General features: G+C 39.3%; 2 long non-coding RNA genes across 3 annotated transcripts; one reads left to right on the top strand and one right to left on the bottom strand.

The window, feature by feature from the left end:
- Positions 1 to 27410: 27410 nt before the first annotated feature.
- On the bottom strand, positions 27411 to 52166 carry LOC132346594 (uncharacterized). 2 transcript variants are annotated; one of them, XR_009496475.1, is made up of 4 exons: positions 51949 to 52166; positions 51806 to 51857; positions 46051 to 46105; positions 27411 to 29131 (listed from the first exon to the last, which is right to left on the bottom strand). It is a non-coding gene; the product is annotated as an uncharacterized lncRNA (long non-coding RNA). The 2 variants fall into 2 exon arrangements; XR_009496474.1 differs by having other exon boundaries at positions 51806 to 52166.
- LOC101904757 (uncharacterized) lies at positions 42777 to 46846 on the top strand. Its single transcript, XR_236421.5, has 3 exons — positions 42777 to 43650; positions 44370 to 44482; positions 46250 to 46846. It is a non-coding gene; the product is annotated as an uncharacterized lncRNA (long non-coding RNA).
- Positions 52167 to 72089: the final 19923 nt, after the last annotated feature.

Here is a 72089-nt window from a genome sequence, read left to right as displayed (position 1 = left end):
CAGCCTTGACATACTCCTTTTCCTATTTCGAACCAGTCTGTTGTTCCATGTCCAGTTCTAACTTTTGCTTCCTGACCTGCATACAGATTTCTCAAGAGGCAGGTCAGGTGGTCTGGTATTCCCATCTCTTTCAGAATTTTCCACAGTTTATTGTGATCCACTCAGTCAAAGGCTTTGGCATAGTCAACAAAGCAGAAATAGATGTTTTTCTGGAACTCTCTTGCTGTTTCCATGATCCAGCGGACGTTGGCAATTTGATCTCTGGTTCCTCTGCCTTTTCTAAAACCAGCTTGAACATCAGGAAGTTCACCCTCTATTCATTGGTAACCACTAATTTGTTCTCCACATCTGTGAGTCTGCTATTTTGTTTTATTCATTAATTTGTTGTATATTTTTAGATTCCAGATATAAATGGTATACTGTATTTGTCTTTCTCTGTCTGATATTTCACTTAGCACAATGCCTTCTAAGTCCATCTCTGTTGTGACCAGTGGAAAATTTTCATTCTTTTTTTGTGGTTGAGTAGTATTCCCTTGTAAGTATATACCACATCTTCTTTTTTTATTCATTCGTTTTAATTTCCATTGAATTTTGAAGTAAACCCCAGAGATCATGTCACATTATCTACACATATTTCAGTAGGGAATCTCTAAAAGATAAGGGCTCTTTTTAACAAAACCCCAATTATGACAACCTTAAAAGATTTTATTTTTTCTGATCTCTTGAAAAAAGAGATTTTATTTAAAATCATCTTTCAATTACGTCTTCCTCTGGAATTTTTGAGACTAGCAATGCAATTTAATCAAAGACAGATGCCTTAAAATCTAATCTACATTTACTTATGACCTTAATTTGATTGGGTCTGTTGGTTCTAGGAGGAGAAAAAGACAAAAGACTCAAAAACCCACAACAACAAAATACCAAAAAGCAAAACCCCTCACTTCTTAGACTTCTTGAAAAAGAAGAGATAGATAAAATAAGTCATTGGTCACATTCCCATTTTTCACTGTTAATAACTACTTCATGTTTCCCATAGTAGTTTTTTAACAAGTCCCAATATTTTAAAATTGTGATTCAAATACTAGGATTTCACATTTTAGACAATAGGAAATTTTTTTGTTAACTACTTGGAATGATTCTTAACCTTCCAACTCAAAATCTATGGAACATGTCTGCATATTTGCACTCAAAAAATATAAAGTAATCTTTTAATGAATTGTGATGCGTTCTGGGATTATCTGGTGCCTTTGTTGACATACATCTGATTTTTGCTGTCTATACCAAGCATCAAGCTTCCCTCTGGAGGTACATTCAAGTACCTATTAGAGATGAGAGGGTGTGTTTAATCCAAGTTTAGAAACCACTAATGCTCCATAGGTATAGGGTTACAAACCAACTTGAATCTTTTGGTGCTCAACTTTGTTTGTTCTTGGCAAAGCTCGAAAAACTTAACAGCGCTCGAAAGATTTCTTGGACATGGACTTTAAGAAAGAGTATTTTGATGAGTAAAGCATAAATGAACCAGAACCCATATGGATCAAATTTTCCTCAAAATGCACATGGGTTTAATAATTAATGGAAAAAGTGCTTCTAGCATGCATTTGGGGTTTTATCAAACCCCAAATATTCATAAAAAAAAATAGTCTGATAGGTTCAAAGAATCCAAACTCTGATTTGATGCACCCACATTAATATCTCTTGATGTTGAATAAAAATGAGAACTATTTAGGTATAATGGAAAACAGAGGCAGAACTTGTTAAAAAATTATGTGAATGAAAGAAAATAACATCAATGCCACAAAGTTCATCTTTGTTCATATTTGTTTTCTTAAATCCTTCTTTTGGGAATATCCAAGAATCTTTTAACTATATCTTAGCATATTAAGAGTTCTCAAAGAAATTATTGATTGCAGTTGAAAAAGAAAAAAAAATACTGAATGAAATCCTTTGAGATACATAATATGTCATGAAATTTTCTAAGTTATTTGCAAATGTTTCTGCCAGTATCAATAAACCCCTAAAATTACAGGATAAACTGCATTAATTAAAGAAGTTCCTGGAAGCTGTGTTTTTGAATTCACGGTGGCACTGCTGTGTATCTTAGCAAAATTGAATCTTACCTCTTTACCACTAAGGCAATTATGTTCCGCTATAGGGACAATTTTTTCTCAGCAGAACCTCAACATTTAAACTTTATGTGCCCTTTATTATGCTTATATCTTAATAACTCCCTTAACTTTGAAGAACTTTTTCTAATTTCTAACTTTACATTTTTTCTAAGTTTTTCTCTTGAGCATATGATCCTTCTACAAATCTTGAATCAATCACAAATAAAAACGGCACTGTGTTTTCTCTTTTATTATTATTAAATGTATTTAAACTAAGAAACAACATAAATAATTTGTCCATTTTTCTCACCCCACATCCTACCCCCACAATCACCCATATATTCTTTGTATCTACAAACTTGGTGTTTTTAATATACAGATATTCTTAGATTTCACATTTAAGAGAGATCATATGGTATTTTTCTTTTCCTGTGTGACTTACCTCACTTAGGATAATGTCTTTGAGGTCCATCCATGTTGTTTAAAATTGCAGGATTTCATTTGGTTTAAGGCTAAATAATATGTGTGTGTGTGTGTGTGTGTGTGTGTGTGTGTGTGTGTGTGTGTGTGTATGATTATGCCACAATTTCTTTATTCATTCATCCATTTATGGACCCTTGGGTTATTTTCATGTCTTGCCTATTGTAAACAATGTTCCAGTGAACACAGCAGAGCAGTGTTTTCATGTTCTTTGGCTAAATACCTGGAAGTGAAATTGCTGGATCATCAGTTCAGTTCAGTTCAGTCGCTCAGTCGTGTCTGACTCTAGAGACCCCATGAATCTCAGCAAGCCAGGCCTCCCGGTTCATCACCAACTCCTGGAGTTCACTCGAACTCACGTCCATCGAGTCAGGGATGCCTTCCAGCCATCTCATCCTCTGTTGTCCCCTTCTCCTCCTGCCTCCAATCCCTCCCAGCATCAGAGTCTTTTCCAATGAGTCAGCTCTTCGCATGAGGTGGCCAAAGGACTGGAGTTTCAGCTTTAGCATCATTCCTTCCAAAGAACACCCAGGGCTGATCTCCTTTAGAATGGACTGGCTGGATCCTCTTGCAGTCCAAGGGACTCTCAAGAGTCTTCTCCAACACCACAGTTCAAAAGCATCAATTCTTCAGCGCTCAGCCTTCTTCACAGTCCAACTCTCACATCCATACATGACTATTGGAAAAACCATAGCCTTGACTCGACAGATCTTTGTTAGCAAAGTAATGTCTCTGCTTTTGAATATGCTATCTAGGTTGGTCATAACTTTCCTTCCAAGGAGTAATTGTCTTTTAATTTCATGGCTGCAGTCACCATCTGCAGTGATTTTAGAGCCCAAAAAAATAAAGTCTGACACTGTTTCCACTGTTTCCCCATCTATTTCCCATGAAGTGATGGGACCGGATGCCATGATCTTCGTTTTCTGAATGTTGAGCTTTAAGCCAACTTTTTCACTCTCCTCTTTCACTTTCATCAAGAGGCTCTTTACATTTGTCTAGACATGTCTTCCTTGCCTCGTGTGAAATTAATTTTTAATAGCTTAAAAAGAGCTCTCTGAATGGTTCCAAATGCAAACTTTGAAATTGTTGAATAACTTAATAAAGATGCATTTCATTCCTGGTTTACCAAAAAAAAAAAAAAGAGGCTCTTTAGTTCCTCTTCACTTTCTGCCATACAGGTGGTGTCATCTGCATATCTGGGTTATTAATATTTCTCCCAGCAATCTTGATTCCAGCTTGTGCTTCTTCCAGCCCACCATTTCTCATGATGTACTCTGCATATAAGCTAAATAAGCAGGGTGACAATATACAGCCTTGATGTACTCCGTTTTCTATTTGGAACCAGTCTGTTGTTCCATGTCCAGTTCTAACTGTTGCTTCCTGACCTGCATATAGGTTTCTCAAGAGGCAGATCAGGTGGTCTGGTATTACCCTCTTTCAGAATTGTCCACAGTTTATTGTGATCCACACAGTCAAAGGCTTTGGCATAGTCAATAAAGCAGAAATAGATGTTTTTCTGGAACTCTCTTGCTCTTTCCATGCCCCAACGGATGTTGACAATTTGATCTCTGGTTCCTCTGCCTTTTCTAAAACCAGCTTGAAAATCTGGAAGTTCAAGGTTCACATATTGCTGAAGCCTGGCTTGGAGAATTTTGAGCATTACTTTACTAGTGTGTGCTGCTGCTGCTGAGTCACTTCAGTCGTGTCCGACTCTGTGTGACCCCATAGACTGCAGCCCACCAGGCTCCTCTGTCCCTGGGATTCTCCAGGCAAAAACACTGGAGTGGGTTGCCATTTCCTTCTCCAAGGCATGAAAGTAAAAAGTGAAAGTAAAAGTCGGTCAGTCGTGTCCGACCCTCAGCGACCCCATGGACTGCAGCCTACCAGGCTCCTCCGTCCATGGGATTTTCCAGGCAAGAGTGTGAGATGAATGCAATTGTGCAGTAGTTTGAGCATTCTTTGGCATTGCCTTTCTTTGGGATTGGAATGAAAACTGACGTTTTCCAGTCCTGTGGCCACTGCTGAGTTTTCCAAATTTGCTGGCATATTGAGTGCAGCACTTTCACAGCGTCATCTTTCAGGATTTGAAAGTGCTCAACTGGAATTCCATCACTTCCACTAGCTTTGTTCATAGTGATGCTTTCTAAGGCCCACTTGACTTCACATTCCAGGATGTCTGGCTCTAGGTAAGTGATCATATCATCATGATTATCTTGGTCGTGAAGATCTTTTTTGTACAGTTCTTCTGTGTATTCTTGCCATCTCTTCTTAATATCTTCTGCTTCTGTTAGGTTCATACCATTTCCATCCTTTATCGAGCCCATCTTTGCATGAAATATTCCTTTGGTATCTCTGATTTTCTTGAAGAGATCTCTTGTCTTTCCCATTCTGATGTTTTCCTCTATTTCTTTGCATTGATCGCTGAAGAAGGCTTTCTTATCTCTTCTTGCTATTCTTTGGAACTCTGCATTCAGATGCTTATATCTTTCTTTTTCTCCCTTGCTTTTCGCTTCTCTTCTTTTCACAGCTATTTGTAAGGCCTCCCCAGACAGCCATTTTGCTTTTTTGCATTTCTTTTCCATGGGGATGGTCTTGATCCCTGATGTCACGAACCTCAGTCCATAGTTCATCAGGCACTCTATCTATCAGATCTAGGCCCTTAAATCTATTTCTCACTTCCACTATATAATCATAAGGGATTTGATTTAGGTCATACCTGAATGGTCTAGTGGTTTTCCCCACTTTCTTCAATTTAAGTCTGAATTTGGCAATAAGGAGTTCATGGTCTGAGCCACAGTCATCTCCTGGTCTTGTTTTTGCTGACTGTATAGAGCTTCTCCATCTTTGGCTGCAAAGAATACAATCAATCTGATTTCTGTGTTGACTTTCTGGTGATGTCCATGTGTAGAGTCTTCTCTTGTGTTGTTGGAAGAGGGTGTTTGCTATGACCAGTGCATTCTCTTGGCAAAATTCTATTAGCCTTTGTCCTGCTTCATTCCGTATTCCAAGGCCAAATTTGCCTATTACCCCAGGTGTTTCTTGACTTCCTACTTTTGCATTCCAGTCTCCTATAATGAAAAGGACATCTTTTTTGGGTGTTAGTTCTAAAAGGTCTTGTAGGTCTTCATAGAACCGTTCAACTTCAGCTTCTTCAGCATTACTGGTTGGGGCATAGACTTGGATTACTGTGATATTGAATGGTTTGCCTTGGAAATGAACAGAGATCATTCTGTCATTTTTGAGATTGCATCCAAGTACTGCATTTTGGACTCTTTTGTTGACCATGATGGCTACTCCATTTCTTCTAAGGGATTCCTGCCCGCAGTAGTAGATATAATGGTCATCTGAGTTAAATTCACCCATTCCAGTCCATTTTAGTTTGCTGATTGCTAGAATGTTGATGTTCACTCTTGCCATCTCCTATTTGCCTACTTCTAATTTGCCTTGATTCGTGGACCTGACATTCCAGGTTCCTATGCAATATTGCTCTTTACAGCATCGAACCTTGCTTCTATCACCAGTCACATCCACAACTGGGTATTGTTTTTGCTTTGACTCCATCCCTTCATTCTTTCTGGAGTTATTTCTCTACTGATCTCCAGTAGCATATGGGGCACCTACTGACCTGGGGAGTTCCTCTTTCAGTATCCTATCATTTTGCCTTTTCATACTGTTCATGGGGTTCTCAAGGCAAGAATACTGAAGTGGTTTGCCATTCCCTTCTCCAGTGGACCACATTCTATCAGACCTCTCCACCATGACCCGCCTGTCTTGGATGGCCCCACGGGCCTGGCTTAGTCTCATTGAGTTAGACAAGGCCGTGGTCCTAGTGTGATCAGATTGACTAGTTTTCTGTGATTACGGCTTCAGTGTGTCTGCCCTCTGATGCCCTCTTGCAACACCTACCGTCTTACTTGGGTTTCTCTTACCTTGGTCATGCGGTATCTCTTCACGGCTGCTCCAGCAAAGCGCAGCTGCTGCTCCTTACCTTGGACAAGGGGTATCTCCTCACCACTACCCCTGATGACCTTGAACGTGGAGTAGCTCCTCTAGGACCTCCTGTGCCTGCAGGATCATATGCTGGATCATATGGTTGTTCTATTCTTAATCTTTTAAAGAACCTCCATACAGTTTTCCATAGGGACTGCCCAATTTACATCCTCGCCAACAGTGTACACACGTTCCCTTTTCTGCAGTTTCTCATCAGCACTTGTTATTTCTAGTCTTTTTGATAATAGCCTTTTTAACAGATGTGAGGTGATATCTCATTGTGGTTTTGATTTGCATCTCTCTGATGATTAATGATGTCCATGTACATGTATTAGTGATCTTTGTGTACTTGTTGGCCATCTGTATGTCTTTGGAAAAATATCTATTCAGATCTTCAGCCCATTTTTTTTTCAGATTGTCTGGATTTTTGCTATTGAATTATATGAGTTCTTAATAAAATTTGAGTATTAGCCTCTTATCAGAGAAAAGACTTATAAATATTTTCTCCCATTGAGTAGGTTGCCTTTTCATTCTGTTGGTTTCCTTTGCTATGCAAAAGCTTTTCAGTATGATGTAGTACTTCTTGCTTATTTTTTGCTCTTGTTTTTGGTGTCAAATTCACATCATTAAGATTTATGTCAAGGAGCTTCCTGCCCAAGTATTTTTAATAGGAGTTTTATGGCTTCAGGTCTTGCATTTGTGTATAGTGGAAGTAGTGGTAAGTTTCATACCTTGCATGAGGTTGTCCAATATTTCTAACACCACATTAAAAAGTTGCCTTTTCCTCCCTGTACATTCTTTCTCATACATTAATTGGCCATATATGTGTGGGTTTATTCTGACCTCCCTTTTCTGTCCCATTGATCTATGTGTCTATTTTTATGACAACAGTACACTATTTTCATTACTATAGCTTTGAAATATTGCTTGCAATTAGAGAGTATAATCGCACTGACTTTATTCTTCTTTCTCAAGATTGCTTTGACTATTGGGGATCTTTTGTGATTCCATACAAATTTTAGAACTGTTTGTACTAGTTCTGTGAAAAATGTTGTTGGACTTTTGTTACAGATTGCATCTGTAATTTGCTTTAGGTAGTGTGTACACTCCAGTACTCTTTCCTGGAAAATCCCATGGGTGGAGGAGCCTGGTAGGCAGCAGTCCATGGGGTCGCTAAGAGTCGGATACCACTGAGCGACTTTACTTTCACTTTTTACTTTCATACATTAGAGAAGGAAATGGCAACCCACTTCAGTGTTCTTGCCTGGAGAATCCCAGGGACGGAGGAGCCTGGTGGGCTGCCATCTATGGGGTCGCACAGAGTCGGACACGACTGAAGTGACTCAGCAGTAGAAGTAGTAGTGTGAACATTTTAACAATATTATTAATATTCTTTCTAATCCATGAGCACAGAAGATCTTTCCATTTATTTGTGTTGTCTTCAGTTTATTTTATTAAAATCTTATAGTTTCCAATATAGAGATCTTTCACTTCCTTGGTTAAATTTATTCCTAAGTATTTTATTCTTTTTTGATGCAATTATAAATTGGATGGTTTTCTTAACTTATCTTTCTGAGCATTCATTTTTAGTTTATGGAAACAATAGATAATTTGCGTATTTTGTATTTGCAACTTTACCGAATTTATTAGTTCTGATAGAGTATTTAGAGCTTTCTATATATGAATAATATCATATCATCTGCACACAGTGACAGTTTTGCTTCTTTCTTTCCAGTTGAGATTCCTCTTGTTTCTTTTTCTTGCCTAATTGCTCTGATTAGGACTTCCAATAATACCTCATATGGTGTGTGCTTACTCTTTGTGATCCCATGGACTGTAGCCTACCAGGCTCCTCTGTCCATGGAATTTTTCAGTCAAGGATATGGAATGGATTGCCATTTCCTACTCCAGGGGATCTTCCTGACCCAGGGATCAGACCTATGTTGCTTGCATCTCCTGCATTGGCAGGCAGATTCTTTATCACTAGCTCAACCTGGAAAGCATAGGATTTCCAATACTATGTTGAATAATAACAGTGAAAGTAGACAGGCATTCTTGCTTTGTTTCTGACATTAGAATAGTTTTTCAGCACTGAGTATAATGTTAAGTTGTATTATTGTAATCATCCAATGGACATGAGTTTGAGTCAACTCGGAGTTGGCAATGAACAGGGAGGCCTGGAGTGCTGCTGTCCATGGGGTCGCAGAGTCAGACACAACTGAGCGACTGAATTGAACTGACTGATAATGTTAAGCGTTGGCTTATTATATATGGGCTTTATCATGTTGAGGTACATTCCCACTATACCTCCTTGTTGAGAGTTTTCATTATAAATAGATATTAATTTTCTCAGATGTTTTCTATGCATCTATTGAGATGATTATTTTATTTTTATCATTCATTTTATTAAGATGGTTTATCACATTGACTGATTTTTGGGTGTTAAACTATCCTTGAATCTCTGGGATTCACAAATTCCACTTGCTCAAGGTATATGATCCCTTTAATATATTGTTGAATTCGGTTTGTTAATATTTGTTGAGGATTTTTGCATCTATATTCATCAGAGATATTAGCCTACAACTTTTTTCTCATAGTGTCTTTATCTGATTTTGGTATCATGGTAATGTTGGTCTTGTAAAATGAGTTTAGAAGATCTCCTCCCTCATCTATTTTTTTGGAAGAGTTTGAGAAGAATTGATATTAATTCTTTGAATGCTTAGTAGAATTCACCAGTGAATCCATCTGGTCCTGGATTTTTATTTATTTGGGAGCTTTTGAGTACTGATTCAATCCTCTTAATAGTAATTAATCAGACTTTCTTTTTCATTATGAGTGCATCCTGGTAGGTGGTATGTCTTCAGGAATTTAACCATTTATTCTGGATTATTCAGTTTTTTAGCACATAATTGTTTATAGTAGTCTCTTATGACCTTTTGTAGTTCTCTGTTGTCAGCTGTAAGTCACTCTCTTTAATTTCTGATTATATTTGAGTCCTCTCTCATTTTTTCTTGAGAGTCTAGCTAAAAATTTGTCAATTTTATCTTTTCTAAGAACTAGTTCTTAGTTTCATTGATTTTTTTCTATTTTATTTTTAGTCTCTATTTCACTGATTTCTGCTCTAATCATTGTTATTCCCTTCCTTCTACTAACTTTAGGCTTTTGGTTCCTCTTTCTCTAGTTCACTGAGGTGTAAATTTAGATTATTTTTTCTTTTTAATTCATTTTTTTATTGAAGGTTAATTGCTTTAAAGAATTTTGTTGTTTTCTGTCAAACCTCAACATTAATCAGCCATAGGTATACATATATCCCCTCCTTTTTGAAACTCCCTCCCATCTCCCTCCCCATCCCACCCCTCTTGGTTGATAGAGCCCCTGTTTGAGTTTCCTGAGCCATAGAGCAAATTCCCATTGGCTATCTATTTTACATATGGTGATGTAAGTTTCCATGTTACTCTTTCCATACTCTCACCATCTCCTCCCCTCTTTCCATGTCTGTAAGTCTATTCTATATGTCTGTTTCTCCATTGCTCCCCTATAAATAAGTTCTCTGGTACCATTCTTCTAGATTCTGTATATATGTGTTAGAATACAATATTTTTCTTTCTCTTTCTTATTCACTTCACTCTGTGTAATAGGGTCTAGGTTTGTCCATCTCATCAGAACTGACTCAAATGAGTTCCTCTTTATGGCTGAGTAGTATTCCATTGTGTATATGTACCACAACTTCTTTATCCATTCATCTCTTGATGGGCATCTAGGTTGCTTCCCTGTTGTAGCTATTGTAAATAGTGCTGCAATGAACAATGGGATACATGTGTCTTTTTAAATTTTGGTTTCCTCGAGATATATGCCAAGGAGTGGGATTGCTGGGTCATATGGTGGCTTTATTCTTCGTTTTTTAAGGAATCTCCATACCATCTTCCATAATGGTTGGATTAATTTACATTCCCACCAACAGTGCAAGAGCATCCCCTTTTCTCCACACCCTCTCCAGCATTTATTCTTTGTAGATTTTTTGATGATGGTCATTCTGACCAGTGTGAGGTGATATCTCATTGTAGTTTTGATTTGCATTTCTCTAATAATAAGCAATGTTGAGCATCTTTTCATGTGTTTGTTAGCCATCTGTATGTCTTCTTTGGAGAAGTGTCTGTTTAGGCCTTTCCCCCACTATTTGATTGGGTTGTTTGTTTTTCTGGCATTGAGTTGTATGAGCTGCTTGTATATTTTGAAAATTAATCCTTTGTCAGTTGTTTCATTTGCTATTATTTTCTCCCATTCTGAGGGTTGCCTTTCACCTTGCTTATAGTCTCCTTTGCTGTGTGAAAGCTTTTAAGTTTAAACAGGTCCTGCTTGTTTACTTTTGTTTTTATTTCCATTACTCTAGGAGGTGGGTCATAGAGGATCTTGCTTTGATTTATGTCATCAAGCATTCTACCTATGTTTTCCTCTAAGAGTTTTATAGTTTCTGGTCTTACTTTAGGTCTTTAATCCATTTTGAGTTTATTTTTGTGTATGGTGTTAGGATGTTTTCTAATTTCATTCTTTTACATGTAGCTGTACAGTTTTCCAATGGCATCCCACTCCAGTACTCTTGCCTGGAAAATCCCATGGATGGGGGAGCCTGGTAGGCTGCAGCCCATGGGGTCTCCAGGAGTCAGACACAACTAAGTGACTTTATTTTCATGCCTTGGAGAAGGAAATGGCAACCCACTCCAGTGTTCTTGCCTGGAGAATCCCAGGGATGGGGGAGCCTGGTGGGTTTCTGTCTATGGGGTCACACAGAGTCAGACACAACTAAAGTGACTTAGCAGCAGCAGCAGTACAGTTTCCCCAGTACCATTTATTGAAGACGCTGTCTTTGCCCTATTGTATATTCTTGCCTCCTTTGTCAAAAACAAGGTATCCATAGGTTCATGGGATTATTTCTGGGCTTTCTGTCTTGTTCCATTGGTCTATATTTCTGTTTTTGTGCCAGTACCATATTGTCTTGATGACTGTAGCTTTGTAGTATAATCTGAAGGCAGGAAGGTTGCTTCTTCCAGCTCCATTCTTCTTTCTCAAGAGTGCTTTAGCTATTCTAGGTTTTTCGTATTTCCATATGAATTGTGAAATTTTTTGTTCTAGTTTTGTGAAAAATCCTACTAATGCTCCTGGTTTTCCCCCTAGTTCCTTCATCCACTGAGTTTTGGTTGGTTCTATCCATTCGTTTCCACCGGTCAGGTACTCCTGTCTGCTCTCAGCTGGTGTTCTGCACGCACTTCTGTGTCCAAAGGTGTATTCCTGATGTATCCGTGGAGAGAGATATACTCCATGTCAACCTACTCCTCTGCCATCTTGTTCTTCTAAAGTTAAATTTTTTAAAATACTTTTCTTGTTTCTTGACGTAGGCGTTTATTGCTATATACTGTGTTTTCTTTATGTAGTCTGGAAGATTACTATAGAAAATAATATTTAACATATTTTTAGAAAATGAACATGGAAATTTATATAACTTTCAGCTAACTTTGAGTAGAATACATTAGAACAATAAAATTTAGACAAAAGTATCTCATCCTCTACCTCTTTTCTAAGCAACTGAATTTTTTGAATTATTTTATATTCAGTTTATATTCCACACAAAGAAGTAATGATCTCTTTTTTTATACTTGCACACCTATAAAAATGATATAAAAGGAACAATTTAATATTGCATCAAAGGCACTGAACTGAAAGAACTTTCTTAAGAGACAAAATATTTTCATCATGAAAAATGAAAATATAGATTGTTGCTACTGTTTTTAAAAAAAAATTAAAGAAGTGGGGAAAATTTACCATCTTTCCTAATAGAAGTAAAGCTTGGTATCTTGTGAAGAACTCATCTGGGTATTTCTCTGCTACATTTTTTTTGACCTGTGGGTCAGCAAGTCAGCTATCACAACCTTAAGAAGTGAGCCCTCAGAAAGGATTTCCCTAAAGATGGAGGAAGAACTCTATGAATAGGATAACACTGTTTTGACCAAACACAGTTGCTTGGAACCATTTATGAATGAGCCATAAATGGAATTGAATGCTATCCCCAGTTTAACTTTTTTCCCTCCTCACATTCTTACACACCAAAAATCCTATCATAAGAGGCAGCCGTGTAAGTTGCCAGAAGCCCAGCAAAGACGTATTAACGATATGACCCTTTATGGTGCAAGTTTATTTATATTCAGTGAAGTAGGTTACTGACAATTTGGCCATTAATTTTCTGTTTATAAATCGTATTTTCCTTGTGTAGTCACTTCAAGACTTTGACATTCACAGTCGTGTTGAAAGAAACAAGTTTATTAAAGAAGGCAAAAGAAAAAAAGATTGGTCCTTTAAAGTTTACCAAATTGTACATGTCAGCCACTAAGTAAAATTCTGGTTTTGAAAAACAGCAAAATGCCTAGCATAGTAGAAAGAGAAGGAAACACGCTGTGTGTATTCAACTCACATATTGAAGAGGAATCAGATCAGCAAAGAAAATCTAAGTATTCCACCCCCTAAAGAAACATAATCCGGAGTTTATATCAGATGGTTTATAGGAGTTTATTGGAATATACAACAGGGTTCATGTCGTGTGTCACAAGGTGAAGCCTGTTCACTGGTGATTTACAAGCCGCATGTGCCGGCGTTACTGTAATTTATAGGACGCAGATGGTCCTGGGGTGCCCCGCTGACTTGTAGCTGAATCAGGACCTAAGCCCTGTGTGTCATCTGCTCTGGGTACCTCAGGCTCACTTCCAAAATTACGCACCAACATATTTCTGTTCTGAACTGGAAGATTCCAGAAACCTTTACCTTGTAACAAACGCAGCTTTTTAAAAAAAAATGCAGTGGAGGTGGGAAGAGAAGCTAAGAAGGGACTTTTTTTTTTTTTTTTTCCTCCCTCTGCCTGAAGAAAGGTGGTTTCAGCCTCTTCCTCTGGGAGTTTTCATCAATAGGTTTGTCACCGCCTTATTGTTAACAGGGAAATGAGATGCTGCCTTTCTTTTTGAATGAGTCCAGGAAAGAGGAAGGCTGAGATATTTAAAAGTTTTGCCTATTTCTGAAATGAAGTGGCAAAAAGGTTCTTTCCCTAGCCACCTTCAAAACCCTTATATAATTGTGTCTTTATTACGAATCCTCTTTATCACCCTCAAAGAGTATGGGTCAGAGAGATGGTGTAATAATGTGAGATGGATGTCTCCAGAATCTAATGTAAATGAGTTGACCTTTTTCAAAAGATTGTTTTATCAGCACTTTAATTCACAAATTAAGGCACACGTGTTGGTTTTGAACCAGCTTTCAGTACCTCCATTTTAAGTTTCTAGCACTCCTTGTTCTGGTGCTAATATATTTCATGTTTTGTTTGAAACTTTGTTGGCCAAGGAGGGGCAGTTAAAAGAAAGGACCCTTGAAGTTCCATTTGTACTGCTCAGATATCTCCCTCGGAGCCTGTTATTGAGAAATTGAGTTGAACAATCTGGCAATCACAAACACGTGCCTTAATAACATGTTCCAGCACCCATGCACACTGCCACCAAGAGCTCCCTTGTCTCCACACCAGCTGGCCCTCGCAGCCCTGGGGATGGTGGGAAAGATAAGAAAAAGTATGTCCAGTCCGTCCTTGCCCAGTTCCATGGCGAGCACAGCACTCCACAACAGTCCTGCCCATGTACATGTCTTGTGAGCTGCATACATCATTCTAAACTCTCCAGTAGCCACGCTCAAAAAGTAAAAAGCAACAAGTGAAACTAAACAATAAGAGCGTTGCTTAATAATAATATGTTCAAACTACTATAAATAAAATAGATAAACAGCAAGGTATACTGTATAGCACAAGAAACTACATTCAATACCCTATAATAAATTATAATGAAAAAGAATAGATATGTATATATGTGTAACTGAATCACTGTGCTGTACACCAGAAACTAACACAACATTATAAACCAACTGCACTTCAATAGAAAAAATAAAACGGTATATTTTTATACAAATTTTTATACACCCAAAATAATATCATTCAATAAGTAATTTAATGTTAAAAGTATCACTGAGATATTTTACATTTTTCTGTACTACATCTTCAAAATCTGGTGTGTATTTTACATGTACAATGCATCTGAATTCAGACTGATCTCAGTTCAAGAGCCCCATGGTAATATTGGGTTGAAGACTAGAGTACTGCATAGCACCTTTCTGGAATAGGCCTCCCAGGAAGAAATTGATCTAGAAAATCTGAAACAAGTAATAATTTCCATAAGGAGTAGCCATTCATACATGTTTTAATGTATTAAAAAAATAGATGTATGCCATGTGTGCATATTTGTTGTTTTTTTATCAAGCAAAAGGGGAAAAAAGGAGTCCAAGAGGAGAAGCTGGAGAGCTGTAATGGAAATAAAATTGACAGTCTCTCAAAACTCAGGTGGCACTTTCCTTTTCCAGTTAATTACGGTTTTAATTACATGGCTTCTTGCGACTCCTTGATACCTAATAAACCAGACTCTTTGGGGCGGCCAAGTTGGGTTTTGCTTGAACTGCAGGTGTAAGACTCAGCATGAAACATAAATCAACTTCTTAAACATGCTCCCAAGGTGTGTTCAAGCCTTTTCTTCCTGTTTGCTTGTAAAATCACATCTTTTCACCATTGTTGGCACAAAAATGATTGAAGCAGCTAGGAGCTGAATAATGGCTTTGTGTTTTTGTCTCCCTTGGCCTGGCATGAAACATTTTTGCCTCAGATGAAATAGAATAGTAAAATAGAAGATATGATTTTTTTTCTCTTTCAGTCTTATGAATAATATATACTTCTAAATATTGACCATTTCACTTAAGAAAATAAATACCTGCAAGGGAAAGTAAAAAATGAAGACTCTGGGAATACATTAGGGTTGCCAGTTTGAGTATTTGGAACCCATGAGATCTCGGAAGATACATTTATTCCAGAGAAGTGCGGCATGAGGTCAATCAAGTTCAAATACGGTAGAGTGGGGACCAACGGTGCCCGGGGGCTCTGCTGCCACAGAGAACAGGGAGGAAGAGAAGCTTTCCCGAAGCTCTCATTGGCTGAGAACCGGCAGCATCTGATGGCATTATGAGCAGCTTGCAATTTAGCCTCAGCGGCAGGAAAATCTGCACTTGATCAGCTCTGCCATAACCAGTAAACGTCACCATGGCAGATACGGACTTCACTGGAAGGTTTTGCAGTGCCTAGTGATAATTCTGCCAACTCTCCCTCCTTCCCTCCTCCATCCATAAAGAGAAAGTGCGACATATGGTATTTGCATGTTATCACAAAATATGAGATACTGGGTGACATAAATTACGTGTGAAGGGGGTTTAGCCCATAATTTCTAGTAATTTCAAAAACATGAAAATGGCTTTTGAAGTAGGAGAGAGGGCCTTTCTCCTTGGGGAAAACTTCAAAACACATCACACGCTGTATAAACACAAATGCGTTTACCTTGCCAGGGCCTCCCTTTTTTTCTCCTTGGAATCCTGGCTAATTGTCAACGTTGTCTGTGTTCTAACAAGAGGTTTCTTTTTTCAGACCTGAATTACTTGAATTTGAGCTCTGTAACGTGAAGTTCTGCTGTGACTAGCGACAGCGGGGAGGGGTTGGGGGCGGAGGGGGGGGTGTTGTTTGCTGGGGAAGGAAGTTGCTGCAGACGAATCACAGTCTTTTTATGAAAGAAGATCTCATGCTGGTTCAGGATCTGTGGTTCCTCCAAAATTCTCATCAATAATGCAAAGTTTTAAAATGTCTTCTTGTCTCTAAGGGATGTCTACTTGTTCTGCTTCTCCCATTAATTTTCATTGCCCTCTGTTCCTGCCTGGATATGCCAAGGATCAAACTTAAAGACCCAAGTTACAGGGCATGATGTAAGCCTTGGAAAACCCACACGTCTGGTTCCTAACAGCCCCCACCATCACTGTTTTTTGGAAAATATTTCTAGGGTGTGTGTATGGGTATATATGAACTCTAGACAGGTGGACACTTTGACTTTATATTAGCAATGAAGAACTAAAAATGCATTTGTTGCAGGAAGGGGGACCCCTGCCAGGGCCTTGAGAGTGGGCTTCTATCAAACACTCAGAAATGAATTGTCCAAGGAGACACACATGCTGACAAAGCAAGAGACTTTATTGGGAAGGGGGCACCTGGGAAGGGGCTGGAAGGTAAGGGAACCCAAGAGAACTGCTCTGCCATGTGGCTCACAGGGTCAGGGTTGATGGTGATGAGGTTAATTTCCAGGTTGTCTCTGGCCAATCATTCTGGCTCAGGGTCCTTCCTGGTGGCGTACTTATTGCTCAAAGATGGATTCCAACAAGGAGGATTCTGGGAGGCTGGCGGTATATATGGACTGGCATCTCCTTTTGATCATTTCCAAATTCTTCTAAGTTGGTGGTGCCTTATTAGCTCCACATTCCTTACCAGGACCTTCTGTCATAAAATAACTCCCACAAATGGTTACTATGGTACCTGGCCAGGGTGGGCAGTTACAGTCAGTGTTTCTCCTAATATATGTGTTGGTTTTATTGTAACCACAGTCATAAGAGTTACCTAAGTTTTATCATCTATTTAAAACAAATGCCAATTTAAAATAAATGCTATGTACAATAGTCAATTAACAAATATTTGCTGATCTGTTCTACTGTAACTCCAAGGGACAGGAGAATTCTCCTGATCACCTAGCCCAATGCTTAGTACACAGTCTGTGCTCAGTAACTCCTGGTTGACCAAATAGATGAACTGGCATCAGACCTTTCCATCTTTCCTAGACAGGTGAAAATAAAGTAAGAAGCTTTGAATCCCAATTCCACAGTTGTGCCAGGATACAGAAAAACCAAGTCTGCCATAATTAAAATGTTCATCAAGTTGTGAAAAAAGGCTGGTAGACTAATTTAGACCTTCCTTGATTTCTGAATTCCTCCCTCTCTCTTCCTCATCAGTGCTTCCAGTTGGCCAGAAACTCTAAGGAGATTATTTACACTTCAATGCCAAAGACATCCTTCCTGAGGCCATCCTTCCTGGGAGGGGGAGGGGGGGTTAACTGGGGAAGCAAAGAGAAATATCATTGAGAAAATGCTGCAACTTAGTAATTTACTAGCAATTGGGTAGCCCTTGAGAGTTTAGAAAGTGCTTTCATAGACTTTTCTTTTCCAATTCGCATAACAATCTTGTATGACAAACATCATCATCTTCATTTCACAGAGGAGACTCAGGGAAATGAAGCGCCTTGCCTAAGATCACAATGCTAAGACACAACAGAACCTGAATTGATACCGAAATTCTGAAACCAAGGAGAGGAGTTGTTTTTTGTAAGTCGTATTTTAAAGTCGAAATATAGTGTATGTGACAACTCTTAAACATTACCTAGTAAAAATGTTTTTGTCTTGATTAGATCCCCAAATTTCCTTCCCAAAGGCAACTACTACCTATAACACCTTCAGTATTCTTAAAAAAATGTTATATATATATATAAACATACGTAGGGCTTCCCAGGTTACTCATTGGTAAAGAATCTGCCTGCAATGCAAGACACGCAGGTTCCATCCTTGGCTCTGGAAGATCCCCTGGAGGAGGGCATGGCAATCTACTCCAGTAATCTTGCCTGAGCAATCACCATGGACGGAGGAGCCTGGTGGGCTATAATCCATAATGTTGCAAAGAGTTGGACATGACTGAAGCCACTTAGCAGGCACACATAAACATATGCACTGTGCACACACACACACATGTGCACATACATACACACACAAGTAGGGACATAATACCAAGTTCTTCTGGGTTTTTTTTTTTAATTTTTTAAAAAATAGTTTATTTGGCTGTGCTGAGTCTTAGTCACAGCACACAGGATCTTCAGTCTTCGTTGAGGCATGTAGAATCTTTAGTTGTGGCATGCAAAATCTCAGTTGCAGTATGTGGGATCTAGTTTCCTGACCAGGGATAGAACCCAGGCCCCTTGCATTGGGAGCTTGGATCTTAGACACTGGACCACCGAGGAATTCCCCACCATGTTCTTCTAATCATAACTTTCTTCACATAACCTATAGTTTGGTGGACATATATGTAAAGTTTCCCAACACATTTAAATCTACATTCATGCACGCTAAATCACTTCAGTCTCAATTAGAAATGAATATGAGGGCATGGCAACCCACTTCAGTATTCTTGCCTAGAGAATCCCAAGGACAGAGGAGCCTGGCAGGCTACAATCCATAGGGTTGCAAAGAGACGGATGTGACTGAGCAACTAACTCTTACACTTTTGACTTTACAAATATAATGTGTTTCCCTTTTGCTGGGCTTTTAAATTGCTTTTAGGAATTTGTCATTGCAAAAATGCTAAAATACAAATTCAGGTTCATGACAACAATCATTGATTTTCTTACAAGAAACTGGGTCCTGGTGACTGGGTTGTCCCCTGGCCTTAGAATGATATAAAATACCCTGCGTAGACTGAGGAAGGAGTTTCCATTCTGTGTGACTTTTAAGCCATCCCTTGAAGTCTCTGACACTCAGTTTTCCCAGATGTAACATTAGAAAGTGACACAGCAGGAAGTTCTAAAGAAATAGAGCAGTATGATGGGAGGATATTCAGTGTAGTATTAGGAAACCTGAGTTCTGGTCTTAACAAGATCTATAATAACAAACCCTCTCAAAGTAGGATCTCTGAGTCCTCCTATCTCCTCCAGATTAGTCTATAGGGGAAAGAACAACTTCTTCCAGTCACTACATTTGCTGGCAGTACTTTCAATGTAATGAAGACAGTGTCATCAACACTATGGTTGGGTCATCATCCATGTCTCCCTTTTTAGATAGCCACATCTCCTCTTTACAATTCCCATGTATTGGAGAAAGCTGACATCAGATTGGAGCTCAAGACTCAAGCCTAAATTTACTTATATAATCCCTTCCCCAGATCTCAGATCATGATGGACCAAGTTGAATCACAAAGACAGAAAGCTCTGGAAAAAAGAGATTTCTCAGTCTTTTAGGAGGCTCCCTGGAGAGGGAAACAGGTAGATCTGAGAAGCATTTGTGGTTATTTTTCAACCACAAAGAGATGCCAGCCTTGGGGTTAAGTTAACACCAGAAAGGAAGGATGGAGAGAAGGAAATTTAAGAGTGCCTTAGTGATATTCCTAAAATCACTGAAACACAACAACCCAAAGGCCTGCCTGACTTTGCTTTCCATTTGGATGAGTCAGTAAGTCCCTTTTTGGTTTAAGTCTTTATGGATAAGTTTGAATCAGATTTTTCTCTTATACACATTTGAGGTCAAATTAAACAACACAGAATTATATATCAATATAAATACTTATATAAACAGTTTATTGATGCTTATTAGCTACAGGCTGTATCTTACATACTTTATAAACATTATCCCCTTTAACATCATTGCAACCCAAAACACAGATACTACATCTGGTGGATGAGAAAACAAGCTCAGAGATGGTAAGAAACTGTTCAGGTTACGCAGCTAATCAGCAGGGGAGGTGGGACTGCTTGTCTCCAAACCTTGCCTTAAATCTATACACCTCTTCTAGGCATGATGAGTAGATGTGCTTACTCACTTTATCATCATGCTAAGCTACATCGTGAAGGGTGAAATCGGTCTCTGGTACCCTGCCCTGTCAGAATCTGTCCCCACAGAGACACTCAGGGTGCCAGTTATCCCAAAATCAAAGGCAAAGGAACTGCTCTCACAGGCAGGCCACAACCCTACCTCTTAAGCTTCCTGTAGCCTGACATTCACTGGATCAGGGTACCATTCTCCTGTTGCTAAGTACCCACTCAAATAAATTACTTATGGATAAATATGTTTTAAATGATATACTCTTCACAAGAGCATAATTGCACTTTACCAGAAACCTTTGTAATCTTCACTCAAAGGGGAGACTAATGGAGAACACTGCAGTACCAGCTACATTAGAAGATGGGAAGATCTGACTTTCAGATAGTTCTCTTTGGGTGATAACGTTTATCACTCACAAGACTACATCAAGCTCACATTTAATTAACTGAAAATTTGTAACTTGATTCAAATCTGGTAAAAATCAAGAAGAAAATAGTTAACCAAAAATAAGAAATAATTACAAAGAAAATTGACAAACTACTGGAAAAAATGAAGACTTCTTTGAAGTCTTGTGTCTGATTGCTTATAAACTAACGAACATACACACCCACAGTATACAATATCAGTACAATACAATACAATACAATCTTTTTTTTCTGTTTACTGGATTAATTTGTAGAGCTCAAATTAATCATTACTGTCCATTCCTTTGTTTTTATTTTTCTACAGCATATATACTTTGATTAATTTCTTCCATATAACATTGTTCTCCTTATTGTATTTTGTTTATATAAATCGGAAGAAGCAAGGAAAGAAGGAAGGAAGAAAGGAAAGGAAATGATAAAGGGGGGCATCTAGTTAATATCAAAAACAACTGTTTGAACAGACTTTCAGGATTAAAATAAAAACTGATGCTACATTTGTAAATTTTCTTCTGTGCCATAATTTAGACTACAGTGCATATTTTGTTAGGTTGATTACTACAAAGAACTAAGAGAATCTCACCAATAATTAATTAATTGTGCAATTAAAACCACACACCTGAATCTTCCACAAATGTTTAAATAAATCATTTTTAAAAGAATTACTATGTAGTTGCTTTCCCAGATGTTCCAAAGGCAAACAGATGTGTTATTTAGCATACTTTAGGACTTGAACTCTATTTGTCTTTTCTTATAATTTTTCCTTTTATTCTCAACTCTAAATTCCCTGGGTTAAAAAAAGGTGGGAGGGAGCAAAGCCCGTATTGGTACCAACAATTAGAGTCAAAAAAAAAAAAAAAAGTCAATAGATGTTTTGAGAATCAATAATTAAAATTAAACTACAAATAAGTTAGGCTTCCCTTGTGGCTCAGCTGGTAAAGAATCCGCCTGCAATGTGGGAGACCTGGGTTTGATCCCTGGGTTGGGAAGATTCTCTTTAGAAAGGAAATGCTACCCACTCCAGTAATCTGGCCTGGAGAATTCCATGGACTATATACAGCAAATTTCACTTCACTTGTCACAAATAGGTTATGTATTATTTGCATGAGTTGGGAAAATCTATCACAGTAAAATTTAGAATACAAAAAACATAGAGACCTTTACCAGCTGAGCCACAGGGGAAACCCAAGAATACTGGAATGGGTATCCTGTCCCTTCTCCAGCAGATCTTCTCTACCCAGGGATCGAACTGGGGTCTCCTGCATTGCAGGGAGATTCTTTACCGACTGAGCTATCAAGGAAGCCCAGAGATATAATAGTAAACATGCCCAAATAGCCCAAAACACTTTCACATTGTATTATCTCAAGTAATCCTCATGACCTCTCAGTGAGAAAGGTGCCTTTTATTATTCCCATTTGCAATTACAGAAACTGAGGAGGGGAGATTCCTCAAGTTTTCACAGCTCATGAGTTGCAAAACTAGGTAAAACTGGATCCTAAAACCTCTAAATCCCATGCATGCTCTTTCCACTGTATAATCCTTTCTTCCAGGAAGTGAAGATTTTGACAAGTTGGAAAAGAGCTGAAGAAAGAGATGTCAAGGCAGACAGCAGGGAACATTGATATAAAGTGGAAAGAGTCTATGAGAAAGAATTTGATGGACCTATGGAAACCCAGTGAACACATATTTAGAGTCACATGGGAAGGATGAAAAGCTATGAAGCTTTAAAATAAAGATTTATTTTCTGGTGAAACAAAGTGAAACTGCCCCACTCTAACAAAGTGTATTTGGTGGCAGGATGGGTTAAAGGCCAGTCTGGCAGAAGGAGCTTTGCTGGGAAGGTTGTAAAGAGCACTAATGCTTTGGGGAGGGGGTCAGGGAAAAGATGGTAGGAGGCCACTGGCTGACTTACAGCCAGGCAGGAAGGGCTATTTCCCTCCAATATCATTTCTCCAAGAGGAAGAATGGTAACATGGTTGCTGTCAGAAGTTGCATGGCTATTAACGAGAAAACAATCTACATGAAAGTCCCCTGGCCTCAAATCCATCACTTTACCTTTTTAATTAAGCTCACAGACCCATCCCCAAAACACCTTAAGAAAGAGAAGAAGCACACTCAACCAGAAAAATAAAGCAAGGTGGCTCAGATAATGAAGAATCTGCCTGCAATGCGGGAGACCCAGGTTTGATCCCTGGTCAGGAAGATCCCTTGGAGAAGGAAATGGCAACCCACTCCAGTATTCTTGCCTGGAGAATTCCGTGGACAGAGGAGCCTGGCAGGCTACAGTCCATGGGGTGGCAAAGAGTTAGACACAACTGCCTGACTAACACTTTCACTTTCAGCTAGACATCCTTATACCAGGATTGCAAGACAGTAAGGGAGGGTTAACAGACTAAGAATTCACCCACCCCACTTCTCTAGGCTTCAAGAGGACTTCTTTTCCAAGAAGATGTGGATCCAAAATTTAACTCCACATTTGCTTACACACTGAGAAAATACTCAAAGTGTGACACCTATCTTACAATTCAAAAGAACAAAGAAGTCAGTGAGAAATCCAATAAGATCTAGAGGGGAACATTCACATTGAAAGGACAAACGCTTTCAAACATGTATAAAGAATCTTTTTACCACTTTCTCCATCCATGTAACTCACCTCCCCATGAAGGAAAAATAGTCAACTATGACAGACATGGTGCTCATCATGAAAACACTGAAATCAATGGTCCAGTGATCCGGCCAGTTATGTAGGAAATAATGGTCAAAGCAAATCTTAGAGAAACAAACCCAGGTGTTCTGGTTCCTTTACCGAGGACTGCAGCCAACACCACACTCTATCTGCAAGAGGAATTAAGCGCCCACTTAACAAAATGGAAACTCCAGGTGTCCCACCCCCAGCCAAGAGCAGGGGTTCAGAGTTTCACATTTTGTTTTCACTTTCAGTGCATCTGTCAACTTTTCCTGGGAGGGGTCATTCAGAACTCCTACACCTGATTTATGAATTATTTTAATTAAGCTACCCATTTGCTAATGTCTGTGACCTTCCTTGCCTGGTGGCATGACCCTTGGCAGGAATCATCTATAAAACTGCCTCTCCTTTTGCAGGGTAGGTAACTCTTTGGTTTAGAGGCAGCAGTTTCCAAATGCTCCCATTTGGGGCCAAGTTCTCACTAGGCCAACTGTGAATTCCAGTCTAGAACCTCACACAATCAATGTTTTTGGTATGCTCAGAGACTGGTAAGCACTGAGAGAGGGGACCAAGGACAAACTGTTATGGAAGAGATCATGAATAAGTCGTTTAAAAAAAAAATCATTCTGTTAGAACAATTACATAAACACCAATAGAGTGAGCCTTGGAATTCTTTCAGAACAGAAGGATAAAGAAAACCAGATAGCTGTAGCACTTTCCCTACTATGAATAGCTATAATACTGCTGCTGCAGAGTAAGGGAAGTATTTCCAGTAAAGACAAGAAGAGGAAGATCTAAGGCATTTGGCAGACATTGATAACAATGATTTGAAAAAGTGGGGGAAAGCCCTGGAACGTTTAAACAGAATTACAAAGGATTTTGTCAGATTCAGATGGAGAGAAAAGTCCATAGTTGGAGATGAAGTTGAGGTTCTGCTCAGAGGGAGCAGAGCAGCTTTGATGCTGAGCCGCGAGGCTGCCTCTCCTCCGACGCCTTGCGTCAAGCCTTTGAGGACTCAACGGTGGTCTGATTTACTTGGCGCCAAAATACACATGTTGCTTAGAGATAGTCTCAAATGTGTAGCAAATGCGGAAGGCAAGCGGCAGTTAACTGAACTGGGAGACGTGAATGCAGACTTCTAAGAATAAACCTAACTGACTTGGGCCCAATAAGGGAGAGGAGAAAAATTGGTGCTTAACTCTCCTGCAACCTGGGTGGGTTGCACCAAGGTTAGGTTGTACAGTTACAGAGGCCCCCCCGAGCTCCAAAGGGCCCCGGGCTAGGTTCAAAACTACAGTCGCCATCTTGAAATCTGTAATACTTTCCCAGCATAGAGCCTCACATCTTTGTTTTGCTCTGAGCCGGGCGAATCACGTAGCGCACCCTGCTCTCATAACAGAGCAGGGTATGGTATCTAGGCTGCAGGACCACATACAAAGCTGAGGATTTCTGATTCCTGACCCACCAGCAGGCGCAAAGAAATATGGAGGAAGTCGAAGTTGAGAATTTTATGGACAAAGTGAGAAATTTGATGAGATGGAATATTTTTTCCTTCTTGGTTGTAGCTTGACCAAGATTTGTCTTATGTTCTTTACTGGCATTACAGCTTTCTTTAAGTCATGCAGACTGTGGTTCATTAGAGACAGGATTGTAATCCCCAGGCCAAAAAGAGGAAAAATGCCCCCTCAGCTCAGTCCTATTGAATATGCATTAACTACCCTGGATGGGAATCTTTGTTAGGCCCTATTGTGACTGTTTTAGAAGAGGCTGAACTGGTTCAGAGAATTGGAGAAAGAATAGCACTGACCTGGTTGAGTACCAGAGCAGGGTGAGTAATATTCAAGGAACTCTGAATAAAAGTTGGTCTGGAGACACTGAGGAATAGATCACTGCTGGATTAAAGTAGATCCTATTTCCTCCAGATCCTCCCCTCTGCAACCTTTCTGCAGTGTCCTCACAAAAGAGCATACTGCTACTGTAACCCAGAAGGGCGATACCAAAATATTACATTTCAATAAATAAGTAATATAATTAAGAGTAATCTTTTCCATATCCCACACTCAGCACGAAAATTAAACAAGCCCGCCTATAATTCCAGAGACAATAACTGAAGGGGAGGGGGCTAAGGAAACAGATGAAAACAATATAAAGACATGCAAAACTGCTATTAGCTTGGAATAGATAAAAGAATTTCTAAATTACAGCTTTTGGTAATGTTTAAGTGGAGAGTCTAGTAATCTGGGTGCAAATTGAACTTGGGGACATTTGTTCTTTGTAAAAGAAAATAGATTAAGGGGGAAAAAAACCAGAGTTGCTAAGCCCACCACCAGAAAACAAATCTTCAGAGGAGGCCTCCAGAGCTTTGAAACAATGCATAAACTCCATCACCACAAGGCTTCAAAGTTAGGACACCACGCGTAGGCCTGCCTGGTGATTTTGAGAATTGAAAGGGAACCTAGAAATCATTCAATTTGTAAACGTTTTTCCTGGTAGGAGAGGTCTTTGGTGGGAGGGTCTCTTCTACTAAAGTCCTCAATGCACAGAGGAGGTAACAGGAAGAAAGGAAGCCTCTGTGGTCCGCGCCATCTTGAACCCAGAGTGGACATCATCTGACCAATTCTCCTGCAGATGCCCCAAAGAACATGGGACTTGCCCCAGGTCATACAGCCTAACAGAAGTGGGTCTGGGTCCTCAGCCCGGGCACCCTGAGGCTGTGCTGTGCCAAGGTCCAGTCTGGGCCCTCTCTACTCTGTGGGTCCAAAATGAAGATTTTCCAGGAATTCAGATTAGAAGTTGATGAAGGCAATCCTGAGAAATTCTCTCTGCCCTGTTCACTGAGTCATTGCCATTAAGAGTTCAGAAGTCTCTGAACAAGGCCTTTCGTGTTGTCACTCCTACCCCCAAATGCCACACACACACACACACACACACACACACACACAAATGTGCGCACATTAACTGTGTTTTAATGTAACCAGAGCCTTTTTTTACTGAGGAAATACTCCACAAAAATGTAATATTCATCTAATTTTGAAAAACTCCCAAAATAGACTCATCCAGATTTGTGAGCAGCTAAGTGCTATACCCAGTAGTTCTCAAACTGGAGTGTGCTTCAGAACCCCTGAAAGTTTTTTCAACAGACTGCTGGGCCCTTTCCCCAGAGATTCTGGGGTGGAGCTTGAGAATGTTCATGTCTGACAAGTTCCCAAGTGATGCCTGATTTGCGAGTCCAGGGACCACACTTGGATACACCATGGCTGAAAAGTCTGTTGGAGGGAGTTTTGGCCCCAGCAGGCATGCTACAGGGCTGAACGCCCCTTCCAAAGAGATGACATCTGTAACCTCAGTGCTGTTTTAGAGTCTGCTGGAGTTGTCCTCAACAGGAAACATCAAGGGCAAGGCTGGCTAATACCCTCAGCTTCTTATGATACTTTCTTGCCCTGCAAGATGATCTGACCAAGGGATGGGTGTCAGATCTCTTAAAGGACTCCTCTGGTCTTCACCAAGTGCAAATTTAACCAGTGGGGCAGGACAGGTTGGCTGTGTCAACAGTGGCAAAACCTAGAATGTTGACAGGATCATTGAAGGAGAAAAGAGGAGGGCATGGAGCCATGCTCAAGGGAAAGGGGATGAAATTGGCTTGAAATTTCCAGACCAGCTATTTCCATGGTCTCAAATCTCAGGTTCAATCCCATGTTTCTTTGCCAGGTAGGAGGCAGTAAAATGTTCACTGAAGGAGGAAAACTAAAAGCAAAACCTTCTAGAGTTGATAAAGCTGGTGTTCATTAACATTTAAAGAAGCAGTACTTTTTTATATTCCAATAAGTCTTTTATGCTTTTGGATAAAATTAACAGACAGATTTCTCCTTCCAATTATACTTTCTATGAAAACAATACAATTGAGTTCAGAGAGACGTTATTTCCAAATTAGGTTATTTTCTCATTTGTGTTTTAATTTCTTGCTTAGTTCTCATCAGAAATCCTGTGAGCTATGCGTTTTAATTTATAATTAAATAACCAAGTAATAATAGAGCATTACTAATATGCTGGTCATAAAAGGGAGTACTTTAAAAGAAATACATAAGGACAAACCATGGTGAAGAAAATAAGAAACACAGGTTAATTTTAAGTTGAAATTTGGTTCTTAATTTGCCATTATTACAGTCTCAACTCAACTCCATAATAATTGCCCAGCTATGTGCTAGTAATTTAATAGACATGAGAGAAACTCACAAATTTTTAAATGTGGGGGAAAGTGCATTATAATTATTTAACATAAGATAATGTCACCACCCTTAAAATAGTTTGAAGTACCCCTAGCAGCCAGCCATCTGATTCAATTTTTTCATAACATCTTTTCTGTAGCAGCACTGACCAGAGCCAGCAAACACTGTGTAAACCATTTCAAATGTCCAGGCATCTCAGATAATCCACGCTGCTGGCACACACGGAATAAGCCCAATCCTATGAGAACCATCTAAAACTTGAATGTGGCCTTCATAGCCATCATGCTAACCTTTCAGCTACAGATTCAACATTACCAGTTGTACTAGCAGGGTTCTCCGGAGAAACAGAACCAGAAGGAGAATACACACACACACACTCACACATACGTGTACACACAAAGACACAAAAGTGAGCAAGAGAGAGAGACTGAGAGAAGGAACAGGTTCATGCCATTGTGGGGACTGGAAAGACTGCAGTCTGTAAGGCAGGCTGCAAGTTCAGGTACGAGTTGATGTTGCGGTTTTGAGGTGAATTTCTTCTTGTGGTAACTTCAGTCTTTGCTGTTAGGCCTTCAACTGATTAGATGAGGCCCACCCATATTCTGGAGCTTAATTGACTTTACTCAGAATTGACATGTACACACTGCTGTATTTAAAATGGATAACCAACAAGGACCTACTGTATAGCACAGGGAACTCTGTTCAGTATTATGTAACAACCTAATTGGGAAAAGAATTTGAAAAAGAATAGATACATCTATACGTATAACTAAATCACTTTGTTGTACAACTGAAACTAGCCCAACATTGTTAATCAACTATATATACTCCAATATAAAATAAAAAGTTAAAAAAATTAAAAATAAATAAATTATAATCACATCTAAAAAATACCTTCACAGCAGCATCTAGATAGGTCTTTGACCAAATAACTGGGCACCACCATCCAGACAAGGTGAGGCATAAAATTAACCATTGCATCCTCTCTCCCTTTGGTTTCATTGATATGTCAGTTAACATTCAAGCCACTGCTAGGGACAAGGACTTCATTCCCTTGTTTTATGCTTGAGATTTAGAGTCACACTGGCTGCCGGCCTGATTGTTGAATCCAGGAGACAGTGAGCGTGCCTGGCTGAGTCCACACAGGGCTGGTAGCAGACCCACCTGCCTGCAGAGTCTGACCTGCTCCCTGCCTATGTTGAGCTTACCCAGCAGGCTCAGCCCCTTCCAGGCAGGAGCCTGTGGTTCCAGCAGCTACATTTGATCCTTGGGTTGGGGAACAGGATTCGCATGTCTGTTTAACCATGGTCTGTATGAGGCTGCCCCTTGTTGGGCTTCCCTGTTCGCTTAGATGGTAAAGAATCTGCCTGCATTTCAGGACACGTGGGTTCAATCCCTGGGTCAGGAAGATCCTTTGACGAAGGGAATGGCTACCCACTCCGGTATTCTTGCCCGGAGAGTCCAATGGACAGAGAAGCCTGGAGGGCTACAGGCTACAGTCCATGGGGTTGCAGAGTCGGACACAGTTTAGCAGCTAAACGCGCATGCATGCCCCTCCTTTACTCCTTTACCTTTAGGGTCACCCCATCAGTGCTGTCTCTTCCAAGCCGTGTGACATCAGTCTCCATTTTGGCTTCAGTCTCCTGGATCACAAAATGGGGCTAATATTACCTACATCATAGAGATACTGTGGGGTTTAATAAATGTGGTTATGAATTTAAAGCATCTGATGAAAATATCGGAAAAAGCAATGGCACCCCACTCCAGTACTCTTGCCTGGAAAATCCCATGGACGGAGGAGCCTGGTGGGCTGCAGTCCATGGGGTCGCTAAGAGTCCAACATGACTGAGCGACTTCACTTTCACTTTTTACTTCCATGCATTGGAGAAGGAAATGGCAACCCACTCCAGTGATCTTGCCTGGAGAATCCCAGGGACGGTGGAGCCTGGTGGGCTGCCGTCTACGGGGTCACACAGAGTCAGACACAACTGAAGCGACTTAGCAGCAGCAGATGAAAATATCCAATTGATAGTAGATGCTCAATGCACAGTTTCAAAATTTTTGAAAATTTTTAGGCAGTTTCTATCACAGTCTTGGTTCATTTGAGGTCACTTCCAGACAAGTTTTCCTCCCACAGTTTGTATTAGTTTAATGAACTGTTAGCCCAAAAAGCAGAATTTTACACCTCATCAGTTTCAAAGACGAATCATTTGGGCATATTACCTGTTGAAGAAATCATTCTCAGGTTCAATGGCCTCTGCATCTTACTTCCCACCCTTTCTAAGTCTTACAAATCATCACCTTAGGTCTGCCCTCTCCAAATTCTTTGGAAACAGTTTTCCATCAGCTATGCATACCTGATTCTAATCCCCAGGTTTATGGTGTCTCTATTCACAAGGAAGATCTTGTCAAATCCAGGCTTCAAATGTTTAGTGACCTTGTTGCCATGAGCAGACTCTGGGCTGGTGCAGGACTTGCCAAAATGCAAGATCCAGTGCCTGTCTTCAGAAGCTTCCACCAGTGGGCAACAGGAACGCCACAATGCAAGGATAATGCAGCATGAACAGTGCAGCAGGGGGAAGCAAGGAGGATCAGATGGCACAGAGCAGAGACATCCCATCCCCTTCTGAGGTCCAAGAAGGGCCCCAGAGGACACAATGCCTGAGGTTAATGTATAGGAGAAGGATTTAGCCAAGCAGGGAAAGCGAAGAAGCTTGTTAATTTCAGAGGAAAGAATCCATCCAAAGGCAGGGGATGGGGAAGACATAAGATGGCAAAGGAGGTGTCCAGCTTGTTAGGGCCAGATCCCAGGGTACCCATGGGGCAGTGGACTGCACAGACCCACATGAAGGATATGAATGCCACGCACACACTGCTCTATCACGCTGCACACCAAGAAGAGCGATTGAAAGAGTTTATACAGGGAAGCAACTGGATCCAAATGGCATTTCGGAAGATGACTAGAGCCTTGCATGGGAGGAGAATAATATTTCTTTTCAAGATTTTCAGTGCCACAGCTTAAGGCAAAGAAATCCAGAAGAAAATCTATGGCAGATTTCTTTACTCAAGGGCTAGATTTTAAAGATGTTACAACTGGGAAGAGAGGTTACAATGCTCTCACAGTGAAACAAGTAAAAGGAGTCATAGATTTAAGAGCGGGTTGGGACCTTACAAGGCCACCTGGACCATGTCGCTGCTTGGATATAGCCATGGCTGCTGGGCTGGCATAATGGTGCCAAGACAGCTAAGGCTTGGGAATTGACGTGACTGGCCCACAGGACAGAATCACGGGTTGAAGGCCAGAACGTTGGTTTCTGCTGTGCCTGGAGACCTCTGTCTACCACAACCTTTGCCATGACAAATGGCAAGTGGAAGAGAAACAGAACTGACAACTGGCTTCTTCCTTCAGATCTGCCAGAAAGGAACAGAGCTGTATTCAGTTTCCTGATACACAGTCATGTCAGTATGATCCTTACACAGGGAATTTTATTTTTTTGGTTCTCCCTTTTGGAGAGTGATAGCCACGTGGGATACTCCATCATAGGCGGTCTGGGACAGAAATGTTTGAAGAGGTTTATTTTAGGAAGAGAAGCGTTTGCAAAGGTTGCTCTTATTTTCTTATAGATTTCTAAAATTCATCAGGTCTTCTCTACCGCTCTTGCTAATTCTAGAGTGTCAGGAAATTTTTTTAAAAAACACTAATTCCCAGAGGAATGAGCCTTGAGTCATTTTCTGGTGCTAACCTACCCCTATTAAGGAGTCAGTCAAAGTGAGTCAGAGCAAGGGAAGCATTCTCGGAGGGAAGAAGGAAAGGAACCATCTAAGCTAAGAATATGAAAGACTGAAGCTGCAGAGATGGACGAGGGTGTTCTCTTGTCAAAACAAAAGAAGATAAGACCATTCTTAACAATAAGCAGTTGCTTTATTTCACTGTTCAATAATCACAGTTAATATTTATTTAGTTCTTATTCTGTATGCAGTACATGCATTAACTTATGGGAGTCTCACAGAAACTCAAAGAGACAGACACTATTATTGTCCCCATTTTACAAGTGAGAAAAGTGAGTTGTAAAGAGATGGAGCAATCTGTCTACCATCATAAAACAAGAAATTAAACCCAGGGAACTGGGCTTCTAACCTCATACTGAGAAGAGTTGCATTTAGCTGTAGTTCATTCTTATTTTATTAATTTATAATTTATATGTATATTAATATATAATTTATAATTATATAATAGATAATATAATTTATATATAAATCATATAATTTATAACTAATAATAAATTCGTTATTTTATTAATTAAAATATTAATTTTATTAGTAGCAGTTGCAAACAGGATTTTAAGATCATTTGTTCTGAGTTGAAAACCCATGCCTTGGCCTTAATTCACATCTGTGGGAATTTTATTTCTTTGGTTGTGCTTCTTTGTGGCCCATATTATTTTCCAAAGTATAATTGGAAAATATAAAAATAATTATGAATACTGCCTTCTAGATTAAACATCTGTTTAACTTGGGCAAACAGATCAAATTAAGGCTGAATCTCTTTCTTATGAAAATTTTACTTCTTTTATATGTAAGAGTTTGTTTTTGTTCTTGTTGAACTTCAGGATTTAGAAGTAGACATATTTATTTCATTTGGCCCAGATCTAGTATGTGTTTCTTGGTCTATTCTTTTTAGTTTATTGTATCTCTTAATCTTCTACACATGCAACCAGAGACCTCAGTGATGAGGGCACTGGAAAAATCTAAACAAACAATAAATTCTGGCTACATGATTCCCTATAAATGGAGTGCTTAAAAAATAATGATTGGAAACGTGATGTTGGAATGATCAGATCTTTATGAAGTCACCAAATTATAAATTTCCAGTGTTTGCCATAACTGGTAATATTTTTTCTTATTGCCTGAAGTATTTGTGATCAGTATTTTGTACATGATAAAAACAAGATAGTTCCTTGTTTTAAGAAGTAAATGTGATTCAATCTTAGACGGTTGAAATAAACCTAGAGGCCATGATGATTTACTGTGAATTCTGAAGACTGAATTACAAGCCCCTTCTTCTTGGTTGCCCCATCGGAGTTCAGAAAACTACACCAGTCTTTTTCCTTGGCACTGACTGAACACCCTCACAGGAAGTTTCTCTGAATTTCCACCTGGCTCAGACCTTGGGCATTCAGGTGACACCTGGTATCTGTCCTCAGTGGCACCTGGTACTGAGAACAGCCCCCCAAATTGTCAGTAGTCTCACCTGGGATAGAACTTTGTTTGAACTGATTTTCCTGCTCCTGGCTCTCCTCTTTTTCTTGTGTAGTCTGAACAATTTAGTCATTCCTCAAGTGATTAGTAAGTACCTACTCTCCTCTAAGGACTGCAGAAAGGATGGTAAGTTAGAAAGACAGCCACTGTCCTCACAGAGCTGATGGTCTGAAAGGGAAAACACAATAGCAATAAAGCATGAAGATAGAAACACACTATACATTGGAAATGCACAGAGAATATAAGTAACAGAATAAGCACACTAAAACAGGGGTCCCCCGGGCTGCACAGCAGACGGTGAATGGTGGGCAAGCAACCACAGCTTTATCTGCATTTACAGTTGCTGTCCATCACTCACATTTCCACCTGAACTCTGCCTCCTTGCAGATCAGCAGCAGCATTAATTCTCACAGGAGGGAACCCTACCATGCTTGAATCTTCTGGAAACCAACCCCACCCCACCTTCACTCCATGGAAAAATTGTCTTTCACAAAACCCATCCCCAGTGTCAAAAAGACCAAGATGATTTAGAAGGAAGTCAACCAAACTGAAGCAGCATCCAGAACCTTTACAGATGCTCTGCTGTTGGCATCTGCTTGGTAAGATGGCTTTTTCCAATTTGAAGGTAGAATTTTGTGGTCCTCAGTTCTCTGTAATGCTAAAAGTAAATCAATAATAATTTCCCCAGGTGTTAAATATATTTTCCTAATAATAAAAGTAGTAACACAAGTTTGTTAGAAAGATCTTACATAGTACAGAAAAAGTTTATTGAAGAAAACAAAACCCTCCATAATCCAACTGAGAGATGGCAACTTTAACTCTTAAAGTCCCTGTAGAGTTGGTTTTATACTGACTGTAGGTTGCAAAAGAGATGAAAAAGAGACAGAAAGAGAAGGGATGTCACAAACAGAGAAGTGAAAGTGAAAGTTGCTCAGATCAGATCAGATCAGTCGCTCAGTCGTTTCCGACTCTTTGCGACCCCATGAATCGCAACACGCCAGGCCTCCCTGTCCATCACCAACTCCCAGAGTTCACTGAGACTTACGTCCATCGAGTCAGTGATGCCATCCAGCCATCTCATCCTCTGTCATCCCCTTCTCCTCTTGCCCCCAGTCCCTCCCAGCATCAGAGTCTTTTCCAATGAGTCAACTCTTTGGATGAGGTGGCCAAAGGACTGGAGTTTCACTGGAGTTTCAGCTTTAGCATCATTCCTTCCAAAGAAATCCCCTTCAGAATGGACTGGTTGGATCTCCTTGCAGTCCAAGGGACTCTCAAGAGTCTTCTCCAACACCACAGTTCAAAAGCATCAATTCCTCAGCGCTCAGCCTTCTTCACAGTCCAACTCTCACATCCATACGTGACCACAGGAAAAACCATAGCCTTGACTAGACGAACCTTTGTTGGCAAAGTAATGTCTCTGCTTTTGAATATGCTATCTAGGTTGGTCATAACTTTCCTTCCAAGGAGTAAGCATCTTTTAATTTCATGGCTGCAGTCACCATCTGCAGTGATTTTGGAGCCCAAAAAATAAAGTCTGACACTGTTTCCACTGTTTCCCCATCTATTTCCCATGAAGTGATGGGACCGGATGTCATGATCTTCATTTTCTGAGTATTGAGCTATAAGCCAACTTTTTCACTCTCCACTTTCACTTTCATCAAGAAGCTTTTTCGTTCCTCTTCACTTTCTGCCATAAGGGTGGTGTCATCTGCATATCTGAGGTTATTGATATTTCTCCCGGCAATCTTGATTCCAGCTTGTGTTTCTTCCAGTCCAGCGTTTCTCATGATGTACTCTGCATAGAAGTTAAATAAGCAGGCTGACAATATACAGCCTTGACATACTCTTTTTCCTATTTCGAACCAGTCTGTTGTTCCATGTCCAGTTCTAACTTTTGCTTCCTGACCTGCATACAAATTTCTCAAGAGGCAGATCAGGTGGTCTGGTATTCCCATCTCTTTCAGAATTTTCCACAGTTTATTGTGATCCACACAGTCAAAGGCTTTGGCATAGTCAATAAAGCAGAAATAGATGTTTTTCTGGAACTCTCTTGCTTTTTCCATGATCCAATGGATGTTGGCAATTTGATCTCTGGTTCCTCTGCCTTTTCTAAAACCAGCTTGAATATCAGGAAGTTCACGGTTCGCATATTACTGAAGCCTGGCTTGGACAATTTTGAGCATTACTTTACTAGCGTGTGAGATGAGTGCAATTGAAAGTTGCTCAGTAGTGTCCAACACTTTGGGAGAGAATTCTCCAGGCAAGAATACTGGAATGGGTAGCCTTTCCTTTATTCAAGGAATCTTCCAGATCCAGGAGTTGAACCAGGGTCTCCTGCATTGCAGGCAGATTCTTTACCAATTGAGTTATCAAGGAATCCCAAACAGAAGCAAGTTTTTTGTTACCTGTTCCATCAGTTTGACTTCGCTGGTGGTTCACTGATAAAGAATTCACCTGCCAGTGCAGGAGAGGCAACTTCAATCCCTGGGTTGATAAGATCCCCTTGAGAAGGATTCCCTGTATTCTTACCTGGGAAATCCCATAGATGGAAGGAGCCTGGCTGGCTACAGTGCATGGGGTCGTAAAGAGTCAGACACGACTTAGCGACTAAACAACAGCAACAATCACTTTTACGGTATTCTGTTGGCCATTACAGGAGGACCCCATGAGAGTAAGAATACAAAAAGAAGGAAGTGATTTGGATTTTACATTGAAACCATAAAATCTTGCAGACTGTCTACGACAGAGTAATTTTTATGAAGATCCAAAATACATTTGTAAAAATCATCTGTCAGAAAATCCTTCATGAGCTGCTACTTAGAAGAGAGTTTACCACATCTAGTAAATTTGAATGGGCTTCCCTGGTAGCTCAGCTGATAAAGAATCTGCCTGCAACACAGGAAACCCTGGTTCAATCCCTGGGTTGGGAAGATCCCCTGGAGGAAGGCATGGCAACCCACTACAGCATTCTTGCCTGGAGAATCCTCATGGACAGAAGAGTCTGGTGGGCTACAGTCCATGCTGTCACAAAGAGTTTGACATGACAGCGACTAAGCACAGTACAGCACAGTAAATTTGAATATTCACATGTCCTACAATTTCATCCCTGAGTTTAATTCCCTAAACAAAGTCTTTCAGTCGTTCACACGTGCCCCAAAGCACATGGAATGAGAGTGTTCCATGCAGCAGTGTTTGCAATACAAATCAGTCAGTTACAGTCTAGATGCCCATCAATATAAAAAAAAATAAAATTAATTGTGAGGTGCTGGTATAATAAAATGCTGATAGCAGTGAACCTGATGGAATGAGAGCTACACACATCCATCCAGTTGCATCCATTGAATGAAAAATGCAGGGCACAGGTTTGATATATTTCATAGTAAATTTAAGAAGCACATCATATACTAAAACATTATGATACTTTCAACAAGAAAATAAGGATTAACAGATCTGAAGCTCTCACTGTGCAACAAGCACTATAATAAGCATGTCAAGTTGTTTTCATTTAATTCTTACAACAGGTAAAGTGTTAAAATTAGGCTTTTTCCCCCCTTATTTGCCAGATGAGAAGGCTTGAACTTAGGACATATGGCTACCTATGGCTGATGTTGTTGTACGGCAAAAGCCACCACAATACTGAAGTAATTATCTTTCAACTTAAAATTAAAAAAAGAAAACATTCTCCCAAGGTTACATGACCAGCATGTCATAGAGCTAGGACTTTAACCCAGGCAGAACAATTCTGGAGCCAACTGCCCTAACTGCTAAAGTTTGTTTTCCCCTAGATTTAGCTCTATGTGTCATAGGATAAAATGAAATGCTAAATTGCTGGAGTGTTGGAACAATGTCTGAATGGATAACTAGTCCTGGCACAGGTGAATGGGTCAGCTCATCATCTCCCCAAGCTCTCTGCACTGTGCTCTGGTGATGAAATCACCCTCACTTTTCTACCAGAATTTCAGGCACCTCTCCTATAAACACCAACTGGGTAACATATTTAACATTTTTATTGAGCATTTATTATAAGTCAGGCATTTATCTAAGTATGTGGAAGCACTAACTCATTGGATATTCATAGTACCTTCTGTGGTTGATGTTACTATGATACCCACTTTCCAGATAAGAGGACAGGCCCTGGGAAACCTGTTTCCAGAGATTAGAAAACTTGTAAGTGGCAGCACCAGGATTTAAACCCAGGCCTTCCAGCTCCCAAGCCTAAGGCTGTGTCCTTATCCATACACTGCCTCCCATAAAATATTATGCCTAGAGTAAGGGCAGATAAGCAAAAACTGGCTAGTGAGCTATATCAAACATAGAGACCTCACTGATATTCTAAAGAATTTCCATTCTCTTAAGGAGCCAGAAAAATGTACTGTTTAACATGTGTACTCAGAGAAAGCAATGGCACCCCACTCCAGTCCTCTTGCCTGGAAAATCCATGGGCGGAGGAACCTGGTAGGCTGCAGTCCATGGGGTCGCAAAGAGTCGGACATGACTTAGCGACTTCACTTTCACTTTTCACTTCCATGCATTGGAGAAGGAAATGGCAACCCACTCCAGTATTCTTGCCTGGAGAATCCCAGGGACAGGGGAGCCTGGTGGGCTGCCGTCTGTGGGGTCGCACAGAATCAGACACGACTGAAGTGACTTAGCAGCAGCAGCAGCAGCAGCAACATATGTACTAGGAAAAACCAGATGGCTTCATCTTGGAGACTGTAAGAACAATACAGTTGCACTAAAGTTTTTTATTGAAGTATAGTTGATTTATAATATGTTGGTTTCAGATTTATAATAAAGTGGTTCAGTTATATGTAAACATATATATGTAGCTTTTTCAGATTCTTTTTCCTTTATAGGTTATTATAAGATATTGAATATACTCCCCTGTGCTACACAGTAGGTCCTTGTCATTTATCTGTTTTATATGTCACAGTTTGTATCTGTTAATCCCAAGCTCCTAAATTCTCTTGAGTTTTTAATTTAATTTTGTCACAAGTTCACTGTCTCATCCAAGCTAACAAGACTTAATTCAATTAACAGCATTGCAGGCATTTGATTCACATTTACTTTAAGTCATTTTTAGGGTGAGGAATGCCATTTCATAAATTAATCAAAATTTGGGGGAGGAGTCCCACTATATGTGAGACTCTAGAACAAAAGACACAGAGTTGAAAAATACACTGTCTGTGCCCACAGGCATTCACAGCCAAATGGTTACAGCAGTGTGATGACAGTGCCTGTCATTCAACTATTCAACATGTTAGATTCTGAAACAACAAATACACTCTACATGTGACTAACTCAATGTGTGATGCCCTAAAAAATAGGTGACTTTTGAACTGAGACATACAAGATCAGAGCCCATCACTAGGCATAAATGGAAAGGAAGGGCATTGCTGGTAGTGGGGCACAACAAGGTCAGAAGTCTGGAGGCCCGAGAGCATGCTATGCTATGCTAAGTCACTTCAGTCGTGTCCGACTCTGTGGACCCCATAGACGGAAGCCCACCAGGCTCCCCCATCCCTGGGGTTCTCCAGGCAAGAACACTGGAGTGGGTTGCCATTTCCTTCTCCAATGCATGAAAGCGAAAAGAGAAAGTGAAGTCACTCAGTTGTGTCCGACTCCTAGCGACCCCGTGGACTGCAGCCAACCAGGCTCCTCCATCTGTGGGATTTTCCAGGCAAGTGTACTGGAGTGGGGTGCCATTGCCTTCTCTAGCTCAAGAGCATATCATATGTATAATTTTTTGTCATCAGAGTGCAGATTGCTTAGGGGGACATGACGGAAAATGATCCTGGAAAGGCTAGTTGGCAGGAGATTACAAAGACTTTGCCTGACTCCATAGGTTAGGCTTGAAGGCAACAGAGAGGCAAAGACTTTTACGCAGGAGGGTATCATAGGTATTATTTTATAATGCTAACTCTGGTGGAAGTGAGAAGGCTGGATGACAAGAAGGAGAGAAACCAGCCTGAAGGCTGTTGTAACAGTTAGGTGAAGCAATACCAGGGGTCTGAACTAGGCTACTTTATGAAATAAGTAGTATTTGGGGACCCATTTTACAGATGAGAAGATCAAGGCACAGAGGAGTAAAGTACTTTGCGCAATGCTGTGTGCATGCATGTTAAGTTACTTAAGTCATGTCTAACTCTGTGCAACCCCATGGACTGTATAGCCCACCAGGCTCCTCTATCCATGGAATTTCCCAGCAAGAATACTGGAGTGGGTTGCCATTTCCCTCTCCAGTGCAACGCTGCACTACTGGTAAATAAAGGAGCCAGATGCGGACCCAGGGAGTGAGACAGTAATGCCCCCTGCACCTGTCACAGCTCTGCCAGGCCAGCTGATGATCATGGCAGTTGAGAAGGGAATGAGCGGAGGCAGCAAGAGAGAGCCTTGAGCCTGAACTACAGAGTGGAGCGGACAGTGGTGCTCCCAGGAAATATCACATCGATCACAAAGAAGCAGGTTGGGTGAGAAATCAATGAATTCAGTCTTAGATATGGACTACAGGAGTTCTGTGATAGCCAGGCCATGACACCAGAGGACTGTTGAAAAGGTCAAGCCTAGGCTTCAGGAGAGGTGTGGACAGAGAAAATCAACCCAGATACAGAATACCCTGTTCAGTCGACACTGTTCCACCCAAGACCCACAGCCTAAAGAGGAGAACCTGAGTCCATAAGAGGCAGTTCAGAACTGAGGACTCTGGGGTCACACTCATGTTTGAATTCTAAGCCTAAATCTTTGTTCTAGGAGATATGTCTTCACTTTTCCAATCAGAGTTTTTCATTCATAAATGGAGATTACAACACTTCATTTGCCATGTTTTATAAGAGTTATCCTCCAATTAAAAATAAAAATTAAAAAAAAAACTACCCATCAAGAAGGAAAAAAAAAAAAAAAGGTTAATATATATCTAAAGTACCTGCCAGGTTGCTTTCCAAAAGTAAGTGCTCAATTAGTGGTGATCATTATTATGGTTGTTTCCATGTAAGGATTTGTCTAAGGCAAGGCTAGAACGTAGCGAGCAGTCTGGGCAGCCAGCCCAGTTACTCTCTTGGCAGGTTTTCCCATAAAATTCTCTTACCTACATGGAATTGTCACTAACATTTTAACCCAAGAAGGTCCTTTTGAGGAATATGAATCGGGCTTAAAAAAAAAAATCAGTTCTTTATTTGCCAAAAAAATAACCTAGAGAAATGAGATAAAAATTCTATATATGAAAAAAAATTTTAATTCTATGTACATGATAAAATTTTAAATATTGACTGAAAACAAAGCAAGGGCCACATTTCCCAGATTCTTCTTTTTTTTATTTTTTAACTTTTAGGAAAACAGCTTTACAACGTTGGTTTCTGCCTTACAACAACTCGAATCAGTCATAATTATACACGTATCCCCTCCCTCGTGGTCCCTCCCTCCTCTCCCGCATCCTACCCCTCTAGGTCATCATACATTTCCTAGATTCTTAAGTGACTGAGGCAAGTGTGGGGTGTGGCTCATCACCTCTGAAGCAGAATCAGGTCAGATGAATAGTAGAAAGTATGTTTTCAGCCATAGTCACCTTGTTCAAGACTTTCCATTATGACAGTATATTTGTCCACAGGGACACATGTCCCAAGAAGGATAGTCTTTCCAGAATCATAGGAAACTTTGAGACTTGAAAATTCAACAGAAAAGACGAACATGGTAATAAAGTAGAAACGTTAAAGATTGAAGGCCAGTAAGCATTTACTTATCACTTTGTCATTCCCAACTCCTTCAGATATATTTTATTTGAGGATTCAATGTGGTGACTAACAGCATGGTTATTTAGGAAGAGACCTTTAAGTCTGAAAAATTACAGTAGAATAGAATTTCTGGGAAAAGGACTCATTCACCGCACACACACACACACACACACACACAGCGTACATACACATCGTTCAAAACACAAACCAATACACTTAAGAAGGAAGAAGGACATCGGAAATAAATAAATGAAATTTATTGTTTAATTTGATTGCCTTGAAGATAATATGTTCAGTAAGGATATGAGTATAACCAATATAGAAAAAGTTAGAAAAAATAATTAAAAGAGGAAGCCTTGCCAACCTCATCCTTTAGAAATAAGGAAAGATGGTTCAAGACAAAAATCTTTTCCTCTCCACAATAAAGATTCTTGGCCTGTTCAGTTCTCGTCTCAAGAGCATGGCTGCAGAACATCAGATTCACTAGTTCTTGTTCCTTCCGAGCGCCCGCCCCCCACCCATGCTTATCTGAATATATAAGCCTGCCCTTTGCTCAGATTTATGGGTCGGGCCAGAGCTGTGTGTATTTACAGCGTTCTGACCTGAAGACCCTGGGCTGAAGAAGAGGAGGAAACCAGGCCCATTCCATAAACAGAGACAGATATGAGGGGGAGGTAGAAGGCCTTGCTAGCACTTAACATTTTTAACTATTTGGCCAAGCTTAAGAATTAGTGATTAGATTAGAGCAAAAGTAGAACGAGAGACCGGAGTGCAGACTTGGCGGGGGGAGTAAACTGTATTTTTGCTGGTTACTGGGAGGGCCTAGGTTGGGGGATGGGAGCGGGGTTAAATGTAATGTGGAAGGTCTGAGAGAAAATTGATAACTCAGATGCAGAGGGAGCTATAAAATGCTTTGGGAAGGCAGAGGGTGTACAAAGAGGAGGATAAAAACTGCCTTCAATAAGTTAGAAAATTTCTCCAACCACAACTTGCATTTCTTGTGTGAAGCAGGACTGCTTGCATTCTTTAAACTGTAAAGGGTCATCGAAGAAAAATCTCCTGCTCCATGCTTAAATGAGAACACATTGCCATAGATTACCAAAACCTAATCAATTGTGAGTTGAAATATTTTTCTCAGGGTCTGGTGGCCACTTGAAAGCAATTCCATTTTCAAACAGGAGTGCTTGGTAAAGGGACCACCCCCATGCAGAGCTCTGGTCCACGCCCCAGTTCAAATGGGAAAGAGCATGCAATGGACCCTTAAGCAGTGCTTGGCACCCAAAAACTGAACCCCACACCTCCAGGGTGGCATCTTTACCCATAAACCAAATGTGAAAGTACAACTTCTGTCTGGGCCATTCTCAAATAATCTACTTGCTGGAAAAACTTGAGTGCATGCAGAAAAACTGGCCTACTGACTGACTAAATTAGAAATAATCTGGCATCCATAAGTAAAGGCTACAATATTCACTGGAGACCTCCAAAGCGAAGCAACTGGGACAACACAGTAAGTGACTCATCCACAAATCAATTTACATTGCAACAGAGCAGAGAGTTGCAGTGGACATGATTTAACCCATGATTGGAGAATTTGTGAAATACCATGGAATGGTTTCCTTTTGCTCATTTTAATATCAAGCAATCTGGTTCATATGATGTTCCCTGTTAAAGCATCTGCTAGAATGATATTGCTTGACTGGACTATTTTCCTTTCTAAGGTATGCTCTGGATCCTGAAGAGTACTCTTACTATTCTAAACGGGTTTGTGTGACTTGGATTAAACTAGCACTAACAATTGCATGAGAACACGTGTGTGCTTAGCACTGGTTGTGGCACTTCATAAATGTTAATTTGTTTATGAGGACTACATTATTATTAAAGTCATGAGTTGGAAATAAAAAGGAAAATTGACTCTACAACCGAACTTTGAAAAATTGTATAATCCAAAAATACGCTGAAATGTATATTTTCTTTTTATGTTGGCATTTTCTGTTCAAAATTAAAATTCAAAGCAGTAGAGCTAAAGAAGGCATTTGAATTATTCTGTTGGTGCAAACTGAGTACACAACAGTGAAAACTTGGGCCAAAGGTGATGAATGGGAAGCAGCTATCCTAAGCAGGTTGCATTTCTAAAGTCAAATGAAATACGTGATATTCTAGAAAACTAACTTTTTATTACTATCATTTTTTAACTTTCCCCTAAAATAACACAACTTCTGCTTTGTCAATAATGCATGCTCAAAACAGATGCAAGCGCATGATGAGGATTTGGGAGGAATTTGGGGACTATTCCATCGCAGCTAAAATGCTTTTCTGTGTCATTTCTGTTGAGATCCATTTGCCGGCGAAATCATTTTTTTCTCTAATATGGTGTGGATCACAGCAACAGTTCAGATGTAACCATTTAGGAGCAGAGGCCTAACTCAGTATGCCAGGAAAAAAAAAAAAAAAAACATGCACCACAAAGAGCATTGAGATGAATGGCTCTATTTTATGAGCCATAAAAGTTTTATTCATCTTGACACTGAAACAGGTTTAGGCAGTGAGTTGACACGCCTTAAATAAATAAGTGGAATTAATTCCCCAGCCCTTGAAACAATAGCAGCATGCATGGAGCACGGAGAAATGCCCCATTGTTTCCTGTGGCTGCCTGATATTGATATTATTTGTGTTTTCTGTGCTGCTGCCTCAGGGGCCTGGTTGATCCACTTCAGATTCATCCCCTGTTTTATTAGAGGTTGAAAAAGGTTCAAGACCTGTTTGTACCACAGCTCCCACCGACAGCTAAGGAACCAGTTTGGCGTCTGGTTTGTCTGTTGTTTTACTGCTGACCTTCAAATCAACTTTAACCCCTGACCTCCAGAGGCATCTATCATGACAAGAGGCTGTTTAACACAAATGGTGCCCATTTATAGGGGAAGAGACTCAGAAGATTTCCTTTTTATGAAGAATTTAGTTTTTCACCCCTCTTTTCTCAGTCACCACAGGTGAAATCTCTCTCAGCAGCTGGCTTATGAAATAATGGGAAGGGAGGCCTTAATGAGCAGAAAGCACCCTCAGCTGGAGATAAATATATGCAAATGAGATGCACAAACAAAGGAGCCTGGACAGAGAAATATCTGCAATTCCAGCAAAATGCTGCCTGCAGCTCGAAGATGAACAGCTTTGATAAAATGGTAACAAAAAGCACCTTTTTATTCTCCAGCGTGTTTTACATTGCAATAGGCCATTGTCATTGCTAGCCAGTGGAGCATGCAGGGGTTTTCTGCACTGTTTCAGAAAACTGTTTAAACATTTGTTTTAAGGCATTCATGAAATATAATCAATGGACTGCTTCTGTGTTGTTGTCATGATTTTTTTTTCCTGAGTGTGTTTTAGACGTGACTGTCCTTCTTTTACCTGTTGGTCCTTTCATAGTCTCATAGGCCTGTTTCTTTTGGTGACTGTTTCTTCCACAGACCAGCATTTTTTTTTTTTTTTAATTTCAATGAAAAGAGATTTCAAGTTAATAACTAGTAGGAATCTGCTTTGAGCCACCACAGAGCAACACCAAACAACTAGTGTTAATGATGGCAATCAAGTGTGTAGAGCTAATTCAGAGACAGGCATGTAACATGCTGATTTTAATAAGCTTTAAAAAGGCAATCTCTAACTTTTAAAAGTCTCCTTTTAATTCAACCATCCTTGGCTCATATGATACCAAAACAAACAAAACCATTAAAATATGTTTTCAATATATAGCCACAGTGTTATTTGATGGTATTTTCAATTAGCACTGTGTTAGGAAAATATTGATTTGATGAGCTTTAAAAATGGAAAAGCTAAATTCATTAACCTATTTGTGGGGGGGCAGTGACGGGGAGAGGGAATAGAAACTTTTTTTTTCTCTTCAAAGGAATTAAGCCCCAAACCCAGTCTCTTGCCGGAAGACAGGCTGGACCCAGGACAGAGAAATTGCTGCACGTGAACATGTGTATGATGTTTAGGTTAATAATCCAAGCAGTTAAGGTGAGAGATGTAACACCAGACACTTCACATGCATCAAAATACCATCACTGTAAAAGCTCTGCGATATTTGGTTTTCATTTATAATCCAATCTCCACATTCTGAGAAAAGATGTACCGTCCTTTACTTAAATGATTTCATCTTGGTTGCCTGGATTGGAGCAGAGACATTTCTTCTGAGTACTGTGGGGCTTTCACATTTTATGTGCATTTCATCAGGCAAATGTCAAATTCGCTAATAACAAGAAAATCTCCTCATTTTTAATCATGCCACTCCTGTTGCATGGGTTGGGGGTGGGGGGAGGAGGGAGTGGAGGAGGAAATATAAAGCATTGAGCAGTCTGACCAAAGAGCAGAAGGAGAAAATGTTTCTTTGGGTTTGGAAACGACACATGCTTGGTTATCTCCATGCCTGCATCAGCACATCATTAAATTCAGAAATTCAGGAGTTAATAGAAACTTGGTTGGTTCTATTAGAGATGCTTTTGCCAGCCCAGGTTTGAGGCAGCATAATTATGCTCAACTGCTGTTGTTTGGAAAGGGCAAACAGCATCTTAGGCACAGAACAATGAAATTACAGCTGAGATTTAGGTTAGCAAAAGCCGTCTTCTCTAGGCTTTTATGATTCATTATTTCCCATTAAATACAGTATTAGAAGTGTACACTAGATAGCTCATGGTTGCTGCTCTCGGAGCACATTATCTATATTACACAGGTCTGGGGAGCAGAATTAGAAAACTTTGGGGGAATGAGCAATATGTGTTTGCTGATAGAAGTACCATATGGCTCATCTTCTTCAATTGCTTTCATTGCGACTCTGATGCTGGAGAAATTAAAGTTTTATTTGATGTGGCACAGCTTAATGAACTGTCTTCTGTTAGGAAAATTGAATATGTTTCCTGTTATTTGAGCACAGAGCCTCCATGGTTTGGCTGATGAGGGATGCATTATGTATTGTTTATTTAGCATTTGGAAAACAAAAGCAAGATATTGAAGGTAAAATTGATTACTGCTGGATTGCATTATATAATCAAGTTTTATCCCTTTAAATTTCCCTTTACAATCCTTTGTTAATGTTTTAATACGAGATTGTTCCAGGTTTTTGTCCTTCTGAAGTACAAAGAGCTTGTTTTTTTCCCCCCCTCAAGATACCTTTATTTGTAAACAAGTCACATGAAACTTGAAACCTAGTATTGCTGTATTTATAGAGTTTGAAGAACAATATTTGGGAAAGATGAATATAATTCAATTTGTGTGAGTCTAATGGCAAAACTTCCAAGTGAGTCCCCAATCAGCTTTGAGAGAAATCTAACATTTGCTAGCTGAAAGTGGAATGTCATTTTCTTTTGTTTGAAATAGACCACTTAAGAACATGCCTTATGAGAAGGAAGAAATTTTTGATATTTGGAAATACAAACCTCAAAATATCAAATTTTAGATTTTCAAGTTAGTTGTCAGTGAATGAAAAGTTGGACTCAACCTGTGAATTTTTTAAAAATGAAGTGTACATTCCATGAATTTGATATTTTACTAAATATGACTAGAGAAAACATAACCAAAAATATACTTACATGATGAGAAAACTGAAATGTCATCCATGTGAATGTTCTCTACTCCCTGAACAATCTGCAAAGATACACATCGAGCATTTTGTTTAATTTCCCCTTTTTTGTTCTGGATCCGATTGTGTTTTAGACATAAAATCTGAATAATCTCTAAAAAGACTGAAAGTAAGATCATCTAATCACTGTGTTTCTTTCATTTTTTCAGTGAGAAATATTCCTCCTATGGGCTGGTGACTCAGATACAGATCTGCAACAAGCAACTAGGATAAAAAATAGTTAAAATGAATCAACATTTATCTGGAATATACAGTCCTGACCTTAAAAAAAAGTCATTTATCTTCTGTGTCCTGTAATGTTTTGAGGATTCTGGCAAATACGGCAGTTAAACAAACTTCTCTCATAATCTAAATACTGTCTGTTCAAGAGAGGCTTCCAATGTTTATAGCCCATAAGTAAAGAAAAAAAAAAAAAATCCTGGTATTTAACCAAGAATAGTGCTCTTGAAAATGTCTTCGAATAAAGTGTTTAAGCAAAACTTTGGCCACGGATATTTTCAATTCCTCATTCTTCTTCTGATTCCTTTTTTCAATGAGCTGTTTTCATATGCCATCATTTCTCTCCTTTCCTTGAAATTAACGAATTCATTTCAAAAAATGAATGCCTAACTAGTGACCTGGTCATACAAACTTCCTTGAGAAACAGTTGAGAAGAAAACATCACATTTTTATGAACCCCATCTCCTGCCAGGGGCCTCGGAGGAGGAACACCATTATGCATTGTTATCAGCGTGGTGTAATTTGACTGTTGACAAAGTATCCGTGGCAGTGAGAATGAGCGCAGTTAGAAGTGTGGCGGATTGTAATCAAGAAGATGCTTAGCTGTGCAACACTGCATCTTGAGCAGATTTGAATCAACATTGCCTTAAGGGGACACACACACATACCAAAAGGAAAAAAAAATCCATTAATTTTTAGAGGGAAAATTAGAGTGGCACTTGATGAAGTGAAATTTGACATGCGTTAATTGCTCTGCAGCTCCCCTAATTAGAGATTTTCAAATTCTTTTACTGCTGTCACCATGATGACACATTGTCTTGCAGGACAAGTAGCGAAACTGCACATTGGTTTGATCAGGAAGTTTTACAGAGGAAGATGGGACGGTATCTTTGAGCCCACTTCCAAAAGGTGGACAGCTGGAGAGCAAGGAGGAGTTCGCAGCCCTACCTGGAGCACAGATAAAAATATGCTTATTACAATAGTTTCAGTCTGAGACTTAATGTAAAGGAAGCAGGTGCGGATGCGATTTCCTTAAACAGATGGAAATGTTCCTCTGGTACTCATGCCTCTGTTTCCAATGAAATATTTCAGGTGGAACAAAAAGTCAGCAAGATGCTACATTACATACACATTCTCATATTTCTACTTATATTCCTCAGAAATTGGACAGAGGCGGATTTTGAAAGGCTGTGTCATGTTTTTCCCAGGTCTGAAGTCAGAGGCAAACAGCACTTTTGATCCCCTTCTTAATCTTAAAGTAATTATACTGCTGTTTGGCCCCCAGCATGGCATCAAATATGATACCATAATAATTTTGGTTTCCCTTTCAACCCCTCTTGTCTAGCCCTTGAACCTCTCTTAATTCATTAACATATTGAATTTTTTTCAATTTTCCATTTTCTTGCAATAACAATATTAATGCTGGGGTGAAAGCTTGATTGGAGCTAAATTACTTGTTACCTGCTGGCATTTATTTATATGGCATTGAATTATAAAGCTTTGCTATTGTCATGCCTTGGGCGAATTGTTTATGACACCAGTAATAGGAGTAATTGTTATTGTTGAAATTACCTGTCAGCTACCCATAGCAGTGGCCCTTGTCCCACTGACAAATAGTGACAAGGGAGAGGTATCCTCCATGCGTCCCCCTGATGGCTTCTCCTCTGATAATAAGAAGTGCAGGGCCTCTGATAATTTGCCTGTCACTGTTGAGTGCAGCTCAGAGAGAGTTGGCCAAATTGTTGTCATTCACTTTGACAAAGACAGCAAAATGCCCCTGTGCAGGAGGAGGATTATCAAAATAAATGAAACCACTTACACCCCCTTTGTTTGTTTGGCTCAAGAATTGCCTGGCTTTGTATGAGTTTCTGAAATTAGGGTCCAGTTCTTCTGGGTATACTGCTGTTCATTCTAAGACAAGGATCCCAGGCAAGAGAGGCATTTTATAAGACTCACTGTTTTGCAATTTACATAGGTCATGAAAAAATTATATTCTGCTATAGAGTCAGTAAGGTTGTAACAAGAAGTCTAAACATGAGGTTGAATACCTTAGTTTAAAGTATATGTAACATTCACATCTTTTTCTCTTCTGCCTTCCTTTAATCCTTCTTTTTTTTTCTTTTTTGACCCACTCAGGCATTCAAATTCAATAGACTTTCAAAAAATGCACACATTTCCTGGTTGTAATCAGGTTTCCTTTAAAAGTGTGGAAATCTGCATCTCTGACTCTTAAAGCCTTAAAAGATTACCCAGTCAAATTTAGGATTATTATTTCAAATGGCTGCTTCCTCTCCATAAGTTATCTTTTATTTATATAATATCTTCATGTGTAAAGAGAGAAATGAAACGTAGTTCCAGGTATGAAGCATCAATTATCACAGGCTAACAGAGGAAGCAAACTGACTCTGTTATTGCCAGAGCTCAAGTATAAATATTTGCATTTTAAAACCCCTTGGTTGCAGCCTGTGAACCTGTCATAGAGGAGAGAAGGGGACGGGAGAAGGGGGGATGATGTCCAGGGGTCTCCACATCTGAAAGAAATGGGCTTTAAAGTAATCAAACCTCTGCTCTTGTAAAAACCAAAATCATTCTCACCATTTCACAAAAGGCATCATTTCACGCTAGGAAAATTCTAATTTTTAAGGGGCCTGTGAGGTTACCGCTCGTAGGTCTTCTTGACAAATGCTTGTTGTTATGAGAAGTTGCAAAGAGAAGAAGAAAATAACTAGGATAAATGTAAAATATTGGCTCCTTATAGGATAGTAATCAGCTGTTTATTGGTCTCTACCAGACAAGTAATGACCGAGCCCAGTGTTAAGTGCCAGCAACATCGCCCTGGGCCCTTCCCTCCTAACACCGGCCATTATCTGATTAAAGAACCTCCAAAGAAGTCACCATTGCATAATTTTATGGGCCTTAACAGCACGCAGGTTGGCTGGCAGGAAAACTACCTAGGAGGGTTGATATACCAACAGTGAAACATGATTTTATTTACTCCACTCACACCTTGCTCTCTGAAAGGGTTTCTGAGTATCTCAGACACTGGTGACCACAGAAGACAACTAAAATTGTTCAAAGGAATTGTGTGAGAGGTGAAGGAGCCAGACAGGGAGAGGCAAGAAAAGTAAAATTATCTATCCCTTAAAATTTTTCATGAGCTGCACAGTCTGAAGTAATTAACAGCACCATTACAGGCAACTAGACCTTGTCTTTGGTGTTTGGTATTTCAAGCAGGTAAGTTTCTAGCAGTGCTAAAATCATACATGCAATGATATGATGATAGGAATAAAGTGTTTCTAGTCCTTAAAAAATACTGTAGTCTTCTAAAGGCAACCATTCTCTGGTTAACCGTGCTGAATGTCTCTGATTAACAAGTGGAAGGCAGCGACATAATTAAGAGGTTATCTGTAGTCATAAAAATGCTCAAACCTGTCTTGGAATGTGATCCCTTTAACAGATAATTTTTAAGAATGTAGCATGTCCTCGCTTTCTCTGTCGAGACCCACGTTAGTGATCCCAGGAGGGAAAATAAACATACGTTTTTAAATGAAGATATTTAAAATGTACCCCATATTTCAGTGTGTGGCTGTAACCTGGTCTTTTTTATGTTCTTCCTATAAAACCTAAATTAAGCCTCTTAGGAGTGGTTTTGCTGTAGGTTTCATCTAAAAACACAATACATTTCAAATGATTCCAGTACTTGAGTACACGTTAACATGCAATCTCTAATGTGTGTTCTCTCCCGTCCTCTTCCAGACAGCAGCTCTTCTAAAGGAATGAGGCTTCTTTAAAATTTAGCTTCATTTGAAATGGAAACTTTTAACAAATAGTAATTGCTCCTGTAGCTCTATTGATGAAGTGACTGGCAGCAAATCTTTTCTCCTCTCTCTCCCTCTCTCTCTCTCTCCTGTAACATTTTGAAACACCCATCAGTGTCAAAGGAAACTGCACACATCTTTGCTGCTCTAAATAAGGCTCAGCAATGTTAAGAAAAATGTCAGAAAAAGCTCAGTGGATTAAAGTAACATTTCTGCACCATGTCACGGAGAATGGCAGGGCAGACTGGTCTGCATAATTCTGAAAGATATTTTGTGTGAAATGCTTACTCTATAAACGGAATGAAATTTTATTTGGAATGATTTAAGGTTGTATTTGATCACCTACAACATTCAGTTGTTTTTCCAAATCTCCTTAATACACCTTCGATATATATTTCTAAAATTAGAACAATAATACACTCTTCTCTTTGTAGAATGTTTCTCCACCCGTGTACAGCGTTAAAACACACTGTGGACTCTTCAATGCATTTTTCTTTTCTTTTCTTTCTAACATCCCTAGGATGTTCATTCAGTGAAAGCAGTAAAAACACTGAGCTCTTACACATGTAAATTCATTGAACTAATCAGCCAGATTTCCCCCTAAATAAAATTTGTGTATAACTTTGGAGATTTTCAGCACAGTTCATTTAGTAATACATTTTTTAAAAAGAGCATTTATATTTCATTCATGTATTGAAAATACATGACTGGTTGGAGGATTTTAGTTTGTTTTGTTCTCTTTTTCTAAAGAACAGTCAAGAATACAGTGGTAGTAAAACACCCAACAGTACAATAAGTACATAATTAAAACTCAGCAGTTAAAAAAGGAAAATACCTTACAAATCCAATACCAGATACCATTATACCATTAGACATGACAAGATTCGTTTCACAAAAACAAGGTAAATCTCTGCTGATTTTAAATACAAACTTTTTTCAAAACAGGTTAAAAATGAATTTAGACAAATTTGTCTCTTAACCTTTAAAGATTTCCTACCCATTTCTGTATGTCCTTTATTACATTAATTTTTTATTTAAATTACACCATTAACTGGATATGAATTTATCAAGAATACATGTATTGATTTATAAAACAGTACCATTAATTATTATAATAGCTAGATGTAGCTGATATTACAAAGCCATTTAAAGGTTTTTAATATAACTTGGACATACATAGATAGATAGGCATTATGGACAAGACTACAATTCAAACTGGCTACCAGCAGTTAATGAAATCCTTGATTTATATTCTAGTTTAGAGATTGATTATATTGTTGCTTTGTAAAACTATTTATATTATGCCATTTTTCAAAGGATGTCTCAATAAAAAAGCTAAATAAAATATTCAGTCAATTCCCAAAGCAGATTTTGTTTTCTATATTTTAAATGCTAGTGAAAATAATTGATTGTGTGTGTTCCAAGCTTTGTCATTTCCATTCCAGAGGTGGCTTTCCTGATGGGAGACTCGTTTGCAATGCACACTTTCACACACTCTTGGATTCTTGCAGAAACAAACCCCTTCTCTTTATTTCATTAGCCGCCCTCCTCCTCAACAAACCCATGTATATTTCACGAAACCCACACATCAGGACACATAAGTCTTTTTGGCATCTTTTATGTTATGCATTTTTTTTTTTCTTAAGGTTGTGGAAAACTGGGACTTACCCCAAAGCCGCAAAACAGGCAATCACGAAGAGAATTTGGGTAAGAATGCAATCTGAAGAGGAAAAAAAAAAAAATAATGAGGAAGAATATAAGCAAATAACAGTAACACTTTCAAATTACTTTTCAAATGGTAATTAGCCAACCAATAGATTGAAAGTTAAATTCTTTTCACATTGTACTTGATTTGGGTCTCCTACTCTCTTTATTTATATCACTTTTCCTTGCCTGGCAACATATGTTACCGATTTATTATAGTATTTTTACTGTTAGCAGACAAATCTAAAGGCTAGCTGAGAAGGCTAGCTTCATCTGATGACTTTAACAACAACTGCAGGGCATCCTTGAGGGTGAGCCAATAGGCTCTTTTGAAGCTATAATACTATTAACCATTTTGATGCCAAAATATTTCTTATAGCTAAAGTTGGTTCTGTCTTTGTGGGCATTCCAGGTTTTACATACACAAAAGTTAAATGTAAATGATTTGTTTTGTAAACATCTCAATGGCTTTCTAAGCACTTTCTTCCATGTGTCTTAAGTTTCCTAAAAGCCATATGAATGTTGTGGTTTCTTTATTTCCCGCTTTCTTTTACAGGACATTGAACTCTGGGCACACAATGGTAAGTAAACAGCTATCAAGCATCAAGTTAAATTGTCACTTCACCCTCCCCCATGCCATTAATTTTCTGCTATGCTATTAAAAGAAACAAATATCCTTTAGAGTTTCAGTGATCACATCTCTCTGACATATGTACAGTACTGAAAAGTTGAGTTCAAATGAGATTCTTTTTTGGCTAAGAATCTGAAATTCCTTTCCAAATTAGAGATGCCATATATTATGGCCATTTTAATGGATATGTAATAGTAGCCAAAAGTTTATGCCTTTTAATATGTACACATGAAAATGTCTGTTTCAGAGCTGTATTTGTTGACAGAAAGTATTCAGTTTAAAGTTGCCAAATAGCAAACTTCCATTTTTGATCATCTGTAATTTACTTCACTCCAGATTGTTTAGTCATTTTAACTTAAAATTTTTATAAATGACCTCTTTTTCCACTCAAATGTCTCACGCAGAGTTTACTTACAATTTCAGATACATTTGATAGAAATTCTCTCACACATGCATGACTTGAAACTTTTGAAATTAAATCTTAAATATTAGAGGCCAGTATTACTTATCTGCAAGGTATGGCTCAGTAACTAAAATTTCACATCATCTTGATACTAGAATTCAACCAATAAAACCAAGATACTCATGATAGCATTAGGGGTCTGACTGTGAAAAAGTGAATTTTGAGGTCTTGTACCCCGAGGATCCAAAACACGCTAAGACATATTGTCTGTATAAACATATCTAGAGTAAGAGATTCTGCCTGAAAATCATAGCAGTGCCTCTGCTCTCCAACATATGTAAGAACACATGATCATACCTGGTTTTAAGACAAAATCGCAAACTTTGCCATCACAACAGGTGATGAAACAACCACCATCTAAGTAACCATTCATCTGATTCCAAAATTTTTATTCAGTAAAAATATTTGTATTTATTTCATCACTTTTACTTTCATTTATTTTCCAAATTTTTAGTATTAGCTATCACAACCCCATCAAAATAAGAAGAAAAAATTATATTTTTACATATAAAAGTTACACAGTTTCATCCTAGTCTAATTTAGGATACTGTCTAAGTGGACTTGTTATTCATATCTATTAGCAGATATTTACTATATTTATATCTTTGTCCCCAAGTGGCATCTTATGGTGATGGTGGGTAATTTTAGGTCAGAAGCAGTTATGATCAAAAGGTTTTCAGCTTCAGAGAATGAGACCAACTTTTCAAAGGCATAAATGCACAGCAATTCCAAAAAATGACCATATGTGTCACTGGGGGCCACTCACTGCCAGTCCTGTCGTTCCATGAATGAACCATTCCATAAAAGTGCCTATTAGTTCATTTTTAAATATTAATTGTCTTTGAAAAATAAAGGGAGACAATGTTGTTGGTGGCCCTAGAGTTTTCTTCTTCTAAAAAACTTACATTCTTGAATCAAAATTCAATCTCCAGCAGTTTCATCCCTATATTTGGAAGCACGCCAGTTGTGTACACGGGACTCCAAGCTTCATGTTGTTTGATGCTGAACTTGACGCCTTTCTCCCCTGTGACACAGTACCCCTGACAGATGGGATGGACTGGGCTGTCCCTTAGTCTAGCCCCTTCCACCCATATCTACCACATTCTCTCTCTCCTCCACCTCAAAGCAGGTGCCTTTGAAAGGCTTGAATCCAAAGATACGGGTCCCTCTGACTTCCAGGCTCAGGCTGTGTTATTATCTTTCTGTAATATATCTAAGCGGCCCCTTCCAGCGGCCGGTGCACACCTAAGCGGGATCCCCCTTTCCTGTCATTCCCTCACCTCTACCCCGACCTCCAAAGGCCACCCCCCTGCTTTCTGTTTTGTCCATCACCTCGGTTTCTTTTCCCCTGTTTCTGACCTGCACTTTTTCTGGATCAGACGCAGGCAGGTTGAGAGGTAATGAGAACCAGATGGACAGAGCGCAGAAATTGCCCAAATGGGTATGAGAATGTGGGAGCTGTCAGGCATGGAGAGAAGCTGGAATTTTTCAGCAATAAAATGGGATTTATCGCCACTCTACCACAGTCATTGCCGACAACCGTTTACCTTGACAGAAACCCCATTCCAATAGGCCATGCCGATGCAGATTCTTTTTTCCCAAAGAGTGATGATTGGTATTTGTTCTAAGGCTCAAATGGCCTGCACTAAAGGTGAAGCATTAGGCCAAAGTCCTGTATTCCCCACTGAGGCAAATGAACCTGCTAAAATAAGTTCCTTCCACAATGGCTGTGTAATTGAAACCAGAAAGTGAGAGAATTTGATAAATTGCTTGACCCTGAAGGAATGTTAAGGTCATAAATTTTCATTGCATTTTTTTCTCTCTCTTTTTTTTAATTTTTATATATTGATTATATTTAGTATTTGCTTCAAAACTCAACAAGCTTACAGATCATCAGTTGTGGCCTCAGGGGAGAGCACGGTAAATCATCAACTAAGAGGGTAGAGGGCATTCTCCCCTCATCTTCCAAAGAGGAATGTCAGCTCCTCAGTATTCCAAGGACAGTCATGGAGGTGTCTTCCATCTCAGAATTATTCCAACTTAGCACGCAATTTGTCCTGGCATGGACAAAGTAAAATCCACAGGAAAGATTTTTCTCAGAAGGTTGCTGCTACACTTCTATCATTCAAGAATGATGAACTGTTAAGAGACTGGCAATCCGTTTGCAGCCATCACACCCACGCCACCCCCCAACCTAAAATTAATAACAATTGGATTTTAGCGAAAAAACCATGATCCTCTTGTTTAGGTAAATTAAAAGTGTGCCTGTGTACGTGTGGTTGAAAGCACACATATTTCTGAGTGCTGGTTTTGGCAAGTCCATTTTGAAATTTTTCAAACTTACTTTTTTAAAAATCTGGGTTATCTTCATGTGGAAATAAAACATAGGTCATAAAAACAGTCCAAGTCCCATGTTACATAACATAAAATGGACTAAAGTACTCAAGTATCACGTAGTAGCAAATTTCTACACATCTCGCTTTAAGGTTTTACTTGTTTTTCTAAAAAGTGAATGAACAAAGCTTGCCAGCATTTTAATTTTATCTATATTTTCTACCAATTGTTTATAGTGATACAATATGAAGATATATACTCTCTCAACCTGAAGGTTAAGTAATTTATTGATAGCCAAAACTTCTCGTCCTTGAAAATTTTAAAGCACCATCTATCTCCGGGGTATTTGTAAGCTTGGCTTGTTCTCACTGTTAAATAAGTAAAATCAGAAGTATTTGACCACTAATGTATAAATTTTATGTTCAGAATTTTCAGGATTCAGGAGACCCCCAGGTGGGATCCAGTGCAGAATTTCTGATTAACTATTGGGACAATTTCCCTAATTTAGGAAAAATGGAGTCATGCTTATTTATTTTCAATTATTAATTATCAGCTTATAGGCAGAAACCATTGCTACCTCTAGGATGTATTAGAATTAAAAAAGCACATGCATTTTTTTCAGAACAATCTAAACTATATAAGGTAATTTATGCTTCCTTCTATAAAGTATTATCAATAAGGGGTAAAGCTAAATAATCTCTAGTCCCATATCCTACTTTCTTTTGTTCAAAAGTAGTATCACCAACATTTATTAAGAGTACATATTTCTATGTCAAAAAAATATTTTTTGGTCAAGTAAAGACATGGAAAGAGGATCCACAACAGAAATGAATTTCAAATCTTTATTCCAAAAATCAGATAATTTATGATTGATGGAAAATAGTAAGTAGTGCCACAGTTGTCAAAAAATTGGAAACTGCCATCAAAGTACAGGGGAAGATGAGAATTTTCATATGTTATTGCTTAGATGCATATAAATATTTTAATAAGAATTCAGCAACAATATGTTTTCATCTTTTAGAGAAGGGATCATGATGTACACATGATCTACTTTTAATCTTGTGGCTTTGTCCGTGTTAAAAATGAAACTTCCTTCCCCACACTTAAAAATGTGTCACAAGGCTGTTTCAAAAAATAAATAAATATATGCATATGTATACATATATAAGCATAAATAAAATATGAACAGAAAATGGCTTCAATCACTAATATTTTTGCAAACTAATGTTCAGCTGATGCAACTCAATTTTATTTTGCATCACATTAGTGTCATAATGGTAATGACTAGCCTTTATTCACTAACAGTTTGAGTCAGCACTTTGAGACATTTTCAAATTAGGTCATACAGCACATTTGTGGCTGATACAAAGGTTGATTAAGAGAGCTGCACAATTTTAAAGTGATGCGATGTGAGCTGAATTAAGTTCTCTCTGATACTTACGGGAAATGTGAGCCACCATAACTAAGCAGAAATAATGTACGGGCTATAGGGGGAGAATATATTTCCACAGAGTGCTTGAAGTCGTACTCATTTACAATTTCACAAAGTCCTCTGTCTGTTATGGAAGAATTCTATCATGGGGCCTAGAAACAAGCAATGAATTACAATAAGCAAACTGGAGGCCTGGTCCCCAGCCCCGTTTCAGTGAAAGTCAGGTTTTGCCTTCATGTCCCTTTTGATCTTCTCCATAAAGACCTTTTTTTTTCTTCTAGACACTGTCTACTGCTTTTCTGAAGTCAGAATGATCCCATGTCACAACCAAACCATCTACCTATAATGTAAGGAGGCCAGGCTCAATTGCTCTATGCAAGCTAGACGTGGAGGCAGGGGAGGAGGCCTATTTAAAGTGATATTGTCACAGAAAATCCATAATCTCATCAAAAATTTGAAGGAACAGGATTTTCTTCAGGTGCCCAGCACTTCAAAGAAATTGTAAAAAAAAAAAAAAAATAGCCCTACAGATAGCTTTTAATTAGGTTTAAGTAATATAAAAATAAGAGCTGAAACTCCTAAATTGTTGGTTTGTCCAAAAGGGCAAAAATGCCATTATTATTAACACTGGATTCCCTCCGTATTGCCTTCTCCACATCATAAAGTAGCCACAGAAGATTTTATATATATATATATATTATTGTGCAAGTGGTCTTAAAAGCAAAGAAGCCTGGAAAGAAACCCTAACAGCGGATGTCACTGAACTGAAAGAAAGTCTCCTGGGTTTGGCAAGCTTTGGCCCCAGGATGCAAAAAAAGTTAACTATGGTTTCTCCTCGCACATACACCTTGCTTGCTTTGCATTAGCATCCTGAAGCATAATGCAATCAAATCACATTTCACTTCACGTGTTTGGTGAGTGTTTTCCAATTCTAGCCTCCCATTCAGGCCCTTCTGTATTCCTGGAGTGAGTCCTTGCCCAGAGGCTGGGACAGCATGTACCGTACTGGCCCTCCGGACCTGATCCCTCCAGTGTATTCTTAGTTTCTTTCCATCTGAGTTTTCACAGAAATCTGGACTAAACTTGTTTTCTTGGGCAAGACCACCTACGCAAAGTAAGAGAAAGGGTTCTACCAAAGAAAAGGTGTACATGTTGATTGTTTTCTAAATAAATGCGCCTAATTAGGAACATGAAGTCTGAACGACCACAGTCATTCTCAATGTTTATAAATATATTCATAGTCCCGTCTCCTGAAGATTTTCACGATGAGAGAAAAACAGCTATCAAATCTTAGAAGGAATATAAACAAGAACTCTTGGAAAGAAAGAAGGAGTGGGGAGGGAAGGGAAAAGAGACAGAGGGAGGGAAGAGAGAGGAAGAAAGATTGACTGCAGCCCCTTTCCCTCTATTCCAACAAAGAGCTGCTCGTTGGCCACCAACCCCTTCACAGATTTCTGTCCTTGAGTTGTGAAAGATCACAGTCCAGGACAGGAATACACAAACACTCTCTTCAACTTTGCTGATGACTTGTGACACCACATAACCAATATTTTTAATGTCATAACTTGAATTTGAATTCAAGCTGGGCATGACTGATAGTGCCTGACCTATTGATTTGCCATTAGGGTATTTTGATCTGTTCTATTTTTGTCATTTAATATAGTTGTATTCTAGAGTTTTCATTTTTCATTTCAATCTCACTTCTAGAGCACTCAGTTCCAAATAGTTAGCTTGTCTCTTCAGAACACTGAGTAACTCTTATTTTAAAGTACCATTTTGAATTGTCTGTCTTCCTTAGTTACTGTATGACCATCTATGCCATCTTCTGCCTGGTTATTACCAATACTCACCATACATCTTCTTATTTGTGCTAATAAACCTACTCTACTTTTTTTAGTACCTTCTTCTGCCAGGATCATTTTATCAAGTTATAAGTTCCATGTGTTTATTTTTCAGGGCTTACCCAGAGAATAGTAACTATATATGTAAATTTTATAAACAGACATAATTATTAGAAGAAATAAACTAGTCAATATGAATGCTCCCCTACTTATTAAAAAATCAACTTCTAAAAAAATTTGAAAAACCCCTTGTTCTTGCTAAACTCCAGAGGTTGCTCTACCCAACTCCAATTATTTATCACAAAAACAAGAGTCATGAGTATCTTCAAGTGGAATTTCCTGTGACTCCGATGAAAACATGAAAACTGGATTCAGTCTGCCAATTAATCCTTGAAGCGGTGGTGGCAGTATGTCTCCAACACGTACATTTTCATTTTCAACACACCCCTGGTGTGTGCAATCACTTAATTTACATTTTCAAAAGGTCACTTGTGGTGCTAGCTGGGATGAATTGTATATTTTACTTATTTGGAAGTAGGCTAATTTGCCCAGCCAGGGAGACGCACTTTTTCCAGCCACTAGGATGACATACATCTGAATCAGCCATCATATCACAACGAATAGGTAAAAGTAGTTTTGCCATTTTGTTAAGCAATTATGGGAATACTTGAGTTCCTCCAACAGTTTAATTTAGTACATGCGAATAGCATCTAGTGAGGCATATTTATTAATAGTGAGGTTTTTTTATTATTATTTTGCAGGATGGATGCAGCAACATTACTGGAGTTCAATATGACTTTTGATGATCTGGCATGCGGAGATTAAATAAGGTTAATCCTCATTTTATATGCTAATAGGATATTTATAATCTCTACAGCATATCCAATTTAACGATTTTATTCTCTGTTGTTCAGACAGTATTTCTTATTAGTGAAAGAGAATACTCTTACATTCACCACAGACACTAGTTTAATTGGGCTTGAGTGCATTGTGTATAATTAGTCCACTTCTCTAATATTTCATCTATAATTACACAATGAACAATGTGCTTAAATTTCATAAAATTGGTGGGTTCAAAGAAAGACTTCCCCAAAATGAGCAGTCTGTTTTCAAGCTTTCCCAAGCCTTACTAAGAGCCTGACGAAAATATGTTGCAAACCAGTGTGAATTTCTTAAACTCTGAATGGATGCCGAAAGCCTCTGAGGCTAAAAGCAAGAAAAATGTCCCCTCCAGCTCCACTCATGCCATCCAATGACAATGTTAGTGGCAGAGCAGCCTGGACTGGGCCCAGCTGCCACTGGAGAAACAGAATCAAAGTCCTCACATGCCATGTTCCCAAGGTCTCTGTAAATGTCAGCCTTCAAGATGGTATTTTAAATGGCAAAGCTATTTGGTTTGGGGTTGGATATTTAGAACTCTTTAGGGCAAACTCACGTCAAGACAACAGCCCATGAAGTTTTATCATGGAAACCAACTTTTAGTTTTGTTGAGGAACGGGATCACATAGGGAAAGACGGCGGGAAAAAAAGAGAGAGAAAGAAACTGATTCATAATTTTGGGAGTTCCTCTACCAAGACCCTGGTGGGCTTCAGTCCATAGTGTTGGAAGAGTCGGACATGACTGAAGTGGCTTAGCTCGCTATTGATCAAAGTTAGTTTGGGTCTCTGAGTGTGCATGTCTGAATTGCTTATCTTAGTTCAAACAAGGCGATTTTTATACTATCTTGATACTTACTTGCAAAATTTAAAAAAATAAAAAGACTTCAAGGACAAAAGAAAAATGGATTATAGGGTTTTAGGAGTGTTTTTTCAAGGGACATAAGAAGCCTCCATTTTCAGTGCTATCCAGCTAAGGGGAGTCAGCCAAAGTCAACTGTGTGTCCACATGGCCTATCAATGTGCCTTCTCTTATATCCTTAAAATATACATTGTATAAGGCCCTTCAGTGGTTCTTACTTCCTCACTTTGCCTTCGAACATGATTGCTTCATGTCTACCAAAAGAGTGTGCCGGTTGCCGAAATGACTACTGTGAGCCAGCAGCCTAACAATGGCCAAAAAGAGCCTGAAGACTTCAAACAGAATCTCTTACCTTTTGAACCAATAACCTACAAATGAATCCATTGGCTGCTCAATCAGTTAAGGCAGAAGAACAGAATCATCATGGGGTACTTCAACAAAAGGATTTAAACTGGGACCTACTTCCAAAAGTGCTGGAAGAACGGAAAGGCCAAATGGAGACCACAAGAACTGGCAATAGCAGGAAGCCACCGCCACCCTTACACCAAAGGGACAAAGGGAAGGGGGCAGGTTCTGGAACCTCAGAGGAGATGCTGTCATTGCCAGTGAAAGTGTTAGTCGCTCTGTCGTGTCCAACCCTTTGCAAATCCATGGACCATAGCCGGTCAGGCTCCTCTGCCCATGAAATTCTCCTGCCAAGAATACTGGAGTAGGTAGCCATTCCCTTCTCCAGGGGATCTTCCCAATCCAGGGATTGAACGTGGGTCTCCTGCATTGCAGGCAGATTCTTTACTGTCAGAGCCACCTCCAAACCAGGTGGGAGGTTGAGGGGCTGGGGTATCCCAGTCTCCCCTCCTCCTTGCTCAGAGTCTCCATTTGTGGAAGCCAGATGGCAATGTATCAATACTTTGAGTTGGTAAAGAATCCACCTGCAGTGCAGGAGACCCCAGTTTGATTCCTGTGTCAGAAAGATCCACTGGAGCAGGGATAGGCTACCCACTCCTGTGTTCTTGGGCTTCCCTTGTAGTTCAGCTGGTAAAGAATCTGCCTGCAGTACGGGAGACCTGGGTTTGATCCCTGGGTTGGGAAGATCCCCTGGAGAAGGGAAAGGCTACCCACTCCTGTTTTCTGGCCTGGAGAATTCCACGGACAATAAGGTCCACGGGGTTGCAAAGAGTTGGACACTCAAAGAGCGACTTTCACTTTCACTTTATTTTCAAGATCCCTATAATACAAAAGAGCAAGGAGATAGCAGGAATTGGTCTAAGAGCAAACAGATAAATGACCAAGCACAGCTCCTTCTCAACAGCCTTAAGACTTTTGTATGAAGATGAAATTTGCTGCAGATATCTGGGTGCATACAGTAGAAGGAAACTGGTATTTATTTTGGATTCAAATTCCTAAGGTGCTATGCTGAGGATCACAACTAGGAAAATGGCTGTCATGTTGAAGCCAAACTTTCGAACAGACTCAGCATAATTTTGCTGTGTGGATTAAAGAGGGGGCAGGGTAATGTGTCATTTTCTATCTCATTGTGGCCCACGGACCACAGAGCGAGGCACAAGTAGAGATCAATTGACTTCAACCTGGAAGCAACCTAAATGCTCATTGACAGGTGAATGGGCAAAGACGATGTGGTACATACACATAATGGAATATTACTCAGCCATAGAAAGAGTGAAATGACGCCACTTGTAGCACATGCATGGACCTAGAGATTATCATATTAAGTGACGTCAGAGAATGACAAATATCATATGATATCACTTAGATGTGGAACCCAGAAAAAAAGATACAAATGAACTGACTTTGAAAACAGACTCACAGTTGTAGAAAACAAACTTATGGTTACCAAAGAGGAAAGGGGGAGGAGAGGGATAAATTAGGATGTTGGGATTAACATATACATGGTTCAGTCCGTGAGTCGGGAAGATCTCCTGGAGGAGGGCATGGCAACCCACTCCAGTATTCTTGCTTGGAGAATCCCATGGACAGAAGAGACTGACAGGCTACAGTCCATAGGGTTGCAAAAAGTCAGACATGAATGAAGCGACTAAGCACACACACACATGTAAAATAAATAACCAACAAGTACCTACTGTATAGCACAGGGAACTATATTTAGTATTTTGTAATAACCTATAAGGGAAAAGAATCTGAAAAAGATCACATGTTTGTGTGTATATGTGCTGCTCAGTCACTCAGTTATGTCTGACTCTTTATGACTTCCTGAATTGTAGCCCACCAGGCTCCTCTGTCCGTGGTATTACCCAGGCAAGAATGCTGGAGTGGGTTGCCATTCCTTTCTGCAGGGAATCTTCAAGACCCAGGGATCCAACTCCCGTCCTGCAATTCCTGCATTGCCAGGCAGATTCTATGTGCATGTATGTGTATGTATATATATATATACATATACATTTGTAAATATATATGCTTCTGCTGCTAAGTCACTTCAGTCATGTCCGACTCTGTGCGACCCCATAGACAGCAGCCCACCAGGCTCGCCTGTCCCTGGGATTCTCCAGGCAAGAACACTGGAGTGGGTTGCCATTTCCTTCTCCAATGCATGAAAGTGAAAAGTGAAAGTGAAGTCGCTCAGCCGTGTCTGACTCTTAGTGACCCCATGGACTGCAGCCCACCAGGCTCCTCCATCCATGGGATTTTCCAGGCAAGAGTACTGGACGGGGTGCCATTGCCCTCTATGAATGTATGTATATAAAACTGAATCACTGCTGTATACCTGAAACTAACATGATATTTTAAATCAACCATACTTTAATTGTAAAAAATCTTGACTTCAAATGCTCTGGTTTCCATGGATTTTGAACACCCCAAAGTTTGCTTGAACAAGAAAAGGTTTTGTCCAGAGACACCGTGCTGTAAGCTGAATGGGCATCAACGTGTGGTCTGTGTTCTCCACCCTGCTTTCCACGGGACTGCCACTACTTAGCCAGTTCAACTAATTTTAGACGTTGTTTCTATTGTCCTCATAGTCCTCAAGCTCTTCTCCCTAGACACAAGCTAACACTAAAGGGCTTGTTGTTCAGGCTTGTGAACAAAGCCTCCTTGAAACCCAGACACAGGTACACTTTTCAAGGTTTAGCATCTTATCTTCTTGCTCCTCTATTTTCTGCCATATCACTTGCCCATTAAAATGCATGTTGCAGTTAAAAGAGATTTGCATTTGGTCCTACAAAATGAAGAATTCATAAGTTGGCTTTTTTTCCCCTCCTAACGAGAATCCATATTACTTGGAAAGGGAAAGGCCAAAGGGAAATTATTGCTATTTTAGACAGCAGCATAAATTTTCTTCCTATTTTTAACCTAGCTTTTAATTTAATAAGTTTTATGACCCTTATATTAAGTACATATGTTTTACAAGACATTGTGTCCCTCGAGTCACCCTGAATTTGCTCTACTGTACTAGAGTTAAATGAATGAATACTGTGTTTCTGATTGAAGTTTCACCCTGTATTTGATCCTTATAATATGCCAGGTAAACCTTCATAAAACAAAGAGGCGCAACACAATTTAAAGGCTATTTAAGGCTAACATACACTGGTTTAAAAGAAATGAATGAATGGGTGTCCCTTTGAAGTATTTTAAATTCCAGATTTCTCTCCCACTGGTACTTGCAGAAAACAACTAAAGACATAGAAAATACTGGAAATGATCTCTGGTCTCCAGAATTGGTAACTAAAAATACAAGCCCTTTATGTATTTATCTCATTGGCCAATGCAAAGGTAAATTTTCTTCAGATTAAACCCTCAAACTCAAATATGGTTCTCTTTTTGGTAATCTGAAGTGATACTAATTTCCTTATACAAGATGCTCCTGCTCATTTGAAAATGAGTTTGATGCTATTTAAACATAAAGAGGGTCCCATAAATCCTAAAACAAAGATTATTTGACTACTAACTCTGGTTATTCAAAAGAAAATTGTGAGTTTATAGCAGAATGGAGAAAATCACCTACAATGTTAGTGTGGAGGGACATTGGTAGTGAGTAGTTGGTTCATAAGAAGATAAATGTTCCTGCAGAGGAGCTGGAGGAGCAAAGCTCAAATTTGGGCTCAAAGTCATGTGTGTAAATATTGTAAAAATGTAACAGCCTTGGACTAGTGACAAAACTTGTTTTTTTAATTATTAAGATGTAACAGATTTTCACATTCTACCAGAGTATTGTACAGGAGTTATTGATTAGCTGAATATTCATCCAGAAAAAATCTTTATAATGTAATAAGATTTGTTTTGAAAGATGCTTTATAAATTTTCTGCTTCAATTCAGATTTTTTAAATGATTTTCCTATGCATGCCAAAGTTCAGTAAATCAATAGCCTACTGAAAGTGCATTTTAGGTCAATGGATTAAGGATGATACAAACTCAAGATGGCAAAAATTAGCCTTTATACCACAGTTTCAGATTATGTGCCAGACTGATAACTGTGTACACTTAAATTTAGTAATGTATCCAAGCCAATTCAAGAAGTCATTAATTTCTTTCCCATTCCTTTTGTTTGCTTTCGTCCTACTTCAGTGACTTTGAAGGACATTACTTCAGTGTGACTGGTGAGTCAGTAGAACCTCCCTCAAAACTCTATTTAAGAATTGATGTTTATTTCACAATCATATACAGGCTCAAGAATGGATATGTTGTCCTGTGATCCCATTGCGAAAAGAAACTACCCATTATTTTCCAAAGGAAAGAATCTCAGCTTCTCTATATTTCTTTTCAGAACTAAGTGGCTAATATATTAGACCTGTTTGAAATCTGTTTAAGTATCTGGCACCTTGGAGGTTGTTTGCCTTTAAAAGGTTTTTTTGTTGTTGTTGTTAGCTTTTAGGGGAAAAAAAAAAGGGGGGGAGGGTCTCTAATATCAAGAAACTCTGGGTCAGTCCAACCATCCACATTATGGCCACACGGCTGAGAAACACAGGTTAGAATGGAATGTTGGCATTACGCTCCAGAAAAACAAGGCCTGACCATTTTAGCCCGTCACAGGGAACTCCTGGTCACCTCCCAAGGGGCAAATTGATGTCAAGTTCTGCTGTCTGTCAGGATTAAGTGCCTGTTTGCTTTTTCACTAACATGTGGTTTGAGAACAAAGCAGCTCAAATCTCCTCAGCCCCTAACAAAGCATCTCAAATTGCTGAGTAAAATTCCTTAATCCCCCATCTTAATCTGAAAACACCAGCAGCGCCTGGTAGAGCACTGTGGTCTCTTTTTGTACTGCTCTGCATTCCACCCACCCCCATCCTCCCCATTCCTGACCAACTCCTCCTCAGCACGACCATTCACATGTGCATTCAACTTGCCCCGAACGTGGTTCTTCAATGGAATATCGTTACGTCTGAAACCAAGGTCACTTGATCCAAGATCATGCCAGCTCTAGTCATTTTTATTCCTTATGCACTTCATCGTATAATTCATTATGCTGTACAGTAGGAACTAACACAACATTGTGAAATAACTACACACCAATAAAAATTAATTTTAAAAAGAAATATATGGGAAATCTCTCTACCTTCTGCTCAATTTTTGCTGTGAACCTAGTATTGCTCTAAAAAAATAAAGTCTAGGTTTTTTTAAAATGTTTAAAAAAAAAGGGAAAAAATAAAGATCATCACGGAGAGATGAATTAACCACTTTCACATAAGCTTAAAGGTATATGTATGCACAGGGTATTGTCATAAGTTTCAATAGACAGGACTTGATGGCTTGTTTGCAATATGTCTCAACTCTCATCAGAAGTCAAAAGGATATGGGGCTTTTATGTACCAATTTAGAATATTTTTGCTAAGGTAAGAGAAGGAAGTAAAACTAACTTCAATGACTGGTTGGAAACTATGAAACACTCTCTGTTAACACCTGGCAAATGAATCAGCAATTGGAAAATATTGTCCACTATGTGCATCTTTTCACCGCATATTAAGGATCAAGGTTTTATCTCTTGACTAGAGTTGAAAGGCTCCAACCTTTTGCTACCTGAATTTGCAGTGTTGGAGTCTGCAAGTTGAAGTACATAAAACCTTACTTTCTCCGGGAAAAAAAAAAATGCCTTATGAGTTCAATGCTTTATTTGGGTTGTATTTTCTTACCAACTTCAGCTGAAAATAGGATTGGTAGATTTTACCTGGAGAAATTTTTTTGGGCAGCTACTAAATTAAGTTCTGGTCTTGGGGATGCTGAGATTCATGGCAGTTATCTTTGTTTCTATTATTCTACAAGAAGGTTGAACAAGAGTCACTATAAAAGATAAATAAAATCAGAAAACTCTACTCCTTCACTCCAAAAATTTTATTCAACTGAACAGCAAGTTAAGATAGATCCTGATCTAGTAGACTTTTGTTCTTTTCCCCTTCTCTTTCACTAAATTCTCCTCCCTAGCACAAGTAAAGTGAATAACACTCCTTTCCCTAGTAATCTTGTACACTGTTGCAGTATGTATATCTCTGAAAAAATGGTAAAAAGCTTCATCAAGAATATAAAAATAGGAGAGCTAAAACTTCCCAGCACCACAGATATCTATGAAAATAGCACCTGTGCTATATCTAATAGTATCACTTTCTTCATTTCTCTTCCTGGCATTTTTACTTTGTACAAAGTTAGGCAAAGGGATAGAGCAAAAGGAGAAGAAGGGAAGCATATACAAGCATCCTCAGTTCAGTTCAGTCGCTCAGTCGTGTCCAACTCTTTGCAACCCCATGGACTGCAGCATGCCAGTCTCCCCTGTTCATCACCAACTCCCAGAGCTTGCTCAAACTCTTGCCCATCGAGCTGGTGATGCTGTCCAACCATCTCATCCTCTAGGCAAACATTCTCGTTCTATTTTAAGCTTTCAACTGTCCGTTTGAGAAGTAAAGTTCCATTAGAAAAAAATAAAATATTGGAATTCAGATACAAAACAGCACATTTTTTTTCAATAAATTCAGTCATTCCTATAACACCACTATTTAAATAGTATAAAAAGCACCCCCCTCCCAATTCAAGAATGATTACAAATGTCAGATTTTTAAGCTCATCACTTTAAATATGAGGAAAATAGACAATCTGGACAGTTGCTGCAGCTCCTAATTCATAAATCATCAAACATGAACCTTTCTACCTTAAGCCCAGGGTTGGAGACAATGACCTTAGATGGTCTAAACAGAACAATAATCTCAGAAAATCTTCACAGTACATTACATAATACATGGGTAAGAGCATGGACTTTAGTAAACCTATCTATGTTTGAATCCCAGTTTTCCTGTTTCCTGTGTAGAAGCTTTGTGGCCTTGAGAAAGTTACTTAACCTCCCTGTGCCTCATTTTCCCCTACAAAATGAGACTGATAGTCATACGAAACTCATATAAATATTAAATGAGTTACTACTTGTAAACTGTCTGCTATGGGAGTGACTGAATTTTTTTTTTTTAATGTACACTTTTCCAAGTTAGTTTGAAAATAAGATTTTTCTCCTACTTTATTCAAAGAAAAAAACAGTTTACATCCCAAGGTGACAGCATGGGAAGAAATGAAATAAACTGGTAGAATAAGTTTTTTTTTTCTAGTTAGCCTTACCATAACAAAATAGAGAAGAATATACAAAGGCAAAAAATTTTGCAAATGTGTGAAATACATGAAAAAATATCATTTTAGAAGTTCAAAGAGTTTAGAAAAGGATATGATGTGTTTCATGTTTTAATAGCCTACCTTAGTTGTAACAAATAGTTCTTTGAGAACTCTTGATTATTCTAAGCAAACTATTTTGTTAAATAAGCGGTTGGATATTTAGGCCACATCTACCTTGGCAAATATTTATTACCCAGAGTTGGAGTTGAGCAAATAAATGCCATATTTTGGAATATCTTAACAACCTGAATTGAGATCTCCAAACAAATATTTCTGGTACAGCTGTTTGTTTGTTTGTTTTACTAATAGACATGCTTACCTTAAGCAATGAATAAAATGGGCATCTGGGTTAAATTTTCTATAAAGGTTTTGGCAAGCTTCCTCATATACCCTTCTAGCTGTCATTTAAACTAGCATTCCTGGTTGCCTCATTGAAATAGTCATGAAAATATTTTCCTTCATTCAATCTTTTAGCAAGTATTCATTGAATCTCTATCTGTGCTAGAATTTGGTTAGGTATTTTTAGAAAGCAGTGAACTAAACAGACACAGTCCATACCCAAAAGCATAGAATTGGCAAAGATGCCTTGACAGCAAACATACAACCATGTTGGAAAACGTTCTCACCCCTACACTTCCAACCTGCATATGTTTGCTCAGCCTCTTCAGGAAAAGGTGTTGACTGGGCAACACAATCTGTGAATTCTCAAGACTCTAGTTAAGAGATTTGAGTAACATTTCAAAGCATTCATCTTGCGTGAGTACAACCAAGCTCCACAAAGCTAAGACTGAGTGAAAAACAATGAAAAGGTCCTTTAATATAGCTCAACTTCAATGAGAGTTAAGGAATGTCCTCCATAGTCCAATGGTTGCTGCTGCTAAGTCACTTCAGTCATGTCCGACTCTGTGTGACCCCATAGACGGCAGCCCACCAGGCTCCCCCGTCCCTGGGATTCTCCAGGCAAGAACACTGGAGTGGGTTGCCATTTCCTTCTCCAATTCATGAAAGTGAAAAGTGAAAAGTGAAAGGGAAGTCACTCAGTCATGTCCGACTCCTAGAGACCCCATGGACTACAGCCTACCAAGCTCCTCCATCCATGGGATTTTCCAGGCAAGAGTACTGGAGTGGGGTGCCATTGCCTTCTATGATAGTCCAACGGTAGCTTAATATTTTATTGATTTAAAATTTTTTATAAAGGATAAAGTTCAGAACAAGAGATGCTACAAATCGCATATGAACTGCAACAACATCACTTAAAATGTTTGAATATGGAAGGAGGAACTGCCACTGGAGAGGGACAAGGCAAGCAGTCAGAGAAGAGATTCTCTCTCTTTAGTCACTAACTCGTGTCCGACTCTTGCGACCCCATGGACTGTAGCCTGCCAGGCTCCTGTGTCCATGGCCAGGCAAGAATAGTGGAGCGGGTTGCCCTTTCCTTCTCTAGGGGATCTTCCCGATCCAGGAATAAAACCCGGGTCTCCTGCATTGCAGGTAAAATGTTTAGGAGAAACTTAAAAAATTCCTCAGGTTATAACTCTTCTGTATAGGAATTCTTCAAGGCTTGATCCAGTTATGCACTCATAAAGCCAAAGCCAAGGGTGCCATTCTCAGGCTCTCTAGTTAATTTTACCGTATCTCATAGGTATAAATTACTCCTAAATCTGAATAATCTTTCTAAAAATATATTTGCAGTCACAGCCAACCAAGGGAAAGATACCAGTGAATCAATCTCAATATAAATTGATCAAGCTTTCAAAACATATTTCTTAAGAATACCAAGGCTGCATAGTATGATTTCTTTTGGAAGAATTTTTCTCTGTTGTGTATAAGAAACAAAAGTCAGAAAAAAAAACACAAATAAAATAATGGTTATCTGTTTGAAGCATTTCCATCCCTCCATTTTCTTTGTCCCCACATGCATTTTCTGTTATTTGTATGAGCTGAACACTTATGACATAAACCCAGGTGGCCACAACCAGAATGTCAGCTCTGCACATTTGTGCCTGAACAGAGGGCACTTTCATCTCCATCTATGAGACTTTGATTACACAGAAACCTACAACAGCTGTCAGCCAATGTCTCACATAAATAAATACATAAATGAATGCATTGTTATATGCAGACATCCATACAGACTTTTAAAAACACCATTATGAATTGCTAGGATTATTATTAGTAACAATCACACATGTCTGATCAAAACTATTGTATTAGTAGTGTTTACATTTTAAGAAGCATGAAAATCCTCTGGAAGACTTAAGCCCCAGTAACTGGGCCTACCCTCAGGTTCTAATGAAGCAGGTCTGGGGGTGGGAGGCCTGAGAATCTGCATCTCTAGCAGGTTCCCAGAAGATGCTGGTGCTTCTACTCAGAGACTCACTTTGAGAACAACCTACATTTTCAAGAGCTTCTCAGGTGCCACCTGCCAATGCAGGAGACACAGGAGATGTGGGTTCAATCCCTGAGTCGGGAAGATACCCTAGAGGAGAAAATGGAAATCCATTCTAGTATTCTTGCCTGGAAAAATCCCATGGAGATGGGTTAAAATCCATGGGGTCACAGAGTCAGACATGATTAAGCATGCCCAGCATACTCTGCCTGAGTGATGAAAGTCCAAGGGTAACTGGATGGCTCTGTGTTCAGGTGTGTTCAGCTCTACTCTGAGGAAGACAGTGAACAGCTGCTCTTCCCCCTCACCGGAGAGAAGAGAGGAAATGGAATTAGCCTGCATGAAAATGATTTAGGTTTACTCAAGAGGGGAAACGTCCTTCCATAATGGTTATTAAGCACTGAGACGGGCTCAGAGGGTTACTAGGAGGAAGTGTTTGTTATCTGTCTCCCTTGAGGTTTTTAAGAATTACAGACCTTACTTGAATGGAGAGGAAGACAAAAGAGATGATGTAAGAGGCACCAGCTATTTTCTGGGAGACCCAAACCCACTCCATTACCTTTTGGCAACCAGGGATAACTAAATATTTTCTTTTCCTCTGCTCCCCAAATAGAGCAATATAAAATTGTTCTGTTTTTTTATTCTCACTTCAAGGAGAGGGTTTCAGACTCACATAACATTGAAAGAGTTAAATTTATACGCTTGCCTTGAGACATAACAACAAATCAACATGGGCAAGATGCTTTTCTGATTTTCTACTTCCCATGCTGAAGTGAAAGTGTTTGTCTCTCAGTCGTGTCCAACTCTGCAACCCCATGGAATGTAGTCCACCAGTCTTCTCTGTCCATGGAATTCTCCAGGCAAGAATACTAGAGTGGGTTGCCATTCCCTTCTCCAAGGGATCTTTCCTAACCCAGGGATCAAACCTGGGTCTCCTCCATTGCAGGCAGATTCTTTACTGTCTAAGCCACCAAGGAAGCCCTTCCCATGCTAGCTGGTGGTTTAGTCATGAAGTCATGCCCAACTCTTGAGATCCCAGGCTCCTGGGATTGAACTCGGGTCTCCTGCATTGCAGGTAGATAATTTACCCAACTGAGCTATGAGGGAAGCCCTAGGGAAACATCAAATCAAGAGGTTTACATCTATCTCCTTGGAAAAAAAAGTCCAGACATCAACTCAGTAAAACTAGCAGAAAGTTGCTTTCAACATAGGCTTGGAGCTTCCCGAGAAATCCTTTGGAGAATGAAAACAGATTTAATGTTATATAGCACACTCAACTAATTTTCTTCAGGTTAAACACTTCATCCTCCGCTCTTTACTATCTCAGAGTACTAAACCAGTCACAATCAGCAGCTGACACTTGCCTTCTGTCACTGAACCTCTGGACTTTTCCATGGTTCTCATCGTGGAACTTGGACAACTGGCACACCACACTCGCACCAGCTATGAGAGCTCGGCCACTGGCAGGTGAGACGCAGGATTCAGAGTCCCGTCCACCATTCGCTGCCTGTGTGACCTTGAGACAGTCATTTAATCCTTCTGTTCCTCTTCTGTAAATGGAATCAACTCTACCTGCCCTCCTGGGCTGCCTTGGAGATTAAATGTGGTATAGTGTGGAAAGGACCTTAGCCCAGTGCCTGCCTTACAAATAGGGCTCAACAAATGTTAGCTGTGTCTCCCTTCAAAACCTAGTCCCTGAGGCAAAGATGGTCTGGAAAGAAGCCATTTGATGGCTCTTAAATCAAATTCTAGAAAAGTAATGCTCAAAATTCTCCAAGCCAGGCTTCAGCAATACGTGAACCGTGAAC

The sequence above is a fragment of the Bos taurus genome, chromosome 11 (genome assembly GCF_002263795.3).
Source record: "Bos taurus isolate L1 Dominette 01449 registration number 42190680 breed Hereford chromosome 11, ARS-UCD2.0, whole genome shotgun sequence".
Classification (NCBI taxonomy): domain Eukaryota; kingdom Metazoa; phylum Chordata; class Mammalia; order Artiodactyla; family Bovidae; genus Bos; species Bos taurus.
The sequence above is the reverse complement of the archived record's forward strand: the minus strand, read 5'-3'. Positions and strand labels throughout refer to the sequence as shown.